Source organism: Sander vitreus, chromosome 5, assembly GCF_031162955.1.
Source record: "Sander vitreus isolate 19-12246 chromosome 5, sanVit1, whole genome shotgun sequence".
In the NCBI taxonomy this organism is placed as follows: domain Eukaryota; kingdom Metazoa; phylum Chordata; class Actinopteri; order Perciformes; family Percidae; genus Sander; species Sander vitreus.
In genome coordinates this window covers 9,353,655-9,425,743 of record NC_135859.1, presented here as the reverse complement: position 1 = coordinate 9,425,743, position 72,089 = coordinate 9,353,655, and the positions used below count along the sequence as shown (strand labels likewise).

The following is a 72,089-nucleotide window of genomic DNA, read 5'->3' as shown; positions in this document are numbered from 1 at the left end:
CCCAACAGCTGTTTTGCTTTGCTCTTTTTCCATAGACAACTTACTACTCGTACGCTCGTACCTGCTCACTCAGCGCTCACAGCGGCCCCCACCTCTTCTATGTCAACATTCTATGATGGAATCATATGAGACAGGGCGCCTACTCTAGCCTGTTAGTCCTCTAAAATGTTATATAATAACATTGAGAAAATGTAGAAATGATTTAGAAACGCACAACAGCAGCTACATATTGAAAATACCAAAAACAGATTTTTTTTATTTATTTATTTTTATTTAACCATCGCTTTGGCGCCCCCCATGGTGCTGCGCCCCTATGCGCCGCATATAGCGCATACCCACTTTTTGTGCCACTGAGGCATGGATGTATTAAGAGAACTGGATACAGTGTTCGGCGGGAAGCCCCGTACATTCCAATGAGAGTGCTCAAAAGCGCATAAAGCAAACATGGAGCTCTTTTTTTTTTATTTTTATAAACTTTATTGAAGAATGTGGACATACAGTAGGAAGGAACGTCTTCTGTACATCTTAACAGTCTATGTTCTAGACGAGCCAGGGGGTTACTAAAGGAAAACAAAACCAAAACAAAGCAAAACAATTCATACAAATATTTTGTAAAGCTTACAAAGGTCATATGATCTAACAGCTTTTTTGTTTGTACAGGTGGAAATGGAAAACATGTATTGTTTAATATTGGCAGTCAGCTCCAAAAAGCTTGGCTTCTTTTTCAAAAACTTTGACTTATGTAAATAAAATTTGGTTAAAATAATTATCAAATTTATCACATAATACTCAGAATAAAGCTTTCTATCATATTGAGTGAATCCAAACAATACATTTTCCCAAAGTAATGTGAATTGAGGGTAAATGTGAACAGCAATGAAATGTGATAATCTGCTCCAAAGTGTCTTGGTATATTGGCAAGACCAAAATAGATGTACCAGTGTTTCATTTAGTTCTCCACAAACCTTTTCCCAACAAATCTCAACATATGAAGACCAGTACGATAAAGCAGCAGGTGTACTCTTAACGTCTTCCTGAAAGAGTTGACGAGTTGCCTTATTCTTACTTTTAGCTTGTAGTGAAAAACAAATATTACCAACAATTGTTTCTTTCACATTTAACAGTATAGGGTGATCACCAACTCCATTAAAACCTTTAAAGAGTGCAACGACAGCTGAAGGTATTGCATCAAAAACAATAGAGAACTCCTTCGGAGAGACAGGGATGCCGTAGTGATGAATAAACTCAACGTAATTATAAAGCTGACCACGCTGGTTGAGTAATTGGCTTAGAAGCAATATGTTGTTGTCAACCCACTGTTGAAAGAAAATGGATTTGTTTTTATACAAAATATATCTGTTGTTCCAAATACCTATGAGGAGAGAAATTATGCTTGTAGATCAAAGTCCAAGCCAGCAGCATTTGTTTATGAAATGACAAAAGTTTAAGAGGAATTTTGTCAATATTATAGGTACATACCAATAAAAACTGGAGTCCACCAACTGAGGAAAAGGTACATGGACTGGTACTGGACATTTTAAGTAACGTTTAATCCAATTAATTTTGAAAGTGTTATTTAAGGTATTAAAGTCCAGGAAATTGAGGCCACCTTTACTGTACTCATTCATTAAAACAGACTTTCTCAGATAGTGAGTGCGGTTTTTCCACACAAAATCATATAGAACTTTGTCTATAGTTTTACACATTTGTTGATCTACATATAAAGACAGTGCAGCGTATGTTAATCTTGATATTCCTTCAGCCTTCGAGAGGAGAATCCTGCCTTTTAATGATAAGTCACGTAAAAGCCAAAGGTTGAATTTCTTCCTTGTTTTTTCAACAATGGCAATGAAATTATTCTTGCATCTTTGCAGTTCATTTTTATCAATAACAAGCCCTAAATAATTAATGCTATTCTTCACAGGAATATTAGAGATCATATCAATATCACAATCCTTAAGTGCTAGTAATTTACATTTTTTAAGATTTAAATGGAGACCAGAAGCTTTACTGAAAACTTCTATTATAGAAATTGCTGGAGGAACCTGGGAGCTGTCTTTTAAAAACAGTGTTGTGTCATCTGCCAGTTGACTTAAAATAATTGTCTTATCAGCGATGGAAATACCCTGCAATTGACTACATTTAATGTGTTCACATAAAAGTTGGGCTGCAAGCAAAAAAAAGGAAGGGAGATATAGGGCATCCCTGCCGAATTCCACGTTTGATTTCAAATCTGGACGAGGATCCATTTTTAAGTTTAAGGGAGCAATTTGCATTATTGTAGAGAGTTTTGATCGCATTACAAAAGAAATCCCCAAAGCCAAACTTCTTAAGTGAATGATAGAGAAAATGATGCTCGAAGGTATCAAAAGCCTTGAAAAAGTCTAAGAAAAACACAAAGCTGTCATCTGAAATTAAATATGAATAGTCAACTAGATCTAAGACTAGTCTAATGTTGTTGGAGATATGCCTATTGGGTATAAATCCTGATTGTGTTTCATCAATTATAGAGTTTAACACTTTTTTAATTCTTCTAGCAAAGATCAAGGCCAACATTTTATAATCATTATTTAAAAGACAAATAGGAGGCCAGTTATCAATATAAAGTAAATCCTTGCGTGGTTTAGGGATTAAAGTGATCAGACCTTGAGTCATACTCCAAGATAAGGTATTGGTTGATATGCTTTCATTAAATACCTGCAATAAGAAGGGCGCCATCTGCTGGGAAAACAATTTATAAAATTCTGACGATAAACCGTCTGTCCCCGGGGACTTGCTGTCTTTTAAATGTTCCAAACACTCACTGACCTCTGCCAGGGTTAAAGGGAGATCACAAAGATCTCTTTCCGAGTTGTTGAGTTGAGGGGTGTTATGTAGAGAGTTGAGGAATATAGAAGCATCATTTTCTGAATATTCTGCAGTATATAGCTTTTTGTAAAACGAGGAGCAAAAATTAGATATTAACTGTTGATCATCAGTTATAGAGTTGTCAATGTTTAACTCATTAATGGTATTAACTTTTGCATGGTACTTTTCCAGTTTGAAGAAATATGAAGAATTCTGTTCTCCTTCTTCTAACCACTGCTTCCGAGACCTTATAAAAGCTCCTTCTGCCTTCCTCTTATATATTCTATCCAGGTTCTCTTGTAAATTAAACATTTCTATTTTTTCCTCCTCTGTTAAAGCATCTGGTGATATTTGAGACAAGACCGATATACCTGTGATAACGTTTTTGTTCCTCCAATTTCCTCATTTTAGCAAGATTGCTACCAAGCTTCCTAAAATATTTGGCTGATTCATATTTAAATAACTCCCAATTAACACTAAAGGATTTTTCCATCTCAGCTTTGTTGAAAAAGTGTTTTATCAACTGTGAGATCTTCTGTTTAACCTCCTCAACTTTAAGGAGAGAGTTATTTCATTTCCAATAATTGGCTTTGCAACCATCCGAGGGAAATCATTTTATAGAAATGTAAATTGCTTTATGATCGCTTAAGGGACAGGGAAGAATGTTTACTGTCACGTCTTGTTTTTTAATACTATTTGACACTAGCCAAAAGTCTATACGGGAAAGCCTAGTTTTGTCTTTGTTACTCCAGGTGAAGGATAAAACATCTGGGAATTTAATTCTCCATATGTCAGTTAAATCATATCTTTCCATGAAAAGCTTAAAGTATGTATTTCTACCGCTATCACGTGCAGGTGTCCATCTATCAATCTGGGAATTTAAAGTAACATTAATGTCTCCTCCAAGTAAAATATGAGAGTTTGGAAACTTTGTTAACCAATGTTTGAGTCTATTCTCTATGTCAGCAAATAGTTGAATGTTTTCTAGATTAGAATTGTACCCATATACATTAAAAATAATTAAAACAATCTTGTTGTAACTAATCACTTGGCAAATAAAGTGCCCTTTTGGATCTGTATCTGTGTGTAGAATGTCACCATTATACCTTTGCTTCATCGTTAAGACACCAGCTGATCTTTCTGAGCAGTGAGAGAACCATAACTCATTACCCCACTGAGTTCTCCAAAAATTAACATCACTTGAAGTTGAATGAGATTCCTGACAAAACGATAAATCTGTGTTCAGCTGTTTAACATATAAAAACAAAGCTTTACGTTTAGTAATATTTCTTAACCCCCTGGCATTTAAAGAAACAATAGACAATGAAATATTTCAAGTAGAAAAGGCTTATGAGATACTATGGAACAAATAACCTAATAAAGCCATACCGAGCATCAAGCTGCACCTACACAGTAATAACGGTTAACTTATTGGTGGAAAATTAAATTGAAAATTGAGTTCCAAAAAAAAGACCAACATATTTCAAATAATAGTCTTTCAAAAAGTTGGTCAATAAGTATATTTTTTAGGAGATATATTATATCCAACATAAATGTTTTCCAAACAAAACGTAGGACCAGGCTCAGTAATAAGGCAGTAAAAATAAACCAAGAGCCTGGATATTCGTTTTGGCTGAGTGCCAAAAAAAAGAAAGTTAGTTAGTTATGAGTTATGTTTTATGCTCATCATTCAGGTGATTTAAGGTCACCGTCAGTATAGTCCAGTACTTCAGGTGATTTCCTTCCCATCGACAAAGACTCGTGCTCCAACAAAGTAAGCAGGCTTTCCTTCACTACGTGCCTTACTCACCAAAGGCCACATCTTCAATCTGGCCTCCTTGACTGGTTGAGGGAGATCTTCGACAAAGCGGAGCTTTTTCTCACGCATGATGGGGTGATTTTTGGCTGCCTTCCATAGAGCATCTCTGTAAGATCTCTGGGAGAATCTGATGACGATTGCTCTCGGCCGAGAACTGGCAGGTGTTGGTTTTCCGATACGATGAACGACGTCGATCGCGGCTGGGAGCTTGTTGTTTTCATCTGGGAGAATACTCCGACAAAGCTCAACAACTTTCCCCTTCACATTTTCTGCAGAGTTTTCGGCCACTCCATAGAGTTTCAGGTTCCATCTTCTCGAATAGGTCTCCAGTTCGCACACACGAGTTAGAAGTGCCGCCACTTTTTTTTCCTCCTCTTGAAGACGACCATCAACACTTTTTACTTTCTGTTGTGTTTCTTTTAATTCATTACAAGGAAAGTCTAGAGTTTTCTTCAGCCCTTCAATTGTCAGTGCGTTTCCATCAATTTTCTTGGAGTTTTCACTCACCAGCATTTTTATGGAGTCAGCCTGCTCCTTTATAAGCTGAGAGAGGGTAGAGATAACGATGTTATCCTGGGGTGTTGAGTCAAGTTTTGTTACATAGAGAGCCTTTTTTGCAGCTGGGGAATCACACGGAGTCACAGGAAGAGGGGGGAAATCTTCTGACATGGAGACTTCTACCGTTGACATAGTGCTAGCCAAGGTTGTGCTAGCATAGTCGTGGCAGGAGGCTATCAGAGCATTACCTGCCTGTACATCAGGAATGACATTCTTCTTACTCTTGTTCATTCTCTTTCTATCACGGGATAACATATGGTCGTTAAAACATACCAAAAACAGATAAACAGAAAACAAAACGTAGTAAAAACATTAGTTCGACAATGTAAGGATATAGTATTTTTTAAGTTTCCACCAAAATAAAACTTTTGTGCAGGAGCTCAGCAATAACGCACTTACTCGGCCGCCATCTTGGTCCCCTCCGCTCACTCGCAAACATGGAGCTTGGCTCTTTCGCATTGTTGGCCCATGACGCTGGTTGGCTCACGATGGGCATGCGCACTAGCAACAATTTGTTTGTGTTGTCATAGCAACCGGTAGCAACATGCGCGCTCATGAGCTTCTCTCTCGTGTCTCTTACATCCACGGTAAACGAAGCTAGTGAACTCATGAACTCGCCGCTTTTCATTGTCTAAAATATTCACTAACGTTAAACATTGTGTTTTCGTTGTTCCCGATCGTTTACATGCTTAGCTAAATAAACGATAGATGTATTTAGACAACCAAGGAGATGTAATTATTATGTCGTGCTACTAGCTAGGTAGCTAGTAGGTTAGCCTGCAGTTTGGTGACCAGAGTTTCTCTTAATACATCCATGGCTTTATCTCTCATCCATGCTACAGGCTTTACAGCATACAGCCCTCGGATGTATCAGTAAGATAAGTGTTAAACCCTAAACCCACATCGGCTCTTAGGGACATATAAGATATTACGTTAACGTTAGCTACCTAACTAGCTCCATTATTTAGCTTGACCTGCATTCTGCTTTTTTAGCTTTTGCAATAAACCACTAAACCAGGTCGAGTGACTGTATTTAAGTTACAAACGACATGTTCCTTATTTTAAAACTAATTATCTTAATTTAAGATTAATACTGAAACTTTCACTCATTGTTTTGTTAAATTGCAATAACTTTTCTCTTTTTTTTTCACAGACAACTTCAACCTTGGGAGTGCAGTTATCATCTATTCATCTATCACCTATCTTCCAGCTGCATGACATCTATATTTTCCCAAAGTAATGTGAATTGAGGGTAAATGTGAACAGCAATGAAATGTGATAATCTGCTCCAAAGTGTCTTGGTATATTGGCAAGACCAAAATAGATGTACCAGTGTTTCATTTAGTTCTCCACAAACCTTTTCCCAACAAATCTCAACATATGAAGACCAGTACGATAAAGCAGCAGGCGTACTCTTAACGTCTTGCTGAAAGAGTTGACGAGTTGCCTTATTCTTACTTTTAGCTTGTAGTGAAAAACAAATATTCCAACAATTGTTTCTTTCACATTTAACAGTATAGGGTGATCACCAACTCCATTAAAACCTTTAAAGAGTGCAACGACAGCTGAAGGTATTGCATCAAAAACAATAGAGAACTCCTTCGGAGAGACAGGGATGCCGTAGAGATGAATAAACTCAACGTAATTATAAAGCTGACCACGCTGGTTGAGTAATTGGCTTAGAAGCAATATGTTGTTGTCAACCCACTGTTGAAAGAAAATGGATTTGTTTTTTATACAAAATATATCTGTTGTTCCAAATATAAAACCTATGAGGAGAGAAATTATGCTTGTAGATCAAAGACCAAGCCAGCAGCATTTGTTTATGAAATGACGAAAGTTTAAGAGGAATTTTGTCAATATTATAGGTACATACCAATAAAAACTGGAGTCCACCAACTGAGGAAAAGACATAATGGGGAATGAAAATTCCACAAGGAAGTTGGACATTTTAAGTAACGTTTAATCCAATTAATTTTGAAAGTGTTATTTAAGGTATTAAAGTCCAGGAAATTGAGGCCACCTTTACTGTACTCATTCATTAAAACAGACTTTCTCAGATAGTGAGTGCGGTTTTTCCACACAAAATCATATAGAACTTTGTCTATAGTTTTACACATTTGTTGATCTACATATAAAGACAGTGCAGCGTATGTTAATCTTGATATTCCTTCAGCCTTCGAGAGGAGAATCCTGCCTTTTAATGATAAGTCACGTAAAAGCCAAAGGTTGAATTTCTTCCTTGTTTTTTTTCAACAATGGGAATGAAATTATTCTTGCATCTTTGCAGTTCATTTTTTATCAATAACAAGCCCTAAATAATTAATACTATTCTTCACAGGAATATTAGAGATCATATCAATATCACAATCCTTAAGTGCTAGTAATTTCACATTTTTTTAAGATTTAAACGGAGACCAGAAGCTTTACTGAAAACTTCTATTATAGAAATTGCTGGAGGAACCTGGGAGCTGTCTTTTAAAAAACAGTGTTGTGTCATCTGCCAGTTGACTTAAAATAATTGTCTTATCAGCGATGGAAATACCCTGCAATTGACTACATTTAATGTGTTCACATAAAAGTTGGGCTGCAAGCAAAAAAAAGGTAGGGAGATATAGGGCATCCCTGCCGAATTCCACGTTTGATTTCAAATCTGGGCGAGGATCCATTTTTAAGTTTAAGGGAGCAATTTGCATTATTGTAGAGAGTTTTGATCGCATTACAAAAGAAATCCCCAAAGCCAAACTTCTTAAGTGAATGATAGAGAAAATGGTGCTCGACGGTATCAAAAGCCTTGAAAAAGTCTAAGAAAAAACACAAAGCTGTCATCTGAAATTAAATATGAATAGTCAACTAGATCTAAGACTAGTCTAATGTTGTTGGAGATATGCCTATTGGGCATAAATCCTGATTGTGTTTCATCAATTATAGAGTTTAACACTTTTTTCTAATCATTATTTAAAAGACAAATTGGACGCCAGTTATCAATATAAAGTAAATCCTTGCGTGGTTTAGGGATTAAAGTGATCAGACCTTGAGTCATACTCCAAGGTAAGGTATTGGTTGATATGCTTTCATTAAATACCTGCAATAAGAAGGGCACCATCTGCTGTGAAAACAACTTATAAAATTCTGACGATAAACCGTCTGTCCCCGGGGACTTGTTGTCTTTTAAATGTTCCAAACACTCACTGACCTCTGCCAGGGTTAAAGGGAGACCACAAAGATCTCTTTCCGAGTTGTCGAGTTGAGGGGTGTTATGTAGAGAGTTGAGGAATATAGAAGCATCATTTTCTGAATATTCTGAAGTATACAGCTTTTTGTAAAACAAGGAGCAAAAATTTGATCAAAATTGATCATCAGTTATAGAGTTGTCAATGTTTAACTCATTAATGGTATCAACCTTTGCATGGTACTTTTCCAGTTTGAAGAAATATGAAGAATTCTGTTCTCCTTCTTCTAACCACTGCTTCCGAGACCTTATAAAAGCTCCTTCTGCCTTCCTCTTATATATTCTATCCAGGTTCTCTTGTAAATTAAACATTTCTGTTTGTTCCTCCTCTGTTAAAGCATCTGGTGATATTTGAGACAAGACCGATATACCTGTGATAACTTTTGTTCCTCCAATTTCCTCATTTTAGCAAGATTGCTACCAAGCTTCCTAAAATATTTGGCTGATTCATATTTAAATAACTCCCAATTAACACTAAAGGATTTTTCCATCTCAGCTTTGTTGAAAAAGTGTTTTATCAACTGTGAGATCTTCTGTTTAACCTCCTCAACTTTAAGGAGAGAGTTATTTAATTTCCAATAATTGGCTTTGCAACCATCTGAGGGAAATTATTTTATAGAAATGTAAATTGCTTTATGATCGCTTAAGGGACAGGGAAGAATGTTTACTGTCACGTCTTGTTTTTTTAATACTATTTGACACTAGCCAAAAGTCTATACGGGAAAGCCTAGTTTTGTCTTTGTTACTCCAGGTGAAGGATAAAACATCTGGGAATTTAATTCTCCATATGTCAGTTAAATCATATCTTTCCATGAAAAGCTTAAAGTATGTATTTCTACCGCTATCACGCGCAGGTGGCCATCTATCAATCTGGGAATTTAAAGTAACATTAATGTCTCCTCCAAGTAAAATATGAGAGTTTGGAAACTTTGTTAACCAATGTTTGAGTCTATTCTCTATGTCAGCAAATAGTTGAATGTTTTCTAGATTAGAATTGTACCCATATACATTAAAAAATAATTAAAACAATCTTGTTGTAACTAATCACTTGGCAAATAAAGTGCCCTTTTGGATCTGTATCTGTGTGTAGAATGTCACCATTATACCTTTGCTTCATCGTTAAGACACCAGCTGATGTTTCTGAGCAGTGAGAGAACCAGAACTCATTACCCCACTGAGTTCTCCAAAAAATTAACATCACTTGAAGTTGAATGAGATTCCTGACAAAACGATAAATCTGTGTTCAGCTGTTTAACATATAAAAACAAAGCTTTACGTTTAGTAATATTTCTTAACCCCCTGGCATTTAAAGAAACAATAGACAATGAAATATTTCAAGTAGAAAAGGCTTATGAGATACTATAGAACAAATAACCTAATAAAGCCATACCGAGCATCAAGCTGCACCTATAGAGTAATAACGGTTAACTTATTGGTGGAAAATTAAATTGAAAGTTCAAAAAAAAAAAAAAAAAAACCAACATATTTCATATAATAGTCTTTCAAAAAGTTGGTCAATAAGTATATTTTTTAGGAGATATATTATATCCAACATAACCGTTTTCCAAACAAAACTTAGGACCAGGCTCAGTAATAAGGCAGTAAAAATAAACCAAGAGCCTGGATATTCGTTTTGGCTGAGTGCCAAAAAAAAGAAAGTTAGTTAGTTATGAGTTATGTTTTATGCTCATCATTCAGGTGATTTAAGGTCACCGTCAGTATAGTCCAGTACTTCAGGTGATTTCCTTCCCATCGACAAAGGCTCGTGCTCCAACAAAGTAAGCAGGCTTTCCCTCACTACGTGCCTTACTCACCAAAGGCCACATCTTCAATCTGGCCTCCTTGACTGGTTGAGGGAGATCTTCGACAAAGCGGAGCTTTTTCTCACGCATGATGGGGTGATTTTTGGCTGCCTTCCATAGAGCATCTCTGTAAGATCTCTGGGAGAATCTGATGACGATTGCTCTCGGCCGAGAACTGGCAGGTGTTGGTTTTCCGATACGATGAACGACGTCGATCGGGGCTGGGAGCTTGTTGTTTTCATCTGGGAGAATACTCCGACAAAGCTCAACAACTTTCCCCTTCACATTTTCTGCAGAGTTTTCGGCCACTCCATAGAGTTTCAGGTTCCATCTTCTCGAATAGGTCTCCAGTTCGCACACATGAGTTAGAAGTGCCGCCACTTTTTTTTCCTCCTCTTGAAGACGACCATCAACACTTTTTACTTTCTGTTGTGTTTCTTTTAATTCATTACAAGCAAAGTGTAGAGTTTTCTTCAGCCCTTCAATTTTCAGTGCGTTTCCATCAATTTTCTTGGAGTTTTCACTCACCAGCATTTTTATGGAGTCAGCCTGCTCCTTTATAAGCTGAGAGAGGGTAGAGATAACGACGTTATCCTGGGGGTGTTGAGTCAAGTTTTGTTACATAGAGAGCCTTTTTTTTGCAGCTGGGGAATCACACGGAGTCACAGGAAGAGGGGGGGAAATCTTCTGACATGGAGACTTCTACCGTTGACATAGTGCTAGCCAAGGTTGTGCTAGCATAGTCGTGGCAGGAGGCTATCAGAGCATTACCTGCCTGTACATCAGGAATGACATTCTTCTTACTCTTGTTCATTCTCTTTCTATCACGGGATAACATATGGTCGTTAAAACATACCAAAAACAGATAAACAGAAAACAAAACGTAGTAAAAACATTAGTTCGACAATGTAAGGATATAGTATTTTTTAAGTTTCCACCAAAATAAAACTTTTGTGCAGGAGCTCAGCAATAACGCACTTACTCGGCCGCCATCTTGGTCCCCCCCGCTCACTCGCAAACATGGAGCTTGGCTCTTTCGCATTGTTGGCCCATGACGCTGGTTGGCTCACGATGGGCATGCGCACTAGCAACAATTTGTTTGTGTTGTCATAGCAACCGGTAGCAACATGCGCGTTCATGAGCTTCTCTCTCGTGTCTCTTACATCCACGGTAAACGTAGCTAGTGAACTCATGAACTCGCCGTTTTCATTGTCTAAAATATTCACTAACGTTAAACATTGTGTTTTCGTTGTTCCCGATCGTTTACATGCTTAGCTAAATAAACGATAGATGTATTTAGACAACCAAGGAGATGTAATTATTATGTCGTGCTACTAGCTAGGTAGCTAGTAGGTTAGCCTGCAGTTTGGTGACCAGAGTTTCTCTTAATACATCCATGGCTTTATCTCTCATCCATGCTACAGGCTTTACAGCATACAGCCCTCGGATGTATCGTAAGATAAGTGTTAAACCCTAAACCCACATCGGCTCTTAGGGACATATAAGATATTACGTTAACGTTAGCTACCTAACTAGCTCCATTATTTAGCTTGACCTGCATTCTGCTTTTTTAGCTTTTGCAATAAACCACTAAACCAGGTCGAGTGACTGTATTTAAGTTACAAACGACATGTTCCTTATTTTAAAACTAATTATCTTAATTTAAGATTAATACTGAAACTTTCACTCATTGTTTTGTTAAATTGCAATAACTTTTCTCTTTTTTTTCACAGACAACTTCAACCTTGGGAGTGCAGTTATCATCTATTCATCTATCACCTATCTTCCAGCTGCATGACATCTATGAAAATATTTTATCTGGGATTCTTGTGTGCAATATACAATAACCTATACCTCACAAAGAGTTAAAATCCATGCATGTATGCCTTCTGTTGAAAATGTATGCATAATGTGTAATAACAATTTCAACTGATGCTCATTGCAAGTTACTCCAACATTTTTGTTATTAAAAAGTTGACTTTTGTCTCAAACTTTTCATGGAAAAATCAGAAAGCACAAAAATAACAACATTGGTGTATTTTTACATTTTAACACAATACAATTATTATTAAGAGAATTATTGATTCACAAAATAATTTATTCCACCTGCAGGATTATTTAAAAAAAATGCATTAAAAACATAATGTAGGATGGGGCAGCCTCTAGCTCACCCAGTGGGAGCGTTCGCCCCACGTTGGCTGAGTCCTGCAGCGGCACAGGGTTCAGGGCCGACCTGCTGCCCTTTGCTGCGTGTCATCCTCCATCTCTTTCCCCTTTCATAAAAGATCCACTTTCAAATAAAGCCCCAACAATAATCTTTAAAAAAAAAAAAAACATAATATAGGACAAACAAAATCTACATCAGACGTGGGGAAGAAAGACAAAATAAAAAATGCAAAACACGTGGGTGAGGCTGGGGAAGATGAGTGGAGGCAAGAGAGGAAAAGGCAGGGAGAAATACAGGCAAGAGGGAGAGGAAGAACACAGAATGTGAGTGAACAGAATGATTAACAAATAAAAAAAAAAATATAAATATAATCTAAAATTTAAAACATTTACATAAATGTAAGGGTGGAGACAGATCCTTACACAAAGAGGGCTGCCCTGGATATTTACAAGTTTTTATCGTAAAATGCAATCCTGTTGAGGCTACAATCTAGTATGGATTGTAACCTCAAGGGACTGTACAAATTTGTGAAATGAACTCCGTCTCTTATAAATATGCCAGGACAGTCAAACTTTATGCAAGGATGCCTTACACTGTTTCCACCCAGTTCCCTGACAAATTTGCCCATCTCTCTTTTCACCCACATTCTGGTCTTTTTGATCTTTCCTGGATCTGCTTTCCTATAGTGACATCTCTCATTGATGGAAGAGAGAATGATCTTCATCTCAAGAAGGATGCCATGGAGGTGCAGCAGGTCCTGCTTCATCACTGTGACAAACTCCACACCTTTGATGTTGCCAAGGTCGTTGCCGCCACAGTGAATCAGCAGGACATCCTCTCAAAGACTGATGAAAAAAGGGAAGAAGGTTCCTCCATCTCAGACCACCCCAGCCAAACCACCACACATGGCCATCTAGTCCCAGGTGCCTCCCTGTGGTCTGTCTGGCTCTCTCTTCCCCACGTCGGATGTAGCTGTCTCCTATCAGCCACACTTTCAGACCTAGATATTATAAAATATATGGGATTTTAAAAAAAGTACTTTGTGCTCTTCTTTACACAAAAATGGTTTATTACGCTCTCATATACATTTTATATTGTGTAAAGGACTAGCATTACAGGTACTAAGTGATTTGTGTATCACCTTTATGAAAAGATTATGCAAATAGAATAAATAACAATGCTTGAATATAGCCTAATTCACCTTGTCCAAGTACGGCCAGGACCACATTGGGGTTTGTCCTTTTGGGCTCAGTCCATCCAGGAGCGTCTTCCAACTCTAAATAAAGTAAGTAAAAAACATGTTTTATGTTCTCCCTACTTTAAAAACAAAGAAAATTGCAATCAGCAAATGCATATTCAGTTGAGTTAACTAGCACTTAGACTACTTATGTATGTGTTTTCCTATAATACATATATCCTGCCAGGTCTATCAATTTGTGTATCATCTTCATGAAAGGATTATGGAAATATAATATATAAATGTTGTTCACCTTGTTCAAATACCACCGGGACCCCAATGTTATCCTCAGTCCTATCTGCCATCTAAAGAAAGTAAAAACATTCATGTTCAATATCCAAAACACAATGTGTTTGTCTTCCTATCTACCAATGACAGAGAAAAGAGTGATTGAGAGCACATGGATGTAAAGTTAACGTTAACGTTACAGTACTATTTTCTTAAGTCCTACAAAAATTGCCCTAACTTGGCTAAGTTGAAAACAAAACATTTGCCCTTGCCTGTATGTACAATTTCTAACGTCAGATATATGGAAAATACACGCAAAACGACTAATGTTAAACCAAAGGCCAACATCAGCTTTGCCTCAAGAAATTGCTAAAATCTAATACTGTATACATATTTACTACAGCATTATGTAAACCAGGTGTATCATGTTGACATACAGTACTCTGCTAAGTATTAGCTACATCCTATTTTTTTTTATCTTACCTTATTCAGCCAAAACCGAGGTGTAGGTAGGTGTATTTTTGTAGTGTCGTCAACTCGTGTACAGTAAGCGAACGGTGTACAGTAGCGGGGGAGGGGGAGGAGGGGGATTTAAAAACAGCGCGGGCCGATCGCTTATCCTTTCTTTCCAGCGTCTGTGGCGGTAAATCTTTTTCTTTGTCTTTACAGCCAGCAAGAAAATCAAAAATTCTTCAAAATGCCATCTTGTGTCGCCCACAACTGCGTGAAGTGATCAGATGATAGATCCAAGGTTACTCTGTTCAGGTATGTTGAAATGATTTCAGTTGCAATATACAGTATTATATTTTCTATTATAGTTTTTTATTTATTTATGCTAATGCTAGCAAGCGTAATAATTAGCTTAAACTAATTAGCTTTACATTTGATAATATGTTATTGTTATATATTAATGGTGTGATCACATAATGGATAAGGATCACATTCTCTTAATATATCCAGGATCACATCTGTGTGTAGCATTGATAAACAATTAAGAAAATACTCTCAAGTGATTTTTACACTTTTTTTTATTAAAGTAACGTTAACGTTTCCATTTTTTTTATTTACTTTAAGAGACTGTATTGTGACTAATTTAAGTAAGGTATATATCATGCTTTCTAAAGGGATTTTCTGCAGTGAGTGCTTTTACTTCAACTGATTACACTAAATATTTTTACAGTTTGCCTGTCCTTGATAAAAAAAAAAGGAGGCGTCAGTGGGTCAGAAACATTAACCGCAAAAATTGGAAGCCATCCCGCCACTCCCGCATATGCGCTCACCATTTCACAAAGGAGTGTTTCCTAACTGGCAGTGCGGGAAGGAAACTAAATTCAACTGCTGTGCCTACAATCTTCGACATCACCAGTGAACAGCTAAGCCACGGGTGGTAAGTATGCAGACACAAGTAAGTACTGTGTACTTAGATCACTCATACATGGCTGGAAGTGTTACTTCTGCCTCTGGAGAAGTCACAACTTGTGAGTCAGAGATGGAAGTGACATTACCAGAGTCAGGAAATGTTGAAGATAGCATTACGCAGCCAAACACTGATGACCACAGTTATATCCCAAAACATTGAAGCACCAAATCGGACATAAATTGACCACCTGCCGTAAAAAACTAAAGTTGGAAAAACAGAAGATAAGACATTTGCAAAGGAAGATTTCCAGTTTAACTGAGGTCAACAGTGTGCTGAAGCAGAAACTGCTGATATCAACAGGCTGTGCAGAGATGCTGGAAGCCTCCTTTAGTGGTGTGCCAAAAGCGCTACTCACACGAATCACACAAAAGAAGAAGGTTAAAGTGTCTGAGGAATTGCATTCATTCGCCATGACTCTGCATTTTTATTCCGCTAAAGCTTATGTTCGTGAATGCTTTGACCGTGTTCTGCCACATCCTGAAACCATACGGTCGTGGTACAGCAAAACCTCTCTCAAGGATTGCCTTCTTCGACTCCATGACATCGGAGCACATGTGATGTCACTGACATGTGATGGTCCATCATGCCACTTTTCCATGTTGAGAGCCTTAGGAGCAAGCTTGGATCCGGCAGATCCCTCAAAAATGATCCATGCAGTACTTGATGTGTGCCACATGCTGAAACTGATTAGAAATACATTGGCTGACGGAAGTCATTTGCTAACTCCAACAGGAAAAATCTGTTGGAAATATCTCCAGGATTTAAACAAACTTCAGGAGTCACAGGGACTGCGACTTGGAAACAAGTTGAAAATGGCCCACATACGGTGGGATAAACAGAAGATGAAGGTGAAGCTTGCAGCCCAGGTGTTCAGCAGCAGTGTGGCAGATGCTCTTGAGTATTGCAACACACCTGCTGCAGTTCAGAGGATGTGAAGAGATGGTGGACTTCCTGAGAACTATTGATGCTGCCTTCGATGTCCTCAACAGCAGGAATCCTCTAGGGAAAGGATACAAAGCACAGCTGAGGACATCTAACAAAGACCGCGCTGAAGAAATCCTTCTGAAGGCACAAAAGTCTCTCCTGGAACTGAAAGATCAGACAGGCAAACCGCTGCATGCTGGGAAACGAAAAACTTGTGTAATTGGTTTCATTGCCAGTTGCATAAGTGTATGGAATGTTTTCCAGGAAGCTGTGTGTAGGTCAAATGCCCAATGCCGTTACCTCCTCACTTACAAGCTGAGTCAAGATCATCTTGAACTGTTCTTTTCCTCTGTCAGAGCACGTGGTGGATTTAACAACAACCCTACTGCAAGACAGTTCACAGCTGCATACAAGCGTCTTCTTGTGAAATTGCAAGTGAAGACTGGAACAGGCAATTGCATCCTCCGCGACAACACCACCATCTTGGAGGCAACACCTGCGGCAGCAAACACCTCGCGCAGATATGACCTTCAGCCTGTTGAGCATGCAGAGCCAGAGCATGATTACCACCAATGCCCAAATGTTGATGCTATTTCTGAGTACAAAGACGCAGCTATCAACTACATTGCTGGCTTTGTTGTAAAAAAGATCAAAGAAAAGCACAACTGCATGACATGTGCTGATGCGCTGACTTCTGATTCCACTGTGCATCCCTTTGTTCTCCTGAAGACTCGTGGAGGTTTGCAAAAACCATCACCTGGGATAGTTGCTGTTTGTTCAGAGGCAGAGCGTCGCTTTCAACGGGTTTTGAGATCAACATCTGGCAAGCTCCCCCAGGGATATGGCTTAACATCAGCCATCACATATCAAGTTCTGGATTACAGTGCAGACAAGATGTTGTTCCCAGAGTTGCATGACCACATGTTTGAAACCACTGTTGAGGACAATCATGTACTGTCAGGGTTTTGGTATTGTTCTGTCTTATTGTGGTAGTCTTGTTTTTCTGTTATGTTCTGTTTCCTGTTTTATTTTGTAGTCTGTCTTGTCTCCCTTGTATTGTCTAACTTTCTTCCTGTCTTTGTTTGTTTCCCGCCTTTTTGATTGTTCTGCCCGACCCTGATTTGTTTCACCTGTTGTGTCACCTGTCCAGTGTTAGTCCTCGTTACCTGGTGTATTTAGTTCCTGTTCTGTCCTTGTCTCTTGTCGGATCATTGTATTTTGTTGTGTGCTGTTTCTGTATGTCGGATTCTGTGTTTCGTTTGTTTCCTGCCTTGCTACCTTCCGGCGGACATTTTGTGTAAGACTGTTTTTGTGTTAATAAATTACTTCTAAACTGCATTTGGGTCCAAGCCTCGCCACACACTTGACGGATCGTGACATGTACATCTACTGGTGAAAATGGCATCCTCTATATACTATAAAGTAAGGATGCACCACTTAGCCAGATGTGAAACTGAGAAAATGACAAAAGACATTGTCAGGCATAAATGCACAAAGTTGGTCCATTTTCATCATAAGTAATTACATGATGCTACATGCTGAGGGTTGCTTAAATGAACAGCTTTCTTCTTCTGTTTTTATATAACTCATGTAATATACAACCTTCTGTATACTATAGTTTTCACTGTATAATTTATTTATTCAAATTAATTTTAATTGTATTGTGCTCAATCTGTACTTTGTCTTGTGCAACACCGGATTTCCCCTCTTGGGGTCATCATAATTGCCAATCTCTAACTGTATTGTTTTAGCAACCCAACACATGGTTCTCAACAGTGGACAGACATACAGGTGCTGGTCATATAATTAGAATATCATGAAAAAGTTGATTTATTTCAGTAATTCCATTCAAAAAGTGAAACTTGTATAATGTATACATTCATTCCACACAGACTGATATATTTCAAGTGTGTATTTCTTTTACTTTTGGTGATTAGAACTGACTACTAATGAAAACCCCAAATTCAGTATCTCAGAAAATTTGAATATTGTGAAAAGGTTCAATATTGAAGACACCTGGTGCCACACTCTAATCAGCTAATTAACTCAAAACACCTGCAAAGGCCTTTAAATGGTCTCTCAGTCTAGTTCTGTAGGCTACACAATCATGGGGAAGACTGCTGACTTGACAGCTGTCCAAAAGACGACCACTGACACCTTGCACAAGGAGGGCAAGACACAAAAGGTCATTGCTAAAGAGGCTGGCTGTTCACAGAGCTCTGTGTCCAAGCACATTAATAGAGGGGCGAAGGAAAAGATGTGGTAGAAAAGAAGTGTACAAGCAATAGGGATAACCGCACCCTGGAGAGGATTGTGAAACAAAACCCATTCAAAAATGTGGGGGAGATTCACAAAGAGTGGACTGCAGCTGGAGTCAGTGTTTCAAGAACCACCACGCACAGACGTATGCAAGACATGGGTTTCAGCTCATCTCATTCCTTGTGTCAAGCCACTCCTGAACAAGACACAGCGTCAGAAGCGTCTCGCCTGGGCTAAAGACAAAAAGGACTGGACTGCTGCTGAGTGGTCCAAAGTTATGTTCTCTGATGAAAGTAAATTTTGCATATCCTTTGGAAATCAAGGTCCCAGAGTCTGGAGGAAGAGAGGAGAGGCACAGAATCCACGTTGCTTGAAGTCCAGTGTAAAGTTTCCACAGTCAGTGATGGTTTGGGGTGCCATGTCATCTGCTGGTGTTGGTCCACTGTGTTTTCTGAGGTTCAAGGTCAACGCAGCCATCTACCAGGAAGTTTTAGAGCACTTCATGCTTCCTGCTGCTGACCAACTTTATGGAGATGCAGATTTCATTTTCCAGCAGGACTTGGCACCTGCACACAGTGCCAAAGCTACCAGTACCTGGTTTAAGGACCATGGTATCCCTGTTCTTAATTGGCCAGCAAACTCGCCTGACCTTAACCCTATAGAAAATCTATGGGGTATTGTGAAGAGGAAGATGCGACACATCAGACCCAACAATGCAGAAGAGCTGAAGGCCACTATCGGAGCAACCTGGGCTCTCGTAACACCTGAGCAGTGCCACAGACTGATCGACTCCACGCCGCATTGCTGCAGTAATTCAGTCACAACTGCAGTCCATATGGAATGGATTAATCTGCGTTAATTTTTTTAACGCGTTATTTTTTTCTCAGATTAATTAATCGAAATTAACGCGCTATTTTGACAGCCCTAGTTCTATGTATATATTCTATGTATATATGTATTACCTTGTCTGAGTATGTACATGAACTATCAGGAATGTACAAGAACAAATAGTATCTATTTCAGTGTTAGGACCACTTTAATTGAAGGACCATACATGAAAAAGTTGAGAAACATTTGAAATTCAAAGGATACATATAAGCACTGCTTTGACTGGTAAGTATTTTGGCCTGTCCCTTTAACTGCAGACTTATTTATAAAACAGTAACTCAGAATGAATTAACACCTTAATTGTTGCATGATATTAGTTATTGTACATTACTGGTAGTTCATTTACTATTTAATTCATGATTTCTCATGTATTTAGTATTGTTCTATGTATATATGTCTTGTCTGAGTATGTACTGTAAGTGATTGGTCTCGTGTCCCCACTCGAGGCCTGCACCTTGACGTGGTGAGTGGGCTTAAACTAAGACAGGCCTTTTTTATTTTAAATGTTACCTAAGCTGTTCAACCAACCTCATGCTAACTACCCTGCAATTGTAGAATGAATCCGGTTAAAATGGTGAATTTGAGTCTTTTGCAACATGTTTTCCAGTTTCAGCTGTTGGCATGCCTCGGTCCATTATCTGCTAGATGACTTCTCCCTCTCAGACAGCGATGTCCTTGTCCTGTCCAGAGTTCATATTACTTGCCTGACTCATTATTTGATCCAAAGATGATTAAAAACAATACTTTAAAATTGTAACTGCGCAAAAATTGAATTTGTTTTGTGATCAGTTTTCTGGTATATAAAATATTACACACTTTCATATAGCCTACTGTATGTAATATATAAACATTTGCTACTTATATGTAACCTTACACGTTTTGCTATTTCTTAATAAACCCTTCTATCATTGTTGATGTTGTATCGTCCGTCTCATATTTCAATATGAAAGGAAATTAAATGCTTGTATTATTATCACCAGGAGGTGAAAATGAGTGCCACCATAACATTTAACTTTATTACAGACAACAGGATATACATATTGTGTATATAGCCAGTCATTGACATCGAGTCAACGACAATGTTCATTATAATACTTCACTTTGCCATGTATTAATTAGTAATGCTTATCAAAACAAACGATGGCTGTTTTGAGAAAACCAAGGTGATGTAATCACTATGTCTGTAACGTTATCTATGTACAGTGTACCGTTCTCCCATGCTAGCTACCGCTGATGTTAGCTACTAGCCGATAGCCCTGGCAGTCTTGGGAAACGCTAATGACGTTACATCCACGTAACAGGCTTTACAGCATACATACATACATACATCCATACATCCCTTGGATATATCATAAGATAATACCATGGATGTATTAATAGAACACATGGTGAATTACAGCCATTAGCTGCTGGAGCTACATCCATTACAGCTACAGGACTCAAAACAGTCATATGAGTATGCGCAGTGCAGGCGATGCGGGCGGGCGCAGTCCCGCGGCTCTGCTCGCACCCATTATGCGTGTTCATCATGCCAAATTTAATAATTCTGGATTCGCTTCTAGTGAATGTTAAAAATGTTAAAAACGTGACGTTTTAAACAAGGACCCTTTACGTTCGGGCTGGTAAGTTGATATACCCAGAAACAAATTATCCGCTGAAATATAGACGTTTCTTTCGCCATGCAAAGTCTATGTGAAAAGTCTTTCTGGGCCATGGGGTGCAGAACCACCGTTATCTGCTAAGCCCATGGTGGCTTTTAGACTTGGCGCGCTTCCTGGGGGCTTGCACTGAGGGCAATCACAAGGGCGGGAAAACAAAGGAAGTAAAACAATACAAGACAAGACAGAAAACAAGACCGTCAAAATAAAACAGGAAACAGGGCAAAAATACAAAACAGAAAAAATAGATTACCAAGACACCAAGACAAAACACACCAAACCCATAACAGACGAAGCCTGGTGTTCATATGAAAGTCAGAAACTAATCACACAAACTAAAGTGCAGATTGCAGAAATATAAAAACAAATATGTGGCTTTACCACACTTAGTAGTATTTAGATTATTATTCACTGTAATAAACATATGTAAACATGTGGATTGCACTTTTTAATATTAATAATAATAATAATAATAATACATTTTATTTATATAGCGCTTTACATGGTAGTCAAAGACACACACAGGCTAAACATCGTCACTCAGTCAGATGATTGCAACTCAGCTAGCTAGCCAGCCGATGCGAGAGCTTTCTCATTTAACACTATCTTTGCTGTAAACAGCCTACTCTGATGTCTCCTTACCCAAAGATAGGCGAAATCCAATAAATGCAGAACTACACTGTAATAAACTGCGCGTTGAATGGAGCACAGCGATGGGTACTATAACTACCAATATGCTTCCATAACTGCTGCTGCTAGCTGCTAGCTTTTTCTCCTAGTCAAAGTCAAATGTATTTGTACAGTAAAATATCATACACTGTGGTTAATCAAAGGGCTTGACAGATACTGTGTCGTCTCTCTCATGTAACAGCAGATTTAATTCTGAAACCTGATTTCTGAAATTATTTTACACAGCTTGCTCAAACTTGCTTGGTCATATTAACTAGCACTAGTGGAGTTTTCAATGGAAAATGGCTAGCCCGTGTTGTATGTGGGTAGCAACCAAGGGGGTAAGCTTCGCTTCAGAGCTCGAACCTCCTATGCCGCCATTTTGATGCTACAAAGCGATCACCCGACGTTAGCATTCCATTGACTGCCATTCATTTTGACGTCACTTTGACAGCAAATAACTTTACATCTGAAGCGTTTAAAGACTTTATTTGTCCATTGTTTATTTCTAAAGAAACACGACAATGTATAAAAGGCTCCATTACCTTGTACCTCACGTTATGGCTCCGTAGTAGACGTTTTTGTAAAAATAGGCTAACGATTGTGTCATAACCACGTGACTTACTGTCGCATAGTAGAGGAATTACCGTATAATACAGGAGAAGCTCGCAGGCAGTTTTGACTTACATTAGCTGTTTAAGTTTAATTACTAATGTTAACTAGCATTTTAGTTAGCAGTAATTAGCCTGTGTCCATGTTATCTCCTTACATATATACCTACGCTTTCCGTCTCTGCAAGATTTTGAATGATTGAGATTTCTCTTGGCACAGCTACCAGAAGACTTACAACTTTCAGACAGGTTGCTCACGTCACATTTACGTCGTCTCCCTCAGTTGGAGGCTGCGCAGTAACGCTCAGCGCTCACCGGAAAAGTGCTTCTAATGGCTTTCACTGGTCTCCGTCCAGAGCAACGGGATCAGTTGGTCCATTCTTATATACTGTCTATGGTAGCAACTAGCTAGCGGCGCTAAAGTCACGACCATGCTAACATGAATTTGGGGGGACACTGCAGATAGGATGACGTTAATAAAAAAGGGTCCTTGGCTATTTTTTAATCAACTTACCTCTTCCTGGATTTTGACGACGATCCACCGAAATGCTGTCTCGTTTGGTAACGATGTCCTCCGTGTTCCATTGAGCTAGCTAGAAGTAGTAGCGCTAGCGCTGGAGCCAGGTCTGACTGGATTTGCAGTTCCACCCCTGAATAATCTCTGCATCTCCAAATCAGAGCTCTGTTGGACTTGATTTAATTGTTGAGACATCGTTGACAATAGCTCACCATTTCCTAAAATATTATTTAGAAGGCCCACAGCTTCAGTTAGCCTCTCTCTGTCCATTACAGCGCCACTTCAGCCAAACTGTTATAATGACAGGATACAGGATATAATGTGCAGGATTTTGACTGTCAAATACCGCTTCTTCTTTGTCAACCAATCAGAAGCTGAGTAATCAAACTCCCTTCCGTTTCAATCAAACTCTTTCACACACACACACACACACACACACACACACACACACACACACACACACACACACTACTATTCTCTCTCACATACACTACTATACTCACACATACACACACACACACACACACACACACACACACTACTATACTCTCTCACATACACGACTATACCCTCTCATACATACATGTAAAAGGATTATAATAGTGTGTGTGTTTGAGTATAGTGCTGTATATGCAAGATTATGATAATGTGTGTGAAACAGAAGTATGAATTACTTCCTATACGGCCTCTCATATTTAAATGTAATTTCTTATTCTATTTGAGTTATGTCATCTTATGTCTTGGGTTCCTACTAGTTTAGCCCAAATGGTGTATTGGTGCAACAGGAATTTCCCCTCTGAAGGTCACTAAAGTCTTACCTTTTATTCAGTTATCTAAACTAAATTAGCGTCATTTTCCACCACCGTGTAGTTTACTGATGTCGGTTGGTAAGTTTACTTTATTCCACCAGGATAATCCACTTTGTAGCCTACTGTTGCCCAGTGAGTCCTCCTGAGTACATAGAAACAATGTATGTATGACCCAAGGAGTTAGGTAACACATAGGGGTTTGCCCCAAAATTGTGGGTCTTGGTGATTTTCCGCCACCTGCTGGACAAAAAAAAGTTTTTGTGCTTTAAATCCGTTTATTTAAATGTGAAAAAAAACAAAAAAACATGTAACTGATGCTAAATCTAAAAGACAAACAGGGACTTAGAAATCTAATAAAAATGTTGCATATGGATCCAGTTAAAAAGTTTTGTCTGCACAAAGTATAGGAAAAACTGTAATAGCTACTTTAGGTGTCTACATGAGAAAATATCTATTGAAATGGATGTAGATGAAAAAGTAGGCTACGAAGTACAACGCTATTTGCTGGTTTTATCCAAAGCTCTATAAGGAGGAATTAGGAAACTGACTCATGAGCATTATCTGTCATTATTATCATTTTCTGGCCATAACACTGTGTAGAGCTCAGGGTATATGCAGAAATACAGCAAAGACCACAGTGCAACATGATATGGACCAACTTTGAAATAATAAACATAACTACGTTATGTTCAAAACAAAGACTGATTGACAAATGTCTACTTTTTAAAAAACCCTGTATTCCCCACTTTAAAAATGCAAATTAACATTTAACATGAATCTATTATATGTACAGAGATTGAAAAACAAAACAATGAAATTGTTGTAAAGGGAGAATATTTCACGTTACCACAATCAACATGATTGTGTTTTTTTTTCTGTTAAGGTGATGAATCTGAGCTTTAAAACACATGATGTGACAAGTCATCACGATATAACCTGCTTCACAGCTGCTCCTTGCTTGGGAAGAAACTAATTCCACTAAAATAGGATTTACCATTTTTTAACAAACATATGTGTAAAGTAGAGATGTTCCGATACTGATACCGGTATCGGTATCGGCTCCGATACTGCCAAAAACGCTGGTATCGGTATCGGGAAGTACTGGAGTTTATGCACCGATCCGATACCACGTAATGAAGCCCTAAAGAAAATCTACGTTAAAGTAGTTTATTTATGTTCTTTTTCCGTTATAACTGACTGTCAAACTGTCAAACGATACGCAAGTTCAGGTATCGGAATCGGTATCGGGAAGCAAAAAATGGTATCGGGCCATCTCTAGTGTAAAGCAGCTGACGTTCAAACCAAGTCACTTCCTGTCAGGTTTATCAGAATGCTTAATATTTTCTGATTAAAAAAGTGATTTAAACGATAACTATCAGAATTGTATCTGATTCATTTTTCTATTAATTTATGATCATCTTTAATTGATAAGAAAAAATATATTTTAGTTTTGCATATTCACCGGACCTAAAAGATTCTCTAGACTACACAGGTTAATTGAAATTGATTTAGAAGTGTACCAATTGAACACTGTGACCATAATTATATAGCCTAGTTCTTTACAGCAAACTTAATGTTAATCAGTAACCCTTGAATATGCTAAGACAAGGTGGTTTTGATTAAGCCCATGCCATAGTTGTTGCCAGACTATTGTTTTTGTTTAAACTATGAGCTAATAGAACTAATAAACAACTAAAAGTCATGTAACTTATCAGTACAGCCAATTGGCTGGCTGGTGTGTGGATTAAGTTGTACAAAGATCAAACAGAAAACTCCACAGGGCACCTTTAAGAGAGAATTCAGACCAGGTTTACATTGCTGTCCACTCTTAAGAGTGTGGCTGTGGAGTAACTTTCAAACTTGTTAGCCATTTTAGTTTTTGTCAGTTACAGACTTTAGCAATTGAAGACATTGTAGGAGGAGGAAAGTTCTATCTGCTGATGGTGATCAATGGGCCCGGGTCAGCACACATGACTACTTTGACTCATTAGCCTTTATTTTAGAATTTGACATTACATGAACAGAGTTCAAATTACTTTTCAGGGAGATTTGATACCACTAGGGGGGCCTGGGGTACCCAGCTGATTTGAGATAACAGCTTTATTATGTTTTGCCTAGGGCCCCAGAAACCAACCAGTCATTTATTATTCCAGTGATTATGATTTAATTGGTTGATTCATTAAACAGGCATTCCACTGATTTAGCACACAAAGGTCAGTTTACTTATCACGTTAAGCACTACTCAGCCTGTAAACATTTTTTTTTTTTTTTATATAATTTGTGGCTCAGGAGGAGCTTCGTCAATTCTGAGAAAATAACCTGATGATGTTATAGCAATGTCATCAGGGTTATCTCCGCTTGAACTTGGAGATTACAAAGAGCCTGCAAAAACAAACTGTGGGCATGGAGTTTGAAAGATGTGCCCATTCATCAAGCTGGGAGGGTCCTATGAAAGTTATCAAGCTGCATTGTAGGAAGTGTAGATTTTAACTTTTAGTTCTCTGTCAAAGCAGCATTGATTTTCTCTTATGGAAATGAAATGCTTTCACAACATTCCTTTTGCAAATAGTGAGATATTTGTATGCTGTTAAAGAAAGACCGTAACAAACATACCACTTTCCAAATAAACAATATATACAGTATATAGCCCAGTGCTTGACTAAACATTACATTTACACCAAACAGATACTGTATTAATGATCATAATATGTAGGTTGAACCACAATTAACAGAAACGGTGTAGAAGGAATAAAACTGGGAGAGGAACAGCCATACTAAAAGGTGATATTGCTGAAGACAGTTTAATCAAAACATTCTTACACCAGGGGGAGTCAGCTTAGCAACAAGACACAAGGTGTGTCAGGAAGGGTCGCTTACAGGCAGAAATTTCAAGGCAGACAGGTGTTTCCAAATTTTCTTCCCAAGCTCTTCTGCAGAAGCACAAGGGCAAAGGTTGACCACCTAAACCGCAGTAGTTTGCCAAGGAAACAGCAGATGAAAGACACATCAAGCTGACTTCCCTTCACAATTGGAAGATGTCACATGAACAGCTTTTTCTGTCCAACCAACAATCTTCAAACAAGCACCAATGTTTGGTATTATGCTTGAGAACTGACTTTTACAGGTAGTCCATTTTTTTTTTTATTGTTGCGGATTACTTTTCTATCAAATGACAGATCAAATATGGTATGATCTATGGTTAACGTTATATGTTTTGTATTATTTTTTGGGCTTTTCTGCCTTTATTTGACAGGACAGCTAGGTGAGAAAGGGGAGAGAGAGAGAGAGGGGAAAGACATGCAGGAAATCGTCACAGGTTGGATTCGAACCCTGGACTTCTGCGTTGAGGTATAAACCTATCAGTATATGTGCGCCTGCTCTACCCACTGACCCAACCCGGCCACTTGATGTTTTTTTACAAAAAGCATTTTCTCCCTTATGAAATTCTACACTACATACTGCTACACTACATCACTGATTTTATTCAAAAATAACATTATCGCCCTTGTCTCAGACCACCCTGAGTGCTTCACATGTAAAGAGATGAGCTATCAGTCAAATATTCACCATCATTCACACATGACATCATTTGGTCCAGGAGACTTGTAAAACCCCCACATGAACAGGAATCAACATGCTTTGCGCCTCTCAGTGATGATGTCAGAGCTCATCGTGGCGCAGCGGCACCTGGCTGGGCTGGAGGAAGACACCCTCCATGGAGCGCCACCAGTTGTGCTGGTTAGGAGTGCTCATGCCATGTACCTCCCGCTGGCTGCGGATGGGGTGGCCATACTGCTCGCCAGTTATGCTCAGGAAGACATCAGTGCCAACGTGTTTGAAGCGCACAGCCTCATCGCGCTCCCAGTGGATGCCGTCACACTGCACTGTCCACACGTCCAGGTCGTCACCCTCGCCATTCTCTCCAAAGGCACTGACTTCCTGCAGTAGAAAGAGAACAGACCAATGAATGTATCCTACTAACAAAAAATGTTTATATCCAAAGCCTGATTTATCTTCCTTTGTGCCATAGAGCTCCATTGTCCAAAAACTATAAAAACACACATGTACAACAAATAACAGTGAGTGTGGGTGTGACTGTCTGACCTGGTTATTAGACAGCGGTGAGCTGAAGTGGTGTGTGTGGAGGTTTCGACCGGTCTTCATGTGTGTGATGCGTATGGCCTGACCACACTTGATGGCTGCCCCGCGTTGACACGGACGGTTGGGCTTCCCACGAATCTGCCAATAACTGTTGGCATCATCTGCGTTCTCCACTCCAGTTACAGACTGCTGTCCACTGCCTACATACACACACAAAATCAAACTAAGTTTTAGTAGGTTTAGTTTTAGCAAAGAATTTCTAATAAGGGAAGAAGTTCCACTCTCTCGTTACTTCCGGCTTCTGAACTGGTTGCAGTTCTACTCTTGATCCATATAGGGGGCGCTCACAGACGAGCGCAGAATGAACGGGACTCTATGGAGCTATACCCCTCAAAATCCACTTTTCTCAGGATGTAATTTTTTGTCTAGTAATTTGAATGTTGCATTCGAAAGGGGAAGCTAAGAAAATACACACTGCTGGGTGTTAGATTTTTTTTAAAGTGGATTTTTTTGTTCTAAAAAGCCTTTTAAAATGTCAATGACGTCATACACATCGTACGGCCAGAGATACTGCTTTACGGCAAGCTCTGAGTCACTTCCTTTTTTCTCTCGAGGCATCGACAACACAGCTGACAGGTTAGGCTCTCCCTGTCAATACACGTGCTAGAAAGAGGTTTGCTAATGTTTTAAAGAACACACCGAAATATTCACTCCGACATTCTGGTTCTGCTTCGGATACCGTCAAGCGGGATCTCCGATCGTAGTCAGTCCTTCACTGACCAATCAGCATTCATTAGCAGAATGCTAGCGTGTTATGGGCAACAACGACTCAACCTGTAAGAAATCAAAATGACACAAGTACTCGTTCATTCAACTTTCGACCTATAATCCATGTTCAATTTGCAAAAACTACAATCAAATCTGAGATTTCTCAACGACAATCAGGCGAAAGAGACAAATTTAGCCATCTAGCTCAATAGAGTCCCATTAATTTTGTACTCGCCTGACATTCAGTGACCTTAAGACAGATTGTCTTTAGATGTGAGATGGTGTCAGTCTTTAGTATTTTATATTGTATGGTAGGCATTAGCTGCCATCCTGTATGCTGCAATAATGCGTGGGGAAAACATGATGTCAAATTACATTGGAGGGACGATTCAAGGATCAAAGCTTTAGGGCTGCCTGGCACCCTTTTAACATATATATTTTTACACATTATTCTACTGTGCTAACGATGCATTTTAACATCATTTTGGACTATCATGGTAGGGAAAACACTGAACTATGTAACTAGAAAGACTTCAATTCAGTCCCATTCATTTTGCACTCGCCTGCAATCACCCCCAGTGGAACTCTGGCGGAACTGCAACCAAATTTGGTACAATGGGGCTGAATAGGGAGTGGAAAGGCTTTCCGTAGACTTCTTTGTGTAACCAGTAGACCATAAGTACCAACAATAAAGCACACTTGAGTTTTTGTAGTGGTTAAACAGTGTAGAGAGCGGGAGGACGCTATTCTGGTATGTGTGGAGTAAGGTTATAGACATCAACAGTGCCGTCCACTTTTTTAACGGCTCTGGTCCCGGAAGTGTTTTTCCCTGTTCAATATCTCCATTGACTTTTCATTAAAATGCTTATATAGAGTTTTAAAGCTATAATGTATAGTAGTTTCTGTCGCATCCATGAAGAATTCTAAGTAATGACAACAACACTGTCGGTGCAGCCAAATGACGCAAGACTTCAGTGATCAAGCACCAACCCCACCCATCCTCCACAGTTGCTACAGTAGTAGCATTTAACCCGTCAAATCAAGGAGGACACAGGATAAAAAAAACATGAACTCCTCAGGTGGACCAGCTATTCTCATTATATTGATAAACCCCTCGAGTTTCGCATAAGCATGCACATTTCTTAACATGTTGAACTATTACATTTATACAGTAGCTTATTTACATTTTTATTGATTGAATCAGACTATCAAATGTTCTTTTTAGATTCTGAATATATATATATATATATATATATATATATATATATATATATATATATATATATATATATACATAAACCTATATAGCCATTACAAAATGTTGATTTATATTTAAATAAAAGTTTTTCTTAAAAATATCTATTATTGTTTGTCTATTAAATTTTTCAGATTTGGGATTTTATTTGTTTTATTTTCAGATACATTTTCAACATACAAGAATATAACCATAATTATAGCGGTAAAAGAGATGACGTCACATGATTTTAAATCGCTTTTCTCAGCACAAGACAAGTTTTACAAATATAAAAACTCCATGGATTAAAACTTGATAATAGAAGGAGTCATAATCAACCTTGAAAAACTATTTAAAAACCTGTGGCGCCTTCTCTTTCACAATATAGGCTAAGTTTATAGGTTTTCAATGTAGTCAGTCCCCAGGACCCGCAGGTGTAAATTGTAGTGTTTAACTACTGTTTGATGTTTTATGGTTATCAGGGACATTGGAACTATTTTGTGGTAGGGGGTGCTGTAAATATATTGGCCGCCTAGAGTCTGTTGTTGGTTGGTGGGGAAGCCGTAAAAGCCCGATTTTGGTGGCCTCTGGCACGTACAAATGACACTATTACATCATATACACTCATCTTAATCATTGCATATTTTAATGAGTTTGCCTATACCTGATTGTCAATGTAGGGAATTATTGTTAAAGAAGATTTAGGCTTTGTGTGTTTTAGCCCACACAGTCTGTAAAAAGCTATTCATATTTAAAGCCACAACTATTCCTAACGGATCAAAAGTTAAATTTCACCTTATTTATTATTTGTTTATTGACTCCTTCAATGTAAGGTTTATCAAGATATGCCACTGATGGTTAATGTAGGCTATTATATTACTAGAAACATAAATGCACTCATGTATTAAGCTACTGCAGGGAGTTCTATGACAGGTTTGACATGCCAACCTTACAACTTTTCAAGCGATTCCACTGTCGCAGACACATTTCTATCATCAGAATAAAATCATGAGAGTCTTGCTAGAGTTGTGGCTTGTCCCGTCGTCTCAATCATTTGCGTAAGGTGGTCATAAAACTCAGTCTGAGCTGTCTTAAGTCAGTCTTTTTCTCGTCTTGACGTTCCGACGAAATCAAACATGTTTGATAATAATATCAAACAAGATTTTACTACCAAGACTACTTACGATAACGTAAGTAGTCTTGGTAGTAAAATCTTTTAGTCTGTGACTAAAAACTCAGTGACATTAAGACAGATTGTCTTTAGATGTGAGATGGTGTCAGTCTTTAGTATTGTTTAGTGTATGGTAGGCATTAGCTGCCATCCTGTATGCTGCTATAATGCGTGGGGAAAACATGATGTCAAACTACATTGGAGGGGCAATTCAAGGATCAAAGCTTTAGGGCTGCCTGGCACCCTTTTTAAACATATATTTTTTACACATTCTACTGTGCTAACGATGCATTTTAATATCATTTTGGACCATCATGGTAGGAAAAACACTGAACTATGTAACTAGAAAGACTTTTGACAATTAGAGATGTATGTGATTTTGACTAAGGCTGACAAGCACTATTTTCTGAAAATGCCTCAGAATTTTTTTATGAATGATCTAGAAATCTAGATTCCTGGTTTATTTCACAAATGTGTGATTCTCCTAGAGCAGAACTCCTTAGCTAGATCATTTTCTAATAGATAATTTTAGATATAACAGAACAGATAATGCTGTCGACACTCTTAGGATCAGTATTTAGTCACATCCAATTTCTACAATGCCAAGACTCATAGGTACCACAGTATGCAGAAACAGGTAAGGGAAAAAGGTGATAATAATATTAACATATTTTCAATATTTCAATCATTTTTTTCATTTCATGCAGAACTCTGAACCTAACTTACCTAGGCTAGCTGACATGTGTCAGACATGGCTGTAAATGACTCTCACCAAAGCCAAATACAGCCGATTCAATATATTGATGTGAGAGTTTAATGGACCCATTTGAAAATAATCATGCCCATTTAGGTTTTAAACAGCTTCACGACTTTGAAAGCATGTTACGACCACTTCCCAATATGCTAGCTTAAGTGGCACCTATCTGATCGTCTGGATCTGTTTCAGTTTCAGCTAACATCGCAGTTTCAGCAGTTTCAGCTAACATCGGAATCTCCACTGTGGCTCAAAAATTTATTTTGCGGGAACTTGTCAAACACTTTTCAAGACTTTTTTAGGGGTGCCAGGATCAAGTATAGGGGGTGCTTTAACCCCCCTAAAAAAGGCTAAAATCGCCCCTGCTACATTGACAGAAATGAAAATTTCATACATTTCCTGCTTAGCCGGCAAAGCAACCACCAAGAGATTACTTCAACTAGCCTCCATTTCAAAACAATGTGAGCATGATGATAGAAACAAGCCTCTGTCTGTATCAGTCCAGCATGCTCAGCTGAGAGTCGTCTTTAGTGTTTGACAAATATTAGCAAAATAATTGATTACAAAACACATTAAGAATTGCATTGATTGTTTGTACAGACAGGTAACATTCTTTTTAGACAGGCTAATTCAGGAAACACCATTGGCAGAAACTTCACAATTAAGCATTCAAAAGTCCTCTGAAAGCACATTTTCATATATGCCACAGGACGTTTATGGGTTTAATGAATGAATGAATTAGCCTATCTATAGTCTTCTTTTTACAGCTGGGCTCTCTCTTAGACACATTGCACCAGTGTTGTAGTCTACGTGATACGCAGGTATACGCAGTATACCCACTAAGAAAGCTCCAAGATTTACTGATACCCACTTAAAAATGCCCAATGACACGCAACAACATACTTTCCATTATATTTTTGATATATTTTGAATTGTCATCTGTGTTTTTCTTCTTCGCATAGGCTAAATAAAAAGGTATTTCTATGGTAAATTGGTGAATGAAAGTTATCTGAATGTAGGAAATGAAGTCTTTGATGCTCAAAATAACCCTGGGGGAGGACAGACATACCCCCCAACTATGATATATACATAGTGGGGGGCACTATGATATGCCCCCCTCCTCCAAAGGCAGATTCTGGCCCATATATATAGGCCAATATATTTATATACAGTACAGTATACCCACTACAATACATTAGACTACACCACTGCATTGCACACACTAAAACTGCAAATTGTCAAAGTAACAGGCCTATGTCATGAGGAAAATGCAGCCAAACACTGTCTGTAATTTTACAGTTTTAAATTTCCTAGAGTGTATTTGTATTTTTTCCCCCCCCATTGATCATTTATGCAAACTAATGTCAGATGCCCCAAATCATGTTTTAAAAGTAAAACATGATAAAAATGGAACTTCCTGCAGGAATATGAGTGCATTTATATTTCTAGTAAAACAATAAGCTATATCCATCATTGTGGCATGTCTTGATAAACCTTACATTAAAAGTGTTAATAAATAAATAACAAATAATAAATTGAGGTCTAATAATTCTTGATTTGGCCTGGTTTAAAAAATTTATAGTTATTTATTTATGAGGGCTAAAACGCACACGATGGAATAGTGGAATCAGAACGTGCCAGGCCACCAAATATAGGTTTTACGCCCCTCCATCAACACAAAGCACTTCGTCCTGTGTTGTCGCGCGTTTAAAATGTAAATGTATCTCTATGCAAGTATAGATACATGTGCTATCTTGAGTAAAGTTACCTGAGCCATATTTGACATCGTGGGAATGCAGGCGGACGTTATGTCTGGTGTTGAGCAGTTTGACCAGTGAGCCGCAGGTAACATGGTTGTGCTCCGATTCTCGTCCTTCACAGTTTGACCACAGCAGCAGAAACAGCAGTGATTTGACAAAAACATGGACAGCGTGTATTATCTCCATCTTTGTGTCTTTGTTCTCTGACACTGTCAAGATGAACAGCAAATTCAGTCACTTTCAAACGTTACTGCTGATGTCAACCATGGATGTAATATACTGTCAACCAATCACAGCTTGACAAGTCCTAAAATACGGAAGTACATGTCGACATGTGATTGGTCAAAGCAAAACAAGGAAACTTATAAGAAGGAAGAGTCCTAACTATTCACATAGCCTACCATTCTACGTGTATTTGATTGTAATAGAGCGACTTTGTTATTAACAATTAACCAACCATCAAACTGTTAATGATATGTAATCATGTTTAGGAGGGCTAACGTTAGCTACTACATTCATTTGGAGATTTAAACCCTGTTAGTAAGAAATAATAGTCGTGAGTGTGTAAACGTCAGTGTTGGTGGGTGATAGAAATATTATAACCTATTACATCCTCTCTAGCTTAATTGTTGTCATCATTTATGTGTCGGACCTGGCCCATTTGGTCATGTATCAATATATAGCAGCTATCTTGGACCAAACAGGGGCTTGTTGAGTTATATGCAGCTGCTGGACAGAGTCATGATCTCTTTAAATAACAAGGACAACAACATCACATGTGTTGTTTTTTTTTTTAAATGTATTTTGTGGAAGTGTTTTTCACTCAGAGGTGAAACAACACATATAATGGGTTATAGTGGGACTTGCCATGCCTGTCCCATTAACTTCAATAGAACCGACACCAAAGTCTGGCACCAATGCAACATTCTAGAAACCTATGACTCTTCCATCTTTATAAATTTCCTTGTGGCAAACAAGGAATATTGCTGCACTCCTCGGATGGTATGGAATGCCGTTTTATTCAATATTAAGTAAATTAATAAATATATAAATACATTTTTATTTCATAAGTCCACATTTATTTATTTCAGGGGACTTTTATTTCATAGTATTACATATTTCCCCCCTCTATTTATTACCACGTTATAATATATTCAAATGAAGGGGCATGGCTATCTCACAGACTCAGATCGGCAGTGCTCCCTCTTACTGCCTCCCTCAGTCTCACCGTCTCCGTCTCTCTGTCTCTCTGTCTTTCCCTGCCGCTGAAAGACAACTTTACCTTGAAGAGAGCGGATACCAGCTGCGGAGATAGACTTTCAGTTCACGGCTATACAGCGCCAAAGTCCGATCCCAGCAAACTTTCTGTTGCCGCCTAGAGTTTGCTGATCCGGCAGAGTTGGGGTGGTTGGGGATCAGATCATGGGGATCAGACTTCCGGTGCTGGGTCTAGCTGCTGCCGTTTTCTTTAACTCTCTGGAGTCCAGAGCTCCGCCGCCAGAGCTCAGCCGCCAGAGCTCAGCCACCAGAGCTCAGCAGGATAAAAATAAAAAGTCATGTATTTAGATTAATAGCTTCACGAGTTATCATACAAGCGTGGCATTTTATTTAACCCTTTCCAATGTGTCCATTGCCAAATAATATGTGATTTTTTTTAAATTACGTGAATTAGATCAAACTTACTCACATTACTCAGTCACAGCAGGTAAAAATCCACAGGAAGATCACAAACCCAGCCTCCGGTATTTGCATCTCTGTCAGAGCTGTTTCTTCCTATAGGCAGACTATGCGGCTGCATAGGGCCTCCGCAGCCATTAGGGGGCCACCAAGCTGCAAGTTCAGCCCGCTCAACATATTTAGGGAGAAATAAAATTACCTGTCTTTATTTGTAGCCACTAGCAAGTAGCCTTCTTTGTTATGATTCTTTTTAAATAAACCTGTTTGAGGAAAATCCTGCATCTGTTGCATTTATTGATGTAGAGGAGCCTCATTGTTAACTTTTTTTTATTTTCATTATCTGCAGGTTTAAATTGCTTGGGTCAACAAACTTGATGTTTAATTTGAATTTGAGAGAGGTTTTTACGAATCTAGCCTGTTTTCCTCCTAAAGTGTAACAGATGAATGCATCTCCATGGATCATCTTAAAGGTTTGAATCCCCCACCATCATCCATCCATCCATCTATCTTCGTCCGCTTATCCGGTATCGGGTCGCGGGGGTAGCAGCTCCAGCAGGGGACCCCAAACTTCCCTTTCCCGAGCCACATTAACCAGCTCCGACTGGGACCAGACCCCGAGGCGTTCCCCCCCCATCATAGTTTGACAAAATAGGGGCCCCAAACAGCATCTTGTATAGGGCCCGCCAAATGGCCCTTATCTCTATTCACATGCCGATTAGTTTCGGTACTGCGGGATCTAAGTCTGGCATAACTAAGTCACACTGGACAATGCCCAGTTAAACCATAAAATGCCATGCAGTTTCAAGCATAATTCATTTGGATACTAATAATAATTGGATAAGCTTTGTATTTTGGAAGGACAGGATTCTGAATGCAGATGTCTGTGCTCGACACAGCAGAACAGAGGTATAGTGTGTTACAACACGCAGCACTGTAGGCTACCTAACTTAGAATGATGCAGAGAGGATTATCAGCGCATATGTCAACTGACGTTACGCTACTTTAAGTAGCAGCTAGCTAGCAGATAGCCACCAGCACTTTTTGGGGTTGTACCAACATTGTTAAACGCACTTATTGTGAGTCGATACGAATGAAAGCATCAGCTGAATAATTAAGGAAACATGCTAAGTTGAAATACTATGTTTTCTGACAACAATGCTAAAGCCAGTATTTTCTCCTTTTGAAATTTCCATTCCATGACGGAATGTCTGTTTGTGTTTTGGCCTGTGATTTGGTATCAGCTGCCTATTTTGACAGCTGGGCCGGGTTGCCAGATATATCTGTAAAAATGCAGACCCAGCGCGCTACAGCTGTAGTACAGACATGGAAGCAGCAAACAAACGAACGGGATCAACGGAGATAGATTAATTCTACCCTTAGAGCTTAGAGCCTAAAAGGATACCGAGTTGACTAATTTCTCCTAAACAGGTAGCTAAGCGTTGAGCTTCAGTCATTTATATCACGGATAACGTAGGGATAGTCATTTTCATTAATTTCAACATTCGTGTGCTCGCATTAAATTACAGAGTACTACAGTTAGTTACTCGCTAGTTACTATTATTTAGACACAGCCGGTGAAGTGATCCTGACTAGTGCTAACGTCGCCATGCTAATACACGATAACTGCTAACGTAGGAGAAGAAGAAGAAGGAAAACAAAAGAAGAACAGTAATGACAAAATAAAGAGCGAGAGATTGCTTGCAACAAAAACAGTAACAACTCTTTTTAAGATTATTTTTTGGGGGCTTTTCCGCCTTTAATGGATAGGACAGTTAGATAAGAAAGGGAGGGGGAAGCCATGCAGGAAATCGTCACAGATCGGATTCGAACTCTGGACTGCTGTGTCGAGGCATAAACCTCTATGTTCATGTGCGTCTGCGCTACCCACTGACCCAACCCAGCCACTAAACAGTAATAACTCTTACTTAAATATTATCCTTCCCGTTCCAGATATAAAGCGGAACACCAATTTAATGAACGAATCTTGTTTTAAGAATCGGAAACTGGGAAATCGGGTGTCATCGACGATGCGTGAGGCTGGTCAGACTTGCCAGGTGAGTTTCACCGCGGCAAGGATCTCGGATCAGTTTTCTTCCGCTAACTAACCTCAGTTTACCCGGAGTTCATAGTGATGTCTGACCTGAGATCAGTGTGAGAGTGGAGAACAAAGGGAAGGTGACAGACAGTGTTGTTGCTACCTGTTTCACTGAGAAAAAATAGACGGAGAATTGTCAGCAGGTAAGCCAGTGTATATCGAATTATGTTGTGTCATTTTCGCTTTTAATGACAGGGATATTTATTTTAACGTGTAAAACAGACTAACAACATAGGTTGCCTTTGTTGTGTTTCTCAATGTTTTTACTTATTTTATCAATTTGTTACCGGTTTACAATGGAAGTGACTTGCAGGGACGCCTGTTTACCAGTGCTAAAAGTAGGCTACTTTAATGAATGCTAACATTTTACCAGGCTTTTTACATTTTTAGTAGATGTTTGTACAAGTTGTTTGAACAGTAAACGAAACATACTGGTCAACATTAAATGGAAATGCTAGACGGTGCTATTAGGGGCTCAATTAAAACATAAAACAACGCAGAATATTTAGTCCCAGGGACCTATAGGACTTTGTCTGATTATAGACGACTTCCTAGATTAGTTTTTGGCTTGTGACCCCTCAGTGTAAACGAATGTCTATCTCTAAATCCCTAAATCTATAGTGATTTCTCAGAAGCTTCCATAATATGTAACTCTAATTATCGGTTTTTCAGTCATGTGATCAGGTAACATAAACATAAACATTCATGTGTAAGACTGACCTACCCACTATATATTCAGAAGTCTGCAACCAGACTAGCCAGAGACATGGTTCAGTTCACCAAAAATGTAATTATAATTTTCATACAATTGAGTACAACAGAATTTCATTTATGTGGCCTTTATGTTAATTAACAATTCATAATCTCCTCAATGTTGCATCATAACTTAGAAAGGTACAATTGAATACATGACAATTGTTTGAGGTGATAATTAATTTTTTTACCTGCAGAGTCAAACCTTTGTCTACACACCCATGGTACACTGTAGAATATTTTAGGAATACTTTGCAGCAACAGCAGTTCATAGTTTTCACGTGATGTCACAGCACTATGAGAACGCCCACCTGGAGGGCAAAAAAAAGCTGCCCACCATTGTCCGTGACGAGTCAGCTCAACTTTTACCACAGTGTAGCCAGAATTTCAGATAGTTGTTGTTCAATTGGACGCACAAACCAAAGAGAGACAAGCCTGGGTTGTGTTTCTACAAAATCACATCTCAGAACGAAAACCCAGAGAGGTACATTGTGGATTTGTACAATTTATACGTGCCGCACTAGTGGACTAACGTTAACGTTACAATGAACTGACCACCAATGCAACCAACAACTGCGGTCAAGCTAACCATATCTCCCATCTCCATGGACAAACCAGCTCATTTCATTTAAATACTTTTACTCTGCTCCCTGGCACATCCCTCTGCTCTGCCGGTCCTGGATTCTACACAATATATATTGCTAACGTTATGTAGCTAAACATCGCTAAAGTAGCCAACAGCTCTGTGCAGGGATGTAACATAAGCGTTTATAAAGTGGAAGTAGACAACTTAACGTTTTCAACTAGCTAGTATCCTTGACATTCCACTTCCGCGATTGCTCCGTTGCCACTGGAAAATCCGCCGGATTTCACCCATTTAGGCCGGCTATCCGTTGCCTTGGGCTTCCTTTGTGTTGGCATTTTTCTTCAGCGGCCTTATAAAATGAGCAATAGTGAAAGTTACGATAGTCTATCATGTAATGATCGAGGAGTTGATGAGCAGCATGAGCAGCGTAGCTAGGTAGCTAATGCGCAGGCTAGTTGAAATAGACTGTGAACATACATAATGATTGAAACTCGCAGTGGGTGCTGTATATGGGTCAAATGTGCCTAAGACTTGCAGTTTGTATATACAGCATAACTTAGTTTTTTCTCTTTTGAGAGGTGATCTAAACACTTGTGGGTTGTAAAAGAGGAAAACTTGACAGGCTTGTGTGACTATGGAATTCCCAGTTTGTTTGCCCTCCACTCTCCGTGACAGTCAAAACTATGAATAGGCAGTTTGGGAATGTGTGTCATTGTGGAGGACTGAGTACATTCCAACTGACTGAAGCTACGATGCTAACTGTTTATTGGGTTTAGTCAGGTTTTAGTGGAATCTAGTTTGCCAATTTCACTTTTTTAGAGTTTACACCCTTTTATTGTGGTGTTCTATTCATCTTTGAAGATGCAATTTCTTTGTGAAATCCAGAAATTGAATCAGTATGTTAATGCTTTATCTAGTTACACCAACTTGAACTAAACATATTTATTCACCTATCTCTTGTGATATCTGTTCATCAGAATCATAAAGTAACTTAAGTAAGTTAGACTTACAAGGAATTTGCCTTGGTGGTTGGTGTATAATTAAACAAACAAACAAATAAACATTTATATGAACATTGATATGTAGATACTATTATCCAGGTTTTAATGTTGTGTAGTTTAAAATGTCAAGTAGAAGTGACGATGTGACATTAACCAAAATGTAATATTTTTTATTTAACAAATGGATGAAATAAAAGATAATTGGCAATGGGAACAAAAAGAAAGCCAAACTGAAAAATTGCTGCTGAGATCTCAGCAATGATAGTGGGAAGTACAATGTTTTCATAAACAATAGAAATTATGTCCAAAACCCACGAAAATAAGGCCCAAGTTTTAATAATCTGGAATTATCATTTAAAGCCACTGTAGGTAGCCTACATCTGTTGACAGTGGATGTTTTTAATCTGCTGTTTTTCTCTCTGTGGCAAGCAGAGTCCAGGCCCAATGTCTTCAGGAGGAGTTGGTTCTGTCACCAGGTGCGACCGGGTGCGGGAGATCCCACATTATGACCAGGTCCCTGTGGGCTCCTTATGGCGGGACTTTCCTTCGCCCCCGGAGTCCTTGCATGGAACAGTGCCGGCCGTAAGCTTAGACCCCCTTCCCCCTCCCCCTCTACCTAAACAGCCAGCTGTTGGACCTGAATCCTTTTATCCCCCCAACGATAGTGAGCCAATGGAGGCCAAGAGTGAAGTCATGGACATTGAGCCGGTCCACCGCTTCATTCCCGACTCTGTCAAGAACTTCTTCCGTGGCAACAGCGGTAACCGTGGCAGCAAAGGTTGGGCTATATACCCTCCTGCACCACCTCTATCTGCCCATTACTCCTCTGCCCCCTCATCCAGTAAGAGCGGCAACCACCACACCACAGCAGGAGTCCCCTGCTCACCCCCCCACTCCGCACCTCCATCTCCGTCCCTTCTAGGGTCCTATCGGGACCCTTATGGCGGCTCTGGGGGCAGCTACACTTCTCAGAAGGAGCAAAACCGGCTGCTGCTGGATGCTGAAGCCTTTGAATCGGCATCTGCAGTGCCCACCAATCTCTCAGCCCTGACCTACCATGAGCGGGTGGAAGAATACCACCAGCGTTATGCCTACTTGAAGTCTTGGGCTGGCCTACTGAGGATCCTGGGCTGTGTGCAGCTGCTGTTGGGAGCTGCTGTGTTTGCATGTGTCTGTGCTTATGTTCATAAGGACAATGAGTGGTTCAATATGTATGGATACTCCCAGCCGCAGCTGTTTGGGGGGCTTGGTGGAGGTGCTGGTGGATATGGATCTGGGGGCAGTTACTACACAGGCCCCAAGACACCTTTTATCCTGGTGGTGGCTGGCCTTGCGTGGATAGTGACTGTTATTCTAGTCGTTGTTGGGATGACCATATACTACAGAGCCATCCTTTTAGACTCTTCTTGGTGGCCACTTACAGAGTGTTCCATCAACCTGGTCTTAGCGATGCTGTATTTAGCAGCAGGGATAGTATATGTGAGGGACACCATTCGAGGGGGGCTATGCTACATGCCGGTCTTCAATAATGGAATAAATGGTGCGTTTTGTCGGACCGAGGCCGGCCAGACAGCAGCCATTGTCTTCCTCTTCATCACCACGGTGCTCTACTTCATTAGTGCAGTAGTGTGTCTGAAGCTGTGGAGGCATGAAGCATCCAGGATGAGGAAGGAGATGCTGGCACATGAGGTCTGACACGCACACACAGAGGGTCTTGCTTTTTAATTGGATTTTCAGTTTTTCACAGATGTTTACTGTCTGCCCAGAATTATACACTTACGCGGGCAAAACAATGTTTAAATCCAGTATTTAGTTGCAGCAGAGAAGACCACATATTTTATGTATATATGTTTTGATTTCCCCCCCAGTCCAATTTTATGATCAATTTAATGATTTGTGATAGACAAAATGTAAAATAGGAGTATAAATGTGGACTGGGTTTTTAGCTTTGCTAAGTGCCAACATTTAGTTTGACTAACACCATAACACCAAAATGTCTTTTTCTAAACCTAAAAGAAAGCTTGACTTGGAGCACAGACAGTTCAATGTAGACCTAACTGTTTTCTGTCTCATCTGCAAGAAGTAAGGTGCCATTCTCTGGGAATATAATCTCACTAGTCAAGTCAATTTTTATTTATGTAGCGCTGAATCACAACAGACATTACTCCACTAAACATGCAGAGCAGTATCAGTGACAATAGTTGAAATGTATTCATCTAAAGAAATGAATGTCTTTAAGCAGCCTCATTAGGGGAAACACCTAATAACACTTTGAACACTGAACATCTAATAAAGCCCTCTCCATCTCTTCTTCCTATGAATCTAGATGAAAACAATTGGATCATCAGTCCCTCTGTCTATAGTAAGTATTGAGGATTGCTTTTCAAATACCAATTAATCAATCAATCAATTTATTTGTGAAATCATATACAATACATTTTTAGTGATATTAGGGATGGGCCGTGTAATGACTTTTTAAGGTATATTGATATATTTTCAAATGAGAATTGGCATTAGACAATATCGATATATAAAATGATGTTATTATTAATTTCTTCTTTAAAGTTGTGCCTGTGTTTGTATCTTTCTTCTTACACTCTCCGCACAACCCAGCCCCCACTCGCTCACAGGCTCTCCTACGACATGGAGGGAGACACAGCGCCACAATTGCCTACAGTTTAATTGTTATTTGGAAGAGCTTGTGACGAGATCTTGCGATATCAAAACATGACGATATTGCTGGTCTCGCGATATCCATACACAAGTGCAGACCAGCAGCCAGCATGACGGAGTCTGGCTTTGACCTCGAAAATAGCATAGAAGATCCCATTCTCCAAAGTTGACTCAGAGTTAACTTTTGCAGAGCGATAGTGGAGTTGCAGTTAGAAAAAAGCTGCCTGTAACACCCAGTGCTAGAACGTTAGATTGTACCTCTCCCTCTCGCTTGTCTTTCTGTCTTTTTTTAAATTGAGTCGGAAGGTGACAGCAAAGCCTAACTTTACTTTTAATGATAATAAACAAAGAGAAATGTTCTCCCCTCATCTTAAAATGGTCATATATTGATACTAGAGTTGCTGCTTCTTTGTTTACTGCTGCAATGAATGACATGCAGAAGAGGAGAAAAGAGCATACGTCTCATATCTGTCTTTTCAACAGCAGGAGACAGTTAGTGCCAAAGGTCTCAAATTCTGCCAGAAAACGTGGACATGCTCATAGTCCTAAAAAAGAACATGACCATATGTATCATGCTTGAAGAAAAAAATTGGTCATTCTCTGTTTGATTATTAAAAGATTACCACGTTGATTATGGTTGGCACTTAAAGGTACAATATATATTTACTGTATTTAATAAAAAAATGACGACAATATTTCATCAGATATTAAGGAAACGCGCTAAGTTGAAATACTACGTTTGACGTTGGGGAGGAGGGGCCGGGGGAGACGACTGTCTCTAGTATATTGAATTTGGACTGCAGTAACCATTTTAAACCCGATTGTCACACCCCTATTATTTGCACAGCTGTATATTTTGTTAAGCAGGAGAGGAAAACCTTTATTTGTACCAGTGTTTTCACTGGTAACGTGAAAAACATGGTGAAAAACAGTAGTTACTGAAAGTAACTTTAACCTCAGTTCTATGAGTAAGCCATCAAGACAGCGCCTGGATGCTGGCAATAGATGTGACCCATGACCAGATGATCATAGTTCATAAAATGCAGCGCAGTGACGATACAGACATTTCATATACATATGTATGTAACGCCTTCTAAAACAGGCAATGTTCTAGCAGACACGGAATTGCACAGTGTAGATAATCTGAACACATGACTCTGTTTATCAACTGTAGCTGGGTCCAGCCTCCAGGGCCTCTGAGCAGACTCCTCTCCCCACTATCCAGCCAGACATCATGGACGCTCCTAACAACTATGCAGCTGCTCCTCTGATGGCACTTGAGCCAGAGATCCTCAGAGGTCACATACCGGCTGGACACATCCCTAAGCCTGTCGTTATAGCCGACTATGTGGCGTGAGTATTACCTTATTTTCACATTTTCCAAAAATTGAACGAATGAATGAACAAATGAACCTTTCTGGTAGAAAGGTTCTCAAAGCATTTTTGATGGAAGATACATTCCCTGATTTTGTTGTAGTACCCCATAGTATTCTCCCACTTAACTAAGTCAGCAAACTTTACTAAAGAGTGTAATTATGGTTTAGTAACACTTTATTTAAAGGGGTGTGCATAAGACTGACATGACGCTGTCAAGTCTTTAGAACTGTTCATTGAGAATTATTTGGTAAATTATGACACTTTTAATGGAAAGTTGGCATTGTTTGAGATATTTTTGTCAGAAAAACATTTAGCTTTATGTGTTAACTTTACAGTAAACCGTCATAAGTGGTTGGTTTTTACATTGCCTGCAATGAGTCTATTATAATTATGTCATGAACATTTTCCTTGACTTCACGTAAAGTAAAACAATTTGGACTTGTCATTAATATGTCATATATGTTATAAGACCAGTTTGACGACAGTGAATACAGTACAGAGGTTATTTTCTGAAATTTGGGTAGATAGCTTAGTAATTAACCGCTAAACAGGCTAAAGCTAGCCTGGGCTCGTTACACGAAGGCACACAGCTGCTAAAGGTTAACCTAGCAGGTGGATAACACGCTCCTTCCTTTCATGATCCCTCTCTTCCTGTCTTTTCTGACATTCCTGTTGAGGTTCTTTCTGCTAATGCTTATGTTCTGTAGCTGCAGATTCTGAATTACAGTTACTCAAAATAATCAAAATGAGTTCTGGATTCATAGCCTCCTCTGAGACCTAGAACTCCAAATACCCAATAAATTTCCATATTTCCTGTCTATTCAGCCTAACCAAATGTACACAGGTCACTTCAGGTTCCAGAAACTTCTCTAGCTCAAAGTCTGCCATGTTTTACTGTTAGCACTTGAAAATACAAGAAAAATGGGAATACCACAATGTATAGACTGACTAAGAGCACCAAATGTTACCCAACTGGCAAAAACAATTGTTTTGCTTAAAAGCACAAGTAACCCTCCCAAAAAAGATATTGACTATATTTGCCACTGTTCATCATACCCCCAACCGGCACCGTCAGACACTGGGCCTGGGTCTGTCCGAGGTTTCTCCCTAAAAGGACGTTTTCCTCACCACTGTCACACTAAATGCTTGCTCTTGGGGGAATTACTGGAATTGTTGGATCTTTGTAAATTATAGTGTGGTCTAGACCTATTGTAAATTGTCTTGAGATAACTCTTGTTATGATTTGATACTATAAATAAAATTGAATTCAATTGAAATTGAAGATAATACAAAAAACAGCCATCCAAAACCAGGATGCTCCACAAAATTATCCTTCCAGACCAGGAGGCTAACGTACACAAAAGTAACCATCCAAAACAGGACGTTACACCAAAGTGGCCTTCCAAACCTTGGATGCTACACATTACTTTTAATGCCCACAAGCTAATCAGCAAAACCCAATCACATTACCAGCCAAAGTCTAACATCAAAGCTAGCTGAACACAAGCCGACTCATCATTTCAAACAAAACCTTAACAGTAGGCTACACCAGTGCCGAACCACGATGCTAGGGCTACAAAACGCCTGACTTAACAAAAACCTGAATAACACACGCGGACATTCATCTCCCAGACGTAAGGTTAAGCTCCCAATAGCTTACAACGGAGAGCTAATATGTTGGACGATAGCTAGGGTGACCAGACGTCCCGGTTTGAACGGGACAGTCCCGATTTTGAATTGCGTGTCCCGGGTCCCGACCAAAGCCTGTCGGGACGCTAAAATGTCCCGGTTTACACCAATCCCGGATTTTGCCGTTTTGAGTGTAGTCCCGAATGTAACTTTGTCAAGTTTATTTTTCCGAGGCGAATAGAACGGACAGCTACGTGCGGGGTCCGACCGTGCTGTATTTGTTGCTATCACCTAGCAACCGTCTCTAAGTGAGGAAAGCTGTGAAAGGTGAAGTTTTCGGAGGAATCATAGCCAAATCAGTCTAATATATTGATGCCCTCAACACAAAGTTTAGGAGCGCAATACTAAAGATTTAGTTTGATTCAGGTTTATGGATGCGCTCTGCTGTCGACATGCTGCGCAGATGTGTTGCGTTTGTGCTCCGTGTATTTCTGCCGTAGATGTAGCTAGAGCAGCGTTCAGCCACTTCCCTAAACTTTGTCTCATTCAGAGACCCAAACGGGGCTCTGTGTCTGTCAGGAGGTCTGAGATCTACCGTATCAGCAGAGCAATCACGTAATGCACAGCAGACTATGGTGCAGGTGTAGATTATTTTCTGAAATATAGTGACTTTATTCTTGTAATAGCCTATTATAACTTTATTTTTCTCAAAATATCACGACTCCTCCAAATCACAGAGAACACTGATGGGATGAGTTATATTTTGAATGTGCACAAAGTTTTGGACATGAGCAGAAATCTGAAACATCTGAAATATTACAGTCCAGGGGTTTATTAATAAATTAAAATGAATTAATGAATCATTGAGGTGAATAATTGTCATATGCACATTTAAGGAGGTTACTTCCCCAACAAAAGACGCAAAACAGGAGGGAAGAGTAAATGATGCCTAGGCTACATGTGTGCTGACTCAGATATAATTAGAAAAGTCGATCCAAAGGAGAATAAATAGTTGAAAGCAATACAGAATGCCTGAGAGCCTTACTGCAATATATCCCATTATGTTTTTATATTTGGATTATAATCTATGTTTGTCTTTACATAAAGATATTTGCAGCATACATTGATTCAGAAAAAGGTAGAAATGGGTGCATAAAAAGTGTTTAATGCTCAAAATTTTCAATAAATCATTTTAATTATTTTGGTGTTATTGGAATAAATAACACTTCAAACACTAAACTGAAAAAGGCTGTTGCTGCAATTGTGTTAATTTTACCGGAACAAACTGTTATTATTAGATGAGGAGCCTACGATCAAAAATAATGAAGTTACTGTCTGTGTCTATGTCTGACCTGGGCTAGCACATGTTCACGTTAAAAAGCGTGTGCGTGCACGAGCACTATGTGCAAAGTGTCCCGGTTTTAGTTCTGGGAAATCTGGTCACCCTAACGATAGCCAACAATTTACAAATAGGGCTGCACAATTACTCGAGAATAATGATACAACAATTATCATTCCTTCCAATATTGTCAATCATATCACAATATCGGTCACAATAATCACAATTAGATATTTTCCTCATATCGTGTAGCCCTAGTTACAAAGAGAGCTAATATGCCAGACAAGCCATCAAATTTTTACAAACGGGCTAAAGCTAATTTGGGCTTGTTACACAATAGCACACAGCTGCTGAAGGTTAACCTAGCCGGTAACATTAATCCCGACGCTCAACGTCGTGCCGGAAAACAGGGTTAGTAAACAGTAGATACAGCATGAAGGTTAGTGACAATTATGGTGGTTGCTTCTTCTTATATGCGTAACTCATTCAGTCTCTCTTTCATACTTGAGCCGACTAATTTGTAACGATGCCTGAGCGCTGCTTGGTCGGAATTTGTGGCCGAGATTAAGTTAAAGGTGAACTATTATATAGCATTTTCAGGTTCATACTTGCATCTTGTGTTTGTACTAGAACATGTTTACATGTTTTAATGTTCTAAAAACACTTAATCTTTCTCATACTGCCCATGGCTGCTGCTCCTGTATTCCCCATCTTTCTGAGACGCTCTGTTGGAGCGCCTGTCTCTTTAAGCCCCCCTTCCAAAAATGCCCACTCTGCTCTGATTGGCCATAGTGTTTCCACATCTCAGAGACTCCTGGAATCTCTGCTCCGCAGCCTCCCCTGCTGTTTCAGTCGTTGCAGCTGGAGAATGACTGCAACGGAGTATATAGCAGGAATTTGTCCCCTGAAAAACCACCAATAAATTCTAAACAAATACTACACAACCGGACATGTCCCAGAAGTAATGTGACGCGAAATTGGGAAGAAGTGACCAACATTGCCCGCCAAGATTACAGCTATATGGCGTAAGAATGCCCATAACCCTTAATAGTTAGCAGTAGGCTAATGTTAGATTGTAATGTAATGGAGCAGCACTTCCTAATGTCAGAAATCGCAGATAAAGGCTTCTGAACCAAATACTACCCAATTGGACATGTTTCAGCAGTAATTCGGGCCGAAATTAGGGAGAAATTAACAACATTTGCAACCAACATTACAGGTTTCCCTGGCGCTAGCACGCAGCTACTATAGTTAGCAGTGGACACTGATAGAATATGGCAGCACTTTCTACAGTCAAAAATCGCAGACAAATGCTTTTAAACCAAATACTACATAACCGAAAATGATTCAGGAGTAATGTGACCCTGGAATTGGGGAGAATTTAACAACATTGCCAGCCAAGAATACATATTTTACTGCCGTTAGCATGGCGCTGCATGCGACAATGTAAGCAGTGTTACTAACAATGTTAGTCCCCCATTACTTACATTGGAAGCACATTATGAAGGAATATCTTAATGTCCAGTATGAACAGGAGGAATCATTGCAGCAAGCAAAGATTGTTTCAATATATATAAATGGACACCAGATTTTTGTTTTAAGTCAGACAGAAATTGTGAGTCTATCTTAAATCCCTTATTAAGGAAACAAGTATTGGTCTATGGTGGTAAGCTGGCCTGTAGCTCTGTAAGATGTTTTTTCAATTGATATTGTATATATATTGTATATATTGTTGTCTTTAAAAACTGCTGCTAGGAAACTGAGACACATTTTCACATTCAGCTGTGGTTTAAATGTAGCCAGCGGCCCAAGAAAATGTGTTGTGTTGTCCTGTCCCGTTTCCACAGAAAGTACCCCAGCATCAGCTCAGAGGAGGAGAGGGATCAGTACAAGGCTGTGTTTAATGACCAGTACGCTGAATACAAGGAGCTACACGCTGAGGTTCAGGCAATGGCCAAGAAGTTTGAAGAGATGGATGAGATAATGCAGAACCTTCCGTCCCGGCCTTCCAGCCAAATGGTACAACACACACACACACACACACACACACACACACACACACACACACACACATAACCACACTTGGATATACACTGTGTAACTATGGCCAGTAACATTTTAATTTTGTTTCAGGAGAAGGAGCGGATCAGTAGTATATTAATGGAATATCAGAGGAAAAAAGCTGTAAGTATACACTATTAAATGTAATTCATGATCCATCCACTGTCACTCACTGAGTGGCTGTTTCTGTGCCAGAGAGTCCAAGCTCTCTCTCTATCAATTTGACAGTTGAATGGCTAGCTGAAGTTAGGGGCCATCTAAAAAAAGATTTTCTAATTGCTTTCTAATTGTTTTTCACACCCCAAACAAACTTTATATTCATTTGGAAAACCTCCCTTTGCATGCACAAACCAATTATTGTGGCTTTTTTGGTCAAAAGCTTTCTCTCTTTTTTCTTTAACAGAGACATTTGAACCAACTTATATTTAGGCTTAGTTTTCCTTTTCTTTTTTTGGAGGCGGGGTTAAAATACACATAATTCTTTATTATTTGATTGATTGTAAAATAGTTTTATGTTGTATACTGTATGAGCTGCTACACTCATACATGGTATAAATGGCAGTAGAAAAATATCCAAAACAAAAAATACTTTGTGTTACAACTAGGGCTGTTAAAAAAAATGTAATCTAATTAATTACATACTCTGTGATTAATTAATCGAAATTAATCGCATACATAATTAACGGTGCCTGAACCGATACTTTTTAAGAAAGTAAAAAAAGAAAAGAAAAAAAAAGGGTACTAAACAACAGTTGGTGGCATAAAAGAATGGCTTGTTTATTGCTAAGGTCATATGGTCAAAATTAAATGATTTAATAATAATGTATAACAATAACAATAACTTATTTCACTAGTAAATTGCTGTTGAACGACAGAAAGAACCACCAGATAGGAAAAGGACTTTTACAATAACTTCAAAAGCACCACGAGGCTGTAGTTTACCAGTTTCATTGAACGCACCGTCTGTGTTGTTTCTCCAATGGCAGCTACAGATTGTTACATACTGGTGTTGAATCCTCTACAGTAAAACACAGTCAAACTTTACACCCTTTAGCGTTAGCTGTCAGCATTTTAACCGTGTTTTGTCGGGAAATCTTGTATTTGTCTCGTATTTTATATATATATATATATATATATATATATATATATATATATATATATCTCAATATTTATTTATTTATTATTATCAGTTATGAAAATGTTCAACTATACCTTTGTATAATTAGACAAATGTGAAATGGTGGAGAAAGCCATTACTGTCCATCTCATGTCAGTATTAATACCAATTCTACCTTTTCGAAAAATGAAAGCCAACTTTCCCATGAATCCCTTTGCTTCTTGTGCCTTGCCATATATATATATATATATATATATATATATATATATATATATAATTTTATTTTTTTAGCAGGTCATGATATTATGTACGATGTTTCCCTCTAACATCATCAAGAACATTGGAGCTTGTTAGGTTATTCCATCTCAGTGGCATCAACCAAAACCAGGTTACAGTACTTTAGTGTTAAAATTAAGAAAGGGATTCTCAATGATATTTTCATGACCAGTGAATCACACTTTAAAAATGTAACAATGTTGTTATCAGCCTGCATTTGGTTGTTTATTCCTGTTTTGCATTATAAGAAGGGGAAGTAGAATTGAACACAGTTGAGATAATCTGCAGGTTTGATGAACTCATGTCCTTCAGTACATTAGAATGGGAGTTTTAACTATGATTAAACCAGATGTTGTACCTCATTAGCTTTATTGAATACTCACTATAGCAAATAACTTAGAGGCAGAAGTGAATACAATAAGCTAGAGAAATGTAAGCTAGACATTGTTTGTAGGAGCACTTTACAAATTCCACATATCAGGATCTGTTTACTTGTAATGAAGAGTAGTACTTAGCCTGTGAAAGCAGTTACAGTTGTCAATGGCTTTGTAAAGTCTGAAATTAACCCTGGTGATATCATGGGCTGTGGAGCCTAAAAGAAAGCATGGGGGTTAGAGATGCTATCAAGTTGAATTATGTAATTTGGAGGATCCAAGGTTTTGGGGCCTCAAAAAATCCCATTCCATTTTTAAATGTACTTTTTCTTATCCATCTCTCAATTCCCCCAACTTTATGGGTGTAATACTAAATCATTGGAATGTCCCTTTTTAATTAATACAAACAGTACATTTTATTTTTGACATGTGACTTAAATATGTCACCAACATTACCCAAAATGTCCTGGTTTGTTGTTGCTTGTCTTATTTACTAAAAACTAAAGAAGTAAACACTCACTGAAATATGCTGGGTAGTATGTGTTACTCTATTCCCCATGCAGTAACCCACCAGTAAAATTCCTTGATATTCTCTTGACTATCATGGAGACTGTCTCTGATATATAAGAATTTTATCCTGACTGTTTGCTGTCCTGGCTCCTAAATGCTGGAACGAGCTCCCCATTGACATCAGGACAGCTGAAAGTCTATACATCTTTTGCCACAGGCTAAAAACACATCTCTTCTGACTGCACCTTAGCTAAGAAAATGATGGCTACAAAAAAACAATTACGATTTGCACCTTTTGCACTTACATGTTGAAGTTGTAGTTTGGCTTATTTGAAGCTAATGTACTTGTTCTTGATTCTTGCTGTTCGGAGTTTGTACCTTCATGGTTGAATGTGACTTCCAATAAGGAAGTTGCTTTGGATAAAAGCGTCAGTTAAATGAAATGTAATGTAATCATTAGGAAAGAAAGCAAAACATTTTAATTTATTTCTGTTTTTCTTGCCAGGACCCAACGTATTTGGAAAAAAAGGAGAGGTGTGAGTACCTAAAGAACAAGCTCTCTCATATCAAACAGAAGATTCAGGAGTACAACAAAGTATAACTTGAACTGGAATGATAGCAACTAAACCACTGCAGTGAAACACTTTCATAACTCACCTGGAATTCATACGGTGTCTGCAACAGTTTAAGAAAAAAAGAGTAGTGGGACTGAGCTGGGAACTAAACTGTATGTTTCTCCCTACCAGGTGAAAACTGCCCTCATAGATGGTATACCCACAATTGCTGATTGTATATATACCATTATCACATTAAAACAGGTGGACCTGCCATCACTGCTGTTAGTAATATCATCATGACAAACGGAATATAATTTTGACAGGTCAACACATCATCAGTGGAAATCAGTAGAAATGTTCTTATACAGAGTAAGACAAAGCAAAAGTAAGCTTAGTCAAAAATGGGATCTGAAAACATTGTCGAGAGCTGGAATGGATCAGGTGTAATCCAAAGGTGTTCATTTATATACATATAACCCCTGATGCAAATCACATTTTAAAGGAACATGTTGGGAAATATGCTTTGTTTTGCTGTTTTACCTGGAGATAGCAAGATGAATATCAGTTTCATCACTGTGTGTCCAGTCTGGTATGTGTTTAGCCTAGCTTAGCAATGAAGACTGGAAGCAGAGGGAAACTGCTAGACTAGCTCCATCAGAAGTGACATTTTTAATACACCTCATTTCATGCTTGTGTTTGCCGTCAGCTGCTAGGAAAGAAACCATAATTAATCATACAAGAAATTAAATGATCTTTTCATCTGAGTTTGGGTAAGATTACAATCAAGCACATTTTGTAAAATGGGTGACTGTTCCTTTAACACCAGGTGAAAATGGGGTCTCAAAACTGGCTAGCTAGACACTGCCTGATTAAGGAAGCTGATGTAAATAAGGCTGACTCAATGTTAATGAAGGCTATAATATTAGAGTAATAGCACTGCTGTAAACCGAGGTGTCAGCAGAAGTCCATTGTGGTTTATTTTATTTTGACAGTTTATTTTAGGATATATTTTTATGTACTGCATGTGTCAGACTGTGGAGGTTTAGCGGCTTGCCATAATGCTCACTGTATGCTGTGAGCAATTTGCTTTTACATTGCATTTCTTTTGTCCAGTAGTCTTCTCTCAAACTGTGAGTGTATGTACTAAAAGCTTGAATGTATAACTGTCTATGATTTTGTTACTGAAATCACAATAGGGAATATAACAGATGGGTCTTTTTTAAATTAGTTTTAGTCAGTCCTTTTGTAAATTATTATTTTTTACATTGATACATTGTAAATTCTTCTTTTTACATTGATACATTGTGATGCATACATATATTGTGCTAAGGCTATGAGAATCATTAAAGATCCTTCCCAGACAAGTCCAGTCTAGGGTCTAGTCCACAAGTTGAAGGAGCTGATGGGATTACATTTCACTGGAATTGTACCTCGTACAATTTCATGTGAATAAAAACTCATTATGTTGGATATGTTTATATTATTGTTTTGTATCATATTTTGTAATTTGTTTTATGCCAATGAAGTGCCTTTCTAAATACTTGTATTTTTCTTTTTTTTATTTAACCAAGCTAATGCCCTATTTGAGTGACTTCTTTTACACCTGCCATTCACTGTTTGAGTCCAACAGTTGCAAAAATTATGAAGGCAACAGTCTTGCTTTATTAAAAAATAATGGTCCAAATTTTTTTCTCTATTAAAATGGTGAGGCGAAATATTGTTAAGTTAATCACAATGATTACAACCACAGTGCAAAATGTACAGCAAGTATATATATATATATATATATATATATATAGACACACACACACACACACACTTTTTAAATTATTATTATTAGCAGTGATGGTAAGTGGTAGTGCAAATGCATCCATCAGTAAGTGTCCAGGAGGCTTTCATACAACTGAAGAGGTGTGGCTCACCTCTCTAAAATTCAGAGACACTGAATATCCTTTAAGTCCAGAATGACTGGGATGAACTGGACTGCATGCACAACTCCATTTCTAGCTCCATGTCAATTAACCTCTGTCACCTTCTTAAAATGGCTACATACTTGGCTAACACAGCCTGTAGGACTGGTTTTATAAAGCTGAGGTGTATTTTTTTTTAAACTGTTGCAGGTTTTGCAACACTGGAGGCCTTTTTCTTTGTTGATTCTCCTCAGGAAGAATGGATTAGCATGACAGCCTTTCTGCCTCAGGTTACATCGGATATATATATATATATATATATATATATATATATATATATATATATATATATATATATATATTACAAAAAACTTTTTTCTTTCTAGACTGTACAGTTCTGTACAAAACATTAAAACAAAGTTGATTATACTAAAAAAATATGTGTTAAAATGTATGGAAACATTAATGAAACTAAAATATTAGCATGAGCTCTGTTTCATTAATTTTGGTTAATGCCAAATGCTTAATTTAATATAAATGCTGTGAGTTACACGTTTTTTCAATTCCAATTTAGTGAAAACCTAAAAGAGCTTGCAAATACCGAAACTCGTGACTTTCGAGGAACTCGGGGTGTAGTTTCCAGGAGAGTAAATGGTGCTGCTTGTGCCATTTCCTTGTTTTTGTTAAAGCTGTGGGGAAAGAGGACAGGTTAGACCTGTTGACTGGGGAGTAGCCCACCACGTGATGAATACACACCTGTAGGCGCGCGTACTCGCGCAGTGTAGAGCACGCATGCGGACGCGCGCTCACTTGTTTGCGTTCGTTACTACTGTCTTCATCGGGATCAGGCGGTTCATCACACAAGGTGGGTCAAATTAAAACTTATAACCGAATGTTAAGTGCGGAATCTAATAAGAGACATATTATCTCTACTATTCTGAGTATTTACACGTTAAATCCAATGAAGAACAACTGCTTTCATGAGAAAATATCCAGTGTAGTTATACCATTTTGCTACATTTTGCCCGAAATTATCTATTTTTTTTCTGCGTTTGTTGAGCAGTTAGCTATGTTTTCTTAGATGTAAAAAACAGCTAAGCTATCTGTTTTTTTTTACTCTCATCTTTACAGTGATGACAGCATAACATGATTATTTTCTGTTGTGGGAAATCCCCTTTGTAACCTTAAATGATCTGGAATGTAATAGCCACTATCATATCAACGACTGAATAGTAGGCTATATAGTTTCACTCTGTGTGAAACTAGCTAACCCACCTCAGTTTGTCTTATCAGCTGCTCATTTATAGAATAAAATAGACAATCTCAGTTTGTGTGCCAGTAGGCTATCTCCATCCACTTATCTCCTTAATACTTTAAGATTTGTTTTTAATGAAGCGAACTATCTATCACGTTGTATATGAAATGTACATCGTTTACTTCTCACACGAGTAGGCCTATAACACTTAAACAAGCGCAGTATTAAAAAACAAATACTTCAAACTGGCATTGAAAATCGTGTCAGATTCGTAATCTTTCTTACTTTCTTTTACTAGTCTTTTACTAAGATACTCTTATCTTTTTTTACAGGTTTTGCACAACTCCTTGTTTTTGCACAGTGCTTAAAATAACATTTGATAAGATAGACTTTAAAATAAAAAAAATAAAAAATGTTTTGTACGAAAATAAGGTATGGCAAAACGGTTGTTTTGGTATCAATACCAAAACTCGTCCTATTAGCACTAGTAGGCCTATTGTAAAAACAAACGAAAACCAGTCCAACATTTCAGTAGCCAATCAAATACAGTTTTAAGTGCTGATTAACTTGAAAAGTCTGCCCAACCCCAAAACTTTGATGTATCCCCTAATTCAATCACTTTGTCTCTGTAAACGTTTTTCTTTTTTTTATTGAATAAAAATTTATGTAAGGAAAATAGTGACACTAATGCAAATTATACTTGAATGCTAAATGGGATAAAACATGCTATCTAAACTAAACCAACTGTATCATCTTTCCATTTTCCCCTCATTGGTCTCAAGTGGTAGCTACATACATTTGAGAAATACATTTGCAGGGATTGTTACAGAAGTCAGAAAATTAGCATCAGATGTATTGAGCTTGGTGGTTAATCTCTGATGGATATCAAAATGGATGGGTGTTGCTTTGTGGCACCACAACACAGGGAAGATAGTTGATCAGGCAGTAATATTGATAGTTAATAAAGTATTTTCTTGTTTTTTATAAAAATCAATAATGTGTGTGTGTTTTGTTTTTTTATACCTTGGTTAGTTCCAGTTGGATTTCAGTATGCCGAGCAACAAACACAGGCCTTCTACACACCAGTCAGGTGGTAGCAAACAGTAAGTTAACCTACATTTATCCCTCACTACTATACTTTCATCCTCATGTAGGATAAAACGAGCTGCTTTAACCAACTCAGTGTTACATTTTTGTGTGAAAATGGAGGAAGTCAAATTACACAGTCATATTACAGACCACATCCTTTAATTTTGGCATGGTTAAAATGCCGTCAGGAACATTGGGTTGTTACCAAGGAGCACGGTGAATATTTATTTCCCAACCTCTGCTTGTAATGTTCCCATCCAAATGGGGCTTAAGACAACAACATTATTTCATAAAAATGTTAACGTGTTCCTTTTATTGAGCAATCAACCAAAATAGATTACCCCAAAATAAAGAGTTTTTATCATCAGTAAAAGATGTACTTTAAAGTGCTCATATTATGCTTTTTGACTTTTGTGTGATATATCTTTTTGTGCAAGTTATAGGTTTACAAAGTGAAAAAGCCCAAAGTCCACCCCAAAGGGACTTAACATCTTCCAGAGAAAACACTGTTCACAAACAGCTCTATTGTAGTCCAGCCTTTACTTCCGTGACAAATGTGTGTCACTTTGTAACACATATTATAATGCTCGCCTAGCTGCTAGCATGGCACTCCCTCATACTCTGCAACTGACTAGCTAGCAGTGCTTACTGCGCATGTGCGACTCCCAACAAAGATGGTACAGAAGTGAGATGCCTCACTCTGTCGCTAAAACGGAGAGCTCAACACACAGGGTGAAAAGAGGAGCTGCAGCAATGTGTAGTACAACAACTATATGGTGTTTTCTGAAAATTAAACCACATAAACCTATTCACCTCTAAATACAATTATGAACCTGAAAATGAGCATGATATGGGCACTTTAAGTTATCTCAGCTTAATGTCAGCTTTATCCAGTATCACTTGTATTTAGTGTGTGTTAACCATGCCATATGTTAAATGCAGCATCTTCCAGGAGGATACAGATCAGATGTGCGGTATACTCGCCGCAGCCGACCTGTCTCGCGCCAGTGTGATGTCATGGGAGCGCCGTAACTATCTATACTTGCGCGTGGTGGTCGCGACACTAGTTGCTGAACAGAGGTGGCAGAACTGTTCGCAGCATTTACGTCAATGTTTCGATTTGATTCGATGACCTACTTCGTCGGATCATTCACTCATCTTAACCCAGTAAGTTTACAAGAGAGACTTGCAGTCACTCTGAGAATCCTTGCATCCGGTTACCCTTGAACCCGTCCATGCTTCCTGTTTCCGCTTTGAAAAAAAATAGAGTGGTACCATGGGCGTAAATCTCATCTAACAGTTGGGGGGGGGACAATAAACATAACATTTCTGAAGAGCAGTTTTTGAAGGGGACACAAATAATACAACCACAATTATACTTGTAGAGGATATGTGTACACAGAGGAAAGCCTTAATACTATCATTAGTGTAGCATGGAGACTTTACCATTATCCTTCTTTTCAGTGTTTCTCTTGACTCAATGAAAAAAATATATATTTTCCATACTTGTAATAACTACCTCATCCAACCAAATAGCAAGACTTCTATAAAGACTCTTGTTAAATTAGCTAATCATGATGTAAATTAGTGAGCCAATGGTAAAGCTCATCTGCTAACCCTGACAGCCACACACCTTCTCTTCGTCTCCTTTGCCTGTGACATAGTGATGTTAGTATTTCCATAAGCACTCATTCTTATGAAGATGTTACCAAATTGTCTTGATATGAGGACATATTGTACTTGGCGTTTTGGTTCACTGAAAGAGCTTATGTCTGTTTTTCTTTTCTCTGTCATTTTATCTGGTCAACAACAACACAAATCTTTAACGTCAGATGTCTAAATATGAGTTAGGTTCATAGGTTCACCACGATCATATTATAATTATAAAATGATCTTGCGTCCTCCACATAAATATTAGGTTTCATCTGGGACAGAGGATATATATTTAACTGCAGAAACCCACTGATCTGCCACTTAACATCATATTGAGCAAACACAACTGTAGATCTTTAATATTAACCCTAATATCAGTTCACACACATAACGTTAGGCTTATTGCCGTGTTAACGTTAGTTGTAGTGGGTGTATTTCTATCCAATAAGCTATTAAACAAGCTAGGTAACGTTACATTATATTACACTAACATAGCAAACTTTTTTGTCATGACTAATTTATTAATTACTCAGCATCATTTCTATTTGAGAAAAGAAAAACTTCATCCGATGTTTAATGTGAATAAAATAGCCTTGAACAGCCTGCTTACCACATTCCACAACTAACGTTACTGTAGCGAAAGAAACTACCAGTATGTTTTCTCATTCTCTCCCGTGGTCTACCGGACTTGTGTGTAAAGCAGGCAGTGGACCAAACCACTGTGAGGCAAGGGAGGGGGGACTCAAAATGTTTCTAAACTTAAAAAGCATTTTTGGGGGTTTGTATTGTTTTACTACTTACACAGATATTTAAAGTATACATCATTGTGTTATTTACAATACACAGCATGGTTTTTAATGATATTTCTAGGTGGAGACAACCCTTAGATGGAGGGGGGTTACGCCTATGAATCCTGGCGCTCCACCAAGATCTACGTCATTTTGACGTCACATTGGCGCGCGACAGGTCGGCTGAGGAGACTGTAAAAAGGCCTTCACTCCACAGTCTGTTCAGTTTTGTTACAACATACATTAAGCACAGCTCCTCTGTCCTCTTCTATTGCAGCCATAGACACAGGCACAGTGAGCTCATGTCCAACCCAACCTTTTCCTACTACCCACGAGAGAAGATGCTTCACTTCTATAGATGGACTTCACCACCTGGTGTGATGAAGATAATGTGTATTATCATCATCGTCATGTGTGTGGCTATGTTTGCCTGTGTGGCTGCCACATTGTCCTGGGACTACGATATGAGCCTCATGGGTCTGGGAGGTGGAGCTGGCTTAATGCCAGGTTATGGCGGCTCGTATGGCGGCTCTTATGGGGGCTCTTATGGTGGCAGCTCATATGGAAGCGGCTCTAGCATTGGCGTATCCTATGGCTATGGAGAAACACAAATGGATCCCAAAGCTGGCAAAGCCTTCATCATCGCCATCGCTGGCATTACCTTCATAGCTGTGCTCATCATATTTGTGTTGGTTATTTCGAGGCAAACTACTGCCCGCTCATCAAAGTTCTACCTAGCAACCATCATCATCTGTGCCATTTTGGCATTTCTGATGATCATCGCCACTATTGTCTACCTGGTGGCAGTGAACCCAACAGCCCAGTCCACGGGGTCTGTCTACTACAGCCAGGTCATCCAACTGTGTTCCCAGTACCAGAACCAGAACCAGGCCCAGGGCATCTTCCTCAACCAGTACCTCTACCATTACTGTGTGGTGGATCCTGAAGAGGTGTGATACGCTTGCTTTTTTGGGAGGCTGGGGTAGTCTGTGGATTCTCTGGCGGGTATATACTGTATAGCTCCTTTACCAACTGGAATCCAATAATTAATCTGGAGGTTTGTGTACAGGTTTGTGAATACCAGAGTTACCAACTAAACTCTTGTCAGATATGATGTAGGTCTGGCAGAGTCTGTAACTCCATGCAAAAACTTTAGGTAATCTATCACACTCAACAACATGTCTCTTGACATAATGTTCACTGTGATAGACACCTAACAATATTTGGAGGCTCACTATTCACATCCTTTAGCATGGGAATACATAGCAGGCGATAAAAGGAAACTGTGTATTATTTTTAGTAGTCAGGACATTGTTTCTAGAAATACATGTTGCTGTTGAGTTTTTCAAATGTAATTTTGGATGCTTTGAAATTATATTGTCTAAATTTGGCGAACCAACCCTTAAATAAAGTCCAGTGTGGAGGCAGCAGCTTGTCGACAAATATTTATTTATTAAGTATTTATAAGTTGAGCCTAGGGCTCCCACCTTCAGACATCCGTGTTTACTAACTATGTTTGTGGATGTAATTCCAGCCCACTGATGTTGAGTCATGTTGTTCCTGCAGGCCATAGCTATCGTCCTCGGCTTCCTGGTGTTTGTTGCCATCATTATCCTGCTGGTGTTTGCAGTCAAGACTCGCTCTGCGATCAGGCGCTGGGGCCAGGGTCGCATTCTCTGGGAGCAGGACGTCAATAATGGTCTACACAACAACGTCGGGGAGTGGGTGAGTATGTGTGTTTGTGTAAGTATGTGTGTGTATGGCATCTGATTGACATGTTTGCGTAAGAGCAAAAGCCTGGATCAACTAAATGTACCTTTTATTAAACATACTAAGACTAAACTGAACTAAATAAAAAAATTGTATGTACTTTTTTTAAGTGGATATTCTAAAATTTCAATTGGGCAATCAACATTTAATTCACTGAAATTACATTTATATTAACATATGAAACCCCACTCACCCACCTCTTGGTCAGAAATTACAAGCATCTAGAGTTCAAAACATTTCCAAAGATACCAAATATATAAACATTTTCGGGAAATGTAAGTAAATTGATGCACAAGACATCTAGGTAGAATATTTTTATTTGATAGCATGATGCAGCATAAAAAAAACATGGCGTCTTGGTTTTGAATATTTCACTCAGTCTAATCAAATGTTTTTTTGTCAAATGAAACCGAATGAGGAAAAATTCCAGTAAAGTGTTATCCCTTCACTCTTTCCTCGTTGCCACCTCTGATGTAAAAATGGAGATGGACACGTGTGTGTGTGTGTGTGTGTATGTGTGTGTGTGTGTGTGTGTGTGTGTGTGTGTGTGTGTGCGTGCGTGCGTGCGTGCGTGTGTGTGTGTGGCGATGCAGGGAAGGATGGTTTCATTTGCAGTTTCTGGGTGTGGTCTGTTAAGCCACTCTTAGTTGCAGCATGATGTGCTGTGTTGTCTGGAATTATTAGAACATAAACAGTTTGAAATCCTAATGACTGGATGTACAAAATAACATTAATACAAATATTCCTACTTTTCCAGTATTACGACATCATCATGGTTTGCGTTCGAGGACAATGGCACAAATAAAAGTGTTAACATAAAAACTACTTCCATACCAGCATAGATTTTATTCCAGGAGTGTGAACATTAGGAATGCATTTAGTCCTGACATTTCAGCAGTTGTACTGGCTGAGAGACATTGTCTCAGGCTTCCTGTTGATGATAATGATGGTATCGGTGGTAATCAGGCATGCAAGAAGAAGTAGAGGAACTGGTTGTAACAGGTGAATTCCGCATACAACCAGAATGTTTATCATATAGAGAGAACAGGTTCCTATTGCCTTAACAAGGACAAGTATGAGAGGAGCCTCAGGAAAACCTGACTGAAACCTCAGGTGAGAAAATAGAATTTTAACAATGGGTATCTTTGTAGTCAAGCAAAGAAAATCTAATTAAAGTTTCTTAATTTAAGACCGATGTGTTGTTATAACTATATACTTTAAAATATAACAAATTACAAACAATGAATGAAAATAGATGCCATAGTTGAAAATATTCATCTTATCTGATATATTATAATAATGTGTATTGTTATTAATGGTTATAATGTAGTAAAGGTCATGTGCAACTGCAGATTGTTTTCTTTTTTGCTTTAGTGAGGTCAGATGTACTGTAAAAATGTTTACTTGACATGATTTTCTTTTCAAGACACAGTGGCCCTCATTTATCAACCTAACGTAGAAACCAGCGCAGATATGAGCGCAGAAATCATCTTACGACAGGCTTATCGTGTGATTCATGAAACGTTCGTATCGCACCAATCAGAGCATAAGAATGGTCGTACATTGATAAATGCAGCGGCTGGAAACGATCGTAATTTAAATATCACGCCCCTTTATAGTCTCGGTTTTGAGGCCTCGCCCCTACAATTTACGACATGGCGAGACGTAATCCGGCTAAGAAGCGGCACTTTTCAGAGGTAGAGATTGAAACCCTGATATCTCAGATTCATTTGCACTAACGTGTGTACCATTTGGCAGCCTGAAAACTGTTATTAAAGGCTGTAGAAAGAATGCGGAATGGAAAGAGATCACTGATGCAGTCAACAGTGTTGCTGTGGTAAATTGGACTCCAGCTGAAGTTTGTTTAATTTATACATCCTTGACACATGTATGCTATAGTCCTAATAGTAATATACAGGCTTATATTGCAATCTCTTAGGCCTACATGGTGTACCTATATTTAAATAAACACACAGTAGCGGAGTTTATGCAGTGTCTTTTATTTTACTTGTGTTTTTTCATGAGTAAAAGCCAGGCAACAGCTGTGAGGGAGAGTCCTCCGCCCCCCGTGCCGAACCACCACCCCAACCCTGTCTCTTGACAGCAGAGGGGCTGGAAAAACAAGCCGAAATATGTCGGTCAGTGGCAGAAATAAATCGTGCACCATCGCATTTTGTTAATATGGCCATTAACGACACTTTAAAAGAGAAACGAAAACTTCAAACTTCAAATGTGCCGGGGCCGGGAAGCTACAATACCTATTAGCAGCATTAGCAGCACCTGTGAGTTTATCATGTGACAACGAAAATGCTGCAGTTTGTCCTGTATATCCCTTACTGGCTATGTGGCTATTATTTCAAGATGGTGCATGAATATAGAGCGTCTACCCCAGTTCATGCGAATGCAAATGTAAAATTTCAAGCCAAAGGAATACTTAGAATTGATGGAGGTAGTAAATATTCATGAAAAATGAACGGGCTTGGGGGGTTTGTGAACGGGCAACACAGATTTTGATAATGAACAACTAAACACGTTACACACTGGACCTTTAAATTAGACAAGTTGATCTACTGGAGAATAAATATTTGAAAGCAATACAGAATGCCTGAGAGCCCATTTTTTTTAAATTTTCAATTGTCACCTGTGTTTTCCTTTACATAAACAAAATTAACTGTCCAATGCTCAAAATTCGCCTGGAAATGGTGAAAAATGCACTAAAACAGTAAATTCAAAATGGCTGACTTCCTGTTACATTTAGGGTATGGCTATTCTGTAAGTCTGGACATCATACATATGTCTACCAAATTACATTTTGGTGAGTTTATGAGTATCTCAAGCCCCTCAAAAATGCAATTCATTTGACAGAGGAATAAGTGGTCGGGCCTTCGCTGGCTGACGGTCGTCAGTGCTCGGGCCCTAAAAAGAATCAGAAAACACGTTTTTATTTAGCATATGTATGCACAAAGAGTGAAACACTTCACTTCTCTGTGTATTTTCTGATAACTGTGCACTTCACCATTAAGCCCTTTTCTCTTGATTTCCTTTTAATATTTTGTTTAGGTACAGTGTTACTTGCAGCTAATTGAATTGATTGCATTGTTTTATAGGTACTCTGTGTTGAGGTGGTGCACATATTTTCATTACATGTCTAATAATTTATATTTCTAATACATTGTTCTTTCACTTTTTGTTCTAAGACTACAGAAGTGTAAAAAATAGGCTAAGTCAAATTATTCCAAGGGACATACATGATCCACAATCCCTGGTATTGTATCTGCCTTGTAAGTGATTTAGTATTGTACTTTAATAGAATTGAGGGACTTATGAGAGGCTGTTTAAAATAAGAGTGGTCAAAATTGAAGAAGGTGAAGTAAAGACATTTTGACATTTATGTTTAGTACGGCTCAAGCTCCAAAAATCACTGGCTCCAAAAACAATGGTTACTCTTACCATAATGCCTGGTAAATGCTCACCCCTTTCATGCCCACAGTTTATAACACAGGCTTTCTGTTATTTATGTTTTTGTCTCCAAGCCCTGTTGACATTATCAGGGTTATTTTCTTAGACTTGACAAAGCTCTTCCAGAACCACAGAGATATAACTGTTTTCATGGGCTAATGACTACCCCCATTAATTATTAAACTGATCTTCATTTGTGAAATTGGTAATGTCCCTTTTTAGAATTAAAGTTTTATTTCATCCCACAAAGAATTTGCCCAAAACTGAACTTCAAACTTCAAATTTACAGTGTACCATGTTTTCTGTCAAACTTGAATGAACTTGAACACAAGAATATGTCTGACCTTGTGTCTTGCTGTAGGTAAAAAACATGTCTGGTGACCCAGAGGTGCTGGTGAATGACCATAATCCCAAAGTCAGGGGGTCAAGAGATTATCTGGACCAGCTGGATCACAACAAGCCTCTTTACCTCCCAGGGTAAGCTATGCATTATATAGTGCCTCTCACAAGGTCCTGTCATTGTTTTAGACTCCCCTTAGCTTGAAATGAGTTTATTGTAGGTCAATCTGCTGGCACTGAACTGACTGAGGTAGTGTGTCTTAAGGTAGGCTAACCTGAACTGATTGATCAATAGAAAAAAAATCAAATGAGTCAGAGTAAAACAAGAAGTCCAGGTTTTATGTATGTAAATATAAACACTGAAGATAAAATCATAAGGATAGGTCTAGATATACAGGATGGTCCTCGTCCCGGGGTGACACTCAAAATACAGGAAGTCAGGATAGATGGACAACTAAAAAAGCAAGTGTTTTATCTCTACAGGAGAAAAATATAGTAAAAACACATTAACATTGCAGTCAAGACTAGAAATTGCTTACTGTTAAGATGTGGTCTACAAATGCCAGGGAAGTAAATGTTTTTTTACATATGGAAAAAGGGGACCTTCAGGTATGTGAAAATACCTTGCACAGAGTGATGGAAGAAGAATTCAGATCCTTTACTTAAAGCTTTGGTGCCTAACCTTTTGGTATTAATGAACATCTGTTACATTCAAGCCATTGCCAAATGAGTTGCTACAAAGCTAATTAAGACTATCACCTCCACACAACTCTCTTCACGCGTTCACGGAAGGCTTGTATCATGTGGACACGCTGACAGTTTTGTTGTCATTACTTAGAATTCCTCATGGGGGCAGCAGAAACTACGCTCTATAGCTTTAAGTAAAAGTACTAATACCACACTGTAAAAATACTCTGTTACAAGTAAAGGTCCTGCATTGAAAATGTTACTTAAGTAAAAGTATATACGTATCATCTGGAAAATGTACTTAAAAGTAAAAGCACTCAATGTAACAAAAATCCTCACATTTGAGAAGCTGGAAATGAACCTGTTGTTCAAGTGTTTATTTGGCTAATAATTTCAGCTGTACTTATAGGCCTATATATTTTTGGGCAGTTTAATTTATAATAAAACATCTTATTTTATTACCTACATGTGTTTTGTGCGCAAAAAATCGAAAGTAACAAGCTGTCAGGTTAATGTAGTGGAGTAAAAAGTACAATATTTCTCCCTGAAATGTAGTGGAGTAGAAGTAGAAAGTGGCATGAAAATAAAACACTCAGGTAAAGTACAAGTACCTCAAATTTTTACTTAGTAGAGTACTTGAGTAAATGTACTTAGTTACATTCCACCACTGCTACTCCACCACTGCACAGGTATAAAATGACCTGCCAGCAAACGTAACACTATACAAAAAGTGGCTTTGAATATTGTCCAACAGCGCTAAAGTGGATGCAGAATCCAAATATAAGAAGAAACAAGACTGGTCTATAGAGACGCTAGCAGCTCTATGAGGCTCTAATTACATACCAGAAATCCAAATTGTTGGAATAAATGAAAATTCTGTCTACCTTTTTACCTTCTACTGTTTTTAGTTGATTAAAACCTTTATTTTATTTTCAGTATTGTATCATTTACCTGAACCCACACTATAGCTATGTCTCTGTGTCTTTTTTAAGATATGTTGTTGTATATTAACACATTATATTCAACACTGCTCATCCTGCAATGAGCTATAGCTTTGTAATAAAACTGCGCTACTGCTTTAGACCGCTTACCTAAAAATAGATTAAAGAGCAGTCCAGAAACCACTAGCAATACAAATTAGATCTAGTAGGTGAATACAGGGGATTACAATTGGCAACAGAGATCATAGAAATGCTATTTTTGCTGACAACGTAATTTTATTCTTAAAACAATTAAACGCATCCATGCCAGCACTGTTAGATCTAATCGGCCTGTTTAGCAGTATCTCTGGATATAAATGATATGCTTCAAAATCATCACAAATGCTGCTTAATGGAAATGAAAGACAATATATAAAGCAAAACCAATACTTATTTACTTTCAAGCTCTCATCTCATTTAAATTGAAGTGAATCATCTAATGGTACATATTTGGGCATCAAAATAACACCTCATTTAAAAACTATAGCACCAACAAACTATGAAGTAATAATTAACTCCGTACATAAATCTATGGAAAGGTAAATGCCCTTACCAATATTCATGATAGGGAGAATAAATATATTAAAAATGAACATATTTCCTGTATTCATGTATTTATTTCAAAATATCCCTCTCGCGCCACCTGCAGGAATGTTTAAGAAACTCACAGCACTCTTCAGGAAATCTATATGGAATAAGGAATGTCCTCCAATCTGCTTATCTCTGCTTTATCTTGCATTTGTTGCTCGTGGCTGAAATGTCCAAATCTTTATTGGTACTATTTAGCAACACAATTGAGAACAAAAAGTCATGTCCTGAGATAGATAATGTTGTCAGACACTTTTAATAACAATCTGAGCCTGTCAGTAGCAAAAAAAAACAAAAAAAACATTTAGTGGACAAAAAGCAAGGCTGCACAATTGCCCTATTAGGTTACATTGCAGCTTGGTTCGAGCCCGCCCGTCATTGCGATCTCGCTCGATACTGGACCAAATTCAAAGATTTTTGGTCACATCAGTCTATTAGACACAAATGCATGGAAATGGGGGTTGAAAAAAAAAACTGTAGTTACCCTTTAAAGAGACAGGTGCTCCAACAGAGCGTCTCAGACAGAGAGTGAATACAGGTGCAGCAGCCATCGGCAGTATAATAAAAATAAAGTGGTTTTTGAACATTAAAGCATGTAAACATGTTCTAGTACAAACACAAAATACAAGTATGAACCTGAAAATGTAATTAAATGTTATATAATACATCACCTTTAATGTATGGAACATATTTGACTCTCTATCACAATTCTGGCCAGTGTGGGGCAATGTTTCATTTAAATCAGGCAAGCTGGATGCAGAATTCCAGATATGGGCAAAGAAAGGAATAAGTAAAGTGACCTATTTAAAGAAGGGATTATAATGACCTTTGAAGAGCTCTCTGTAATGTATGACATTACAAGGAAACATTTTTTTAAATATCTCCAAGTGAGGAACTTTATCTCTTCAATGCAAAACAAATCAGTTGGGATTCCTGCACTCTCATCCTTAGAAGAAATTATAACAAACAATTGCAATGAGAGGGGTTTGATTTTTATCAATATATAACTGGCTTGAATCTGGCTCTAAAGAAACATTAACAGTTAGACTTGAGACATGGAGGGCAGACCTAAAAGAGGACATTTCAAATTTCATTGAAAATTAATAAAACTGTTCTTAAAAAAAAAAAGCAGTCCAGCACTTAACTAGTCTGGATCAGAGGAAGTACATTTCTAGGATAATTGCCTGAGACCTTTTTGACTCAGATGAGCTGACTGTTTTAAGAGGCAATCTAAAATTACAGAAAATTCCAATTCAGATTCAATAAAAATTTGACTTGTTGCCAAAAAACACAAAGCTCAACAATGGTATGTTGTTCCATCATGAACACATGATACATGACATAACTTTATTATATAACATAATTAAAGTAAATGTATGCATGTGTATCCAGTGATTGTAAGTGAGTTGGAGTTTATATACAGTTTGTGTGTAACTGTGAGTGTGAACAGAGCTTTACTAGAAGAAAAAATACATTGCTGTCAGCAAACCTTTACTGGATAAATACCAGAATCAAAATTCCAAAACAGAATTATTGAAAAGTAAGCTGGGAAGAGATGGAGTGTATATGATATTGACTTAGGAAAGAGCCATACACATTGTATACAAATTGACACTTAACAAAGTGTCAATTTAGATGTAGAGGCTTCACAGATATGCAAATAAAAAGACTAAATAGAATAGAATAAAAGCTACTTGTCGAAGCTGCCTGCTGCAGTACAACAACGTATAAATCAATCTTACTATTTGCAGAGACTCAGACATCAGCAGTTCTGTGGGAGTCTTAAAGCCCAGGCTGAAGGACTATGACACTGGTGTGGAGTATGGAAATGACCTGGAGGAGGAGGACTTACCTGTGTGAGTCGATTTGAAGCGATCTAATAGCCAATTATTATAAGGAAAAGCTGCATTAAGCTGCTTTTTAGTTATAATGAATGACACTGTTTGACAGGGATTGATATGCATTTCTTCACCATAACTCCATATTGTGTGTGCACTATCCAAATGTATCTAATAGAGGGTATTACTAAAAATGGCTAGTTTTCACATAATAAATTACCCAAATTTCATTCTGTTCTCATCGCAGTTTGTTTCCTTCCATTGTGGATGAGCAAGAGCGTCTAATCTACAAACAGGAATTTGACCGGGAACACCGGGAATACAAGAGCCTGCAGGCTGAGCTAGACAGCATAAACCAGGACCTGGCTGGCCTGGACAGAGAGCTACACCAACACCCTGAGGGCAGTCCACAGTTCCTGGTGAGTTTGGCAGTGCCAGTTTGAGTTTTGGCTCTTGAAGTGAGGATAAACAATCCACCCTTTTTTAAAGGACTTGTCTACGATGTGTGGTTATGATTACAAGTAGAATTAGATAATAAGATAAAAACAAGTGGTCAGGTAATGACAACATTGATAAGAAAATGATCCACATATCCCTGGTAGTGAGTTTTGAGTATTTTATTAACCTTTGGCCAAGGACTACAAACTAAAATTAGCCTTCTTGGCTAACTGTTCTTGGCCATCCACCCAAAACGTGCTACATTGCTTAGATTTTTGTCATTGGGATAAAGCTAAACTGAGCAATTAAATTTAGTCTAGGCCAGTTTTTCCTACTGTTACAAATAATACAACAACAGTAAAGTAAAAGTATGCCAAATTCACGTACCTCTGATTTGGGGGACAACTAGAATGTATGAATCAAGGGCCAGGAAACCTTGGCTTATCATAAATCAAATTTGTGTGTGAATCTGGGATGGTGGTTTCCTCTATGTGGTCACTTCAGATCATTGACCACTATCTTTCTAATCTCAGGATGCCATGCATGAATACACCAGACTGAAGAATCTTAAGAAGGTAAGGCATATGCAGTGATTTCTAGCAGTGTTGCTCTTTACAGTGAAATACAGTCCTCTGAAAAGAGTAGAGGTTTGGTGAATACAATCTAATTGTTTGAATTATGTTCTATCCTTTGCAGTCCCCAGACTACCAGATTAAGAAGAAGAGGTGTAAATATCTGAGGTCCAAACTGTCACACATCAAGAGAAAGATCAGTGAATACGACCGCCGGCCTTAAACCTTCGCCTCTGACCGCCTTATGCAGGGAACAAATGCAGAGACAAATTTGCATTCCCCCCCAATTGTGTTTGAGTGTATCACAAACCTATGTGGGATTATTATAGTGAAAGTCTGTTGCTTTTATATTTACATCTGTATCAAGCCAATCAACTGTGATTTTTTTTTTTTTTTCTTTCCCAGAGGATAAGGGTTGAAGGTCTATGGTCTTTGATTAATTATTCAACCTCTGTGAGTTTCATGAAGAACAAACCAGGTGTATTTTATGTTTAGGCTAGAAAGTGAGAGATGATGTTTTTGTTTCAGTATTTGTTACTTTTACGAAGCAGTTATTGTGCTTCTTTTATAGCCTTTTTAAAAACATGTTGACAGTTTCTTGTAGGCCTACAATGAAGGAACAGCTAAGATGAGACAAGATTTGCTTGGCATCATTAAATCACTGACCATCCCTTGTAAATAATGTTCACTTTTAGACTTTAGATACAAATTTTATTGTTCTTTAGTAAGCTTTTTTTTCTGTACTTTTTAGTGCTTTAGTTCAGCACCAACTCTGTGATTTTAGACATAGCGAAACAAGGCCTGTCATCTGCAGAAATCTCTGTGCGCATATCACAGGAAAGTGGGGGTGCAAGAGGCTTTTCTACAAGAAATGTGAGATTTGGCGCTGAAAATGGCTGAGGCTTGATGGGACAAAACTGACATAATCCTAAAGTTAGCTTCCAACTTGGCGGTTAAGGGGAAACTTAACGCTGAAGTTAGCTTCCGCTTCACAGCGACCTATTCTGCAGTTGAGGGAAACTTGTAGTCCAACTTCCTGAGCAACTGATCCTTTTTGCACCTCTTCCCATGAATATACAAGAATATGGCTATGAAATACATCCTGAAATAAATAAATTAGGCAATAAATATAAAGATATAAATTAGTCAATATAGTTCAATAGCCTAGAAGCCCTGAAGCGGCCAATACATATCCAGCATGTACACAGTGGCGCAAAAAGTGGGTATGCGCTATATGCGGCGCGCCAAAGCGATGGTAAAATTTTTTTAAATAAAAGTAATTCTTTTTTTTGGTATTTTATATATGTAGCTGCTGTTGTGCGTTTCTAAATAATTTCTGTTTTAAAAAAACAAACATTTTATTCCATCATAAAATGTTGACATAGAAGAGGGGAGTGGGTGAGCGCCGTGGGCGCAGAGCAAGCAAGTACGAGTAGTGAAGTAGAGTAGTATGGAAAAAGAACAAAGCAAAACAGCTGTTGGGGCTAACCATAGAAAAGGAAAGAGGGAAAAGGAGATGACATGTCAAAGGATGTGACAGCAGTTAAATAAGTGGAAGGTGAGAGGCAACAGGTAGGATTTAAAGTGTGACGTCTGTGCTTGGAGGCTCACAAATATTCATGTTAACAGACTAGCTACGGTTTGCTAACACTGGGAATGTAGCCGCCAAAAAGGGGGTACTTTAAGATGCTTCTTCAGGTTGGAGGTGGAGTAATTTGGACGCTGAAAGGAAGTTGGTTGCTGGCAAGCAGAAGTTGCACTGCAGTGCACAGTTATATTTTGTTCTCCCTTCTCTTTCTTTAATGTGAAATGCTGTTTGAATTTCCAAGATAGAAACGCAATCCTGCCCTGGCTCTGTTGTGCTGGTTCCGGCTCCATCTTAACCTCTATCAGTGATCACGCAAAAAGCAAATTTTTTCGTTTTCATATTGGGGCTTCTGGGAAATGCATGGAGTTGCGAGAGTGAATAAACCCGTGAAACAGAAGTATTGTCATGTAATCCATTGATTTCAACAATGTAACTGTATTCTAAATACCAACTATTTAAATTGTAACTGTAACGGAATACAGTTACTCATAATTTGTATTCTAAATACGTAACGCCGGTACATGTATTCCGTTACTCCCCAACACTGTATGCAAAACCAAGGTTGCTGAGCTGAAAACTGGTAAATATAAGGTAGCATGTACAATAAATGACAAGAATCTGGAAAACATAACTAATGCAATAACTCTGGTTTACCATGGAATCATGCATAGATTTGCTACCAAACTTGGAGGCTTGCAAATATCCATGTTAACAGAATGGCTTGTGTTTGCTAACTTAATGCAAACCAATGTTGCTGATATGATTTAGATTTTGGTTAAACCCTATGGTACCAATCCCATGTATGACATATCTCAATTTTATTAAGGTCAAATAACAACTGGCAAATATAAGGTAGCATGCACAATAAATGACAAGAAGAAAAATAAATATGAAGAAAAAAATATATATATATTTAAAATACAAACTGTGAATGTAATTTCAACAGCAGCACAACCTTACTGCATAATAGTTGTCTTATCTGATGCCATCACTAGGCTGATTTAAGAATTGAATTTAGGCTGCTATATTGAACAGTGAGTTCATTTCATTCAGGTGTGAGGATGGTGGATCAGGAAAGACAGGGGGAGGCAACAGGTAGGTCTGACATTAGGTGGAAGTGTAGGGGGAGCCACTTGATACCAACAGATTAATTTCTTAATATTAATATGGAAAAACTAATAAAAAATCTATTACATAATGTTTGTTTGACAATATGTCTTAGTGGAGAAGAACACAGGCAAGGAGTGAATGAGACAGACATGAGGTCGGCGATGGCATTACGTAGAGATGAGACCAGTGATGACATCAGGTAGGAGTTCTATTACACCACACAACACTAAATGTCCAGTATGGTTTGAAGTTCTGTTGACCAACCTATTCACTGTGTCCTTTTTGGGGGAAAAATAGTGCAGACAGAGATGGAAAGCCACTCACCACTCAAATCACATCAACTAGGGGTTGCTGATTTTTTTGGGCCAATTGTCACAATTAGGTTGCCAAAGGCAACCGGGAGACTGTTAACGTTGCTGATGTACTTTGAAAGATAAACCTTTATTGTTTAAAGCCCATACATGATGATGTCTGGGCACACTTCTTTTTTTGGGGGGGAGGGGGCGCCAAAATTGTTGCTGCATACCCCTCTGACACTGGGTAGTTGCGCCCCTGCATGTACATAGG

General features: G+C 38.5%; 2 protein-coding genes across 2 annotated transcripts; one reads left to right on the top strand and one right to left on the bottom strand.

Moving 5' to 3' along the window:
• Nucleotides 1–26,430: 26,430 nt before the first annotated feature.
• sdf2l1 (stromal cell-derived factor 2-like 1) lies at nucleotides 26,431–33,720 on the bottom strand. Its single transcript, XM_078250338.1, has 3 exons — nucleotides 33,442–33,720; nucleotides 27,750–27,946; nucleotides 26,431–27,584 (listed from the first exon to the last, which is right to left on the bottom strand). Exons 1-3 carry the CDS (start codon nucleotides 33,617–33,619, stop codon nucleotides 27,306–27,308), a joined length of 654 nt encoding a protein of 217 aa, XP_078106464.1. The 5' UTR covers nucleotides 33,620–33,720; the 3' UTR covers nucleotides 26,431–27,305.
• A 3,227-nt stretch (nucleotides 33,721–36,947) lies between these two features.
• LOC144517538 (uncharacterized) lies at nucleotides 36,948–70,809 on the top strand. The gene is made up of 18 exons (XM_078249622.1): nucleotides 36,948–37,164; nucleotides 39,978–41,234; nucleotides 41,872–41,907; nucleotides 43,393–43,571; nucleotides 48,411–48,582; nucleotides 48,697–48,747; nucleotides 51,407–51,496; nucleotides 51,648–51,669; nucleotides 54,058–54,076; nucleotides 54,131–54,233; nucleotides 55,656–55,726; nucleotides 58,431–59,103; nucleotides 59,720–59,878; nucleotides 63,744–63,859; nucleotides 67,728–67,832; nucleotides 68,062–68,233; nucleotides 68,786–68,827; nucleotides 68,949–70,809. Exons 1-18 carry the CDS (start codon nucleotides 37,084–37,086, stop codon nucleotides 69,045–69,047), a joined length of 3,447 nt encoding a protein of 1,148 aa, XP_078105748.1. The 5' UTR covers nucleotides 36,948–37,083; the 3' UTR covers nucleotides 69,048–70,809.
• Nucleotides 70,810–72,089: the final 1,280 nt, after the last annotated feature.

What these genes read in the sequence shown, in the direction of transcription:
- LOC144517538 (XM_078249622.1), top strand. Translation starts at nt 37,084, where the DNA reads ATGAACGAATCTTGTTTTAAGAATCGGAAACTGGGAAATCGGGTGTCA. An exon ending in CCCGGCCTTCCAGCCAAATG is followed by an intron (nt 48,583 to 48,696) that starts GTACAACACACA and finishes ATTTTGTTTCAG; the next exon opens with GAGAAGGAGCGGATCAGTAG. An exon ending in CAGTCAGGTGGTAGCAAACA is followed by an intron (nt 55,727 to 58,430) that starts GTAAGTTAACCT and finishes CTTCTATTGCAG; the next exon opens with CCATAGACACAGGCACAGTG.
- sdf2l1 (XM_078250338.1), bottom strand. Translation starts at nt 33,619, where the DNA reads ATGGAGATAATACACGCTGTCCATGTTTTTGTCAAATCACTGCTGTTT. An exon ending in CGATGTCAAATATGGCTCAG is followed by an intron (nt 27,947 to 33,441) that starts GTAACTTTACTC and finishes GTGTGTATGTAG; the next exon opens with GCAGTGGACAGCAGTCTGTA. An exon ending in CACCGCTGTCTAATAACCAG is followed by an intron (nt 27,585 to 27,749) that starts GTCAGACAGTCA and finishes TTTCTACTGCAG; the next exon opens with GAAGTCAGTGCCTTTGGAGA.